General features: G+C 49.8%; 1 protein-coding gene across 1 annotated transcript; it reads right to left on the bottom strand.

The window, feature by feature from the left end:
• Nucleotides 1-31,496: 31,496 nt before the first annotated feature.
• Nucleotides 31,497-66,529, bottom strand: LOC142302768 (uncharacterized). The gene is made up of 6 exons (XM_075343882.1): nucleotides 66,264-66,529; nucleotides 51,071-51,247; nucleotides 50,865-50,988; nucleotides 50,716-50,783; nucleotides 50,413-50,515; nucleotides 31,497-33,960 (listed from the first exon to the last, which is right to left on the bottom strand). The coding sequence occupies exons 3-6, from the start codon at nucleotides 50,947-50,949 to the stop codon at nucleotides 32,855-32,857; spliced, it is 1,362 nt and encodes a 453-aa protein (XP_075199997.1). The 5' UTR covers nucleotides 50,950-50,988; nucleotides 51,071-51,247; nucleotides 66,264-66,529; the 3' UTR covers nucleotides 31,497-32,854.
• Nucleotides 66,530-71,466: the final 4,937 nt, after the last annotated feature.

Raw genomic sequence — 71,466 nt, 5'->3', positions numbered from 1 at the left:
AAAGGCCCACATTTTGATCATAGCATGTCCGACCTTCACTCCCTGGAACTCTGGCAAATTTTGTAATGCTCGTAGAAGTGGATCTAATGCCAGGTTAAATAATAACGGTGAAAGTGGGCATCCCTGACGCGTTCCCCTCTGTATATTAAAAGATTGAGATGGCGCATTGTTTATGGACAGATAAGATCTTGGGTCCTTGTAAATCATTTGGATTGCCTCGCCAAACCAGGGACCAAATTTTCGTCTATCAAGAAGGCCATACAGATAGCCCCAGGAGACCCTATCGAAGGCCTCGTCCACATCTAATCCTACAATGATGTTCTTGGTGTGTCGGTGCCGTCTGCTGTATGAGATAGCTCCTATTGCCGTCCTAATATTATAGGTAATTGACTTTCCATGAATGAACCCATTTTGGCAAGGCAATATCAAATCCGGGATAATTTGTTGTAATCTATTAGCTAATATTTTAGTGAAGATTTTAAAGTCTGAGTTGAGTAAAGAAATTGGCCTATACCCTTCAACTTGTAACGGATCTTTACCCGGCTTGGGCAGGACAATAATACACGCTTCATTGAAACCGTCTGGAAGCTTCTTAGCTCTCACTATTTCATTGAACATTGCACATAGATGCGGTCCTACAGAGGGTTCTAACAATATATAATACTCGTTGCTAAACCCGTCAGGTCCCGGTGCTTTAGCGACCTTGAGGGTGTTAATAGTTTGCATTACCTCCACCGTAACAAGGGGTGCATCCAGTATGGCTTTCTGTTCCTCAGACAGGGGTGGAGTTACCTCAGGCCGAAGAAAACCAGCCCCATCAGTAGTATTTCCAGTCTCAGATGAGTAAAGTGACCCAAAAAAGGCCCTAAACTCCTCTGTTATCTCATCGTCTCTGGATGTGATTGTCCCATCCCTTTTTTTAATATTTTGGATTCAAGTGGCCTGTTTGAATGGTTTTGTCATGGAAGCCAAAAGTCTTCCCGGTTTGTTGCCCCATTTAAAGCATTTGTGTTTCAAGTAATCAATATTGTTCAGTGCTGCTTCGTGAGCCAACCTGTCTGCAGCCTCTTTGGCTTTTAGGAATTTTTGTTATGCCGCGGGTGTATTAGAAAGTTTAAACGCCTTGTATGTCTGGGTTAAATGTTTCTGGGCTTCCAGAGTACGCTTCATTAGCTTTTTCTTTCTGTAGATAACATATGCAAGTATTTGCCCCCTTACCAGTGCTTTAGAGGCCGCCCAGAATAGATGAACGTCCTCGCTATGTTTCTGGTTGTCTATTTTGTATGTGTCCCAAAAGGTCTGTAAAGACTTCTTAAAGTCCTCTGACTGATAAAGATACGATGGGAATCTCCATTTCCGCTCTCTAATTACTGCCCCTCCCAAACTGGATTTGAATATGACTGGTGCATGGTCTGATAGATAAATGTCTAGGATGTTTGAGGACATAAGTGAGGATGTGAAGCCCTACAGGTGTTGTGTCGGTGCATTACCCTCAGGGACTTCACGTGGTGGGACGGTCTGGTCACAGGCAGGGAATCTTCTTTAGGATTGTCGTGACGCCACTCTCGGTATTGCGGTCAGTGGGGACCGCCACTGCAGATTAAGGGGTGCCTGGGGCTGATGGTGGGTGCAGTCAGATGTAGTGACCTCCCGAGAGTGAGGCAAGCCCCAGGGCCCTGTGTAAGTGTGTGGAACCACAAGGCGCAGAATGACTCAGGCACAGTCCAAACAGTCTTTCAGGGATTTTACTCACTGATGGTGGCAGGGTGAGTAACCCGGGCGTAGCTGGGATGAACCAGGCTGGAACCAGGCGTCCTTCAGGCTGACTTGTGAGGGTGGCTACTGACTCGCCTTCTCTAGCCCTTCTGTTGTTTGTGATGACCCCAACTTGCAGTCCCTACGGGGGTCACCCTGGGAAGTTGCTGCTCCCCTCGTTTCAGCCCGTTTGCTTGTAGCCTGGACCAGGTCATTCCAGCTGCTTGCCTCCTGTGAACTATGGGCCCTCACTTTGCTACGTGGCTGCGGACTCTGTGGTGTTGTCTTGAGGGTCTGAATTGCCCCCTCAGGCAGGTTTGGCAGAAGAAAGGTGAATCTATCTCTGCACTGGGACCTGTTACCCGTGCGGGCCTGGTACCTCCCTGGCAGTCCCCTTACTCTGCCACCCCTTTGCTCTCTTTAGCCTTGGGTGGATTTCGGGCGGCACTACCAGGTGACCGATCTCCCCCGTCAGTAGTCACTGCGCGTACGCTGTCAGCTTGTGACAGACTCCAGGGTCTGCTGCCTGCGACTGCTGTCCCTGAGCTGCACTCACTAAACTGGCTCACTCGTGGGTTCTGCATGTCTGCTCTGTCTGAGCTCCACTTCCATACTCCTCACTCCTCAACACTCTACTCCAGACTGCTTGTTCCTCCTTCTCTTTCTCTTTCCCCACTGTGCCTGCCTACGCCACCTAGCAACCAGGCTCTCTATCACACCCCTTGAGTGGACATGGAGGGCACGCCCCCTCCTGGAAGCTCTCAGGAGTAGAGATGAGCGAACCGGTCGCGGTTCGGCTCGAGGTCGGTTCGCCGAACGGAGCTCCCGTTCGAGTTCGGTTCGTCGAACGTTCGACGAACCGAACTCGAACCAATAGGCTATAATGGGAGGCATTCACAAACACATAAAAATGCATGATAAATGTACACAAACAGTTAATAAACATTGCCATAACACTTACCGGTCCCTGCGATCCCTCCTGCACTCTGTCTCCTGCCGCTATTCCATCCGATGATCGCTGAATCCTCCCGGTGACCGGCACTGCCAGCAGAGATGCAGGACCTATCGTGACGTCAAAATAGCCATGTGACCAGTCACGTGGCTATTATCTCATTGGCTACAGACTGGTCACATGACTATGACGTGTCATGTAGGACCTGCGAGTGCATCTCTCCGGTACACGGTGCACATTTGTGTATCGCCGTGTACCGGCGACATGCTCTAGCACACGGTCGACTCCCCATTCCGTTAGGGACCGGCTGACACAGCCGGTCATTAACGGAGATCACCGTTGCCATAGCAACGCAGTTAGCGGTGACGTCACCGCTAACCGAGGCTCTGAGAGCACCGTTGCTATGGTAACGCGTCTGTCAGCGTTACCGCTGTTACCGCTGACAGCCAGCAGCACTGATCTCTCACGGAGTGAAGGCTGCACGCTGCTTCCCGATTGTAATGAGGATTGTAGTGAAGATGCGGTGCCCCAGCTCATCAAGTGATGAGCTGGGGCACCTCATCCTCACTACAATCCTCACTACTACTACACTAGTGAGGATTGTAGTGAGGATCAGGTGCCCCAGCTCATCAAGTGATGGGCTGGGGAACCTCATCCTCACTACAATCCTCACTACAATCCTGAAGTGCAGTTTCTTCAAATTCATTTAAAGGCACTTGGAACGCTGAAATAGCTGCTTATAATTTAAGCCTCTATTAAAAACCTTTTTGCTTATGGATTGAAAAAAACTCTCCAGGTATCTGAAAAATCATATTGCAGTGATAGTTTCAATTGGCATTAAATATCATATGCCTTGAAGCATCACTTAATATACTATACTAGATTTAATAATTGCTCTACTACCGGCCGGGGTACTGCAACCAGACACCTGGTATCTGTTTGCTGCACTATCAATTACTTATTCTTTATTTTTACTTTTATTTCTACCATATGTGGTTTATTCTTCTTTCTTTTTCCTTGTTCTATTGTGTGAATTGTTTTGAATAAATTTGTGTCTAAAACAAGGATAGCAATAAAAAGTATAAAATATTAATAAAAAAAACTCTTATCAGCGCTGGTTTATTGGGGATTTATTGGGCTGACAGGGGGTAATAAAGATGGAGTCTCTAATGTGTCTGTGTATTTATTTCTATTAAAGTATTTTTTCTCTGTGTGGTGTCTTTTTTTTAACCCTTTATTGGAGATTCTTAATGGCCGGGTCAAACGTGCCTGACATTAAGAATCTCTGGCTTAATACTGGCTAGTAAAACAAAGCCAGTATTAACTCATGATTACCCAACAAGCCACCCGGCTCCAGGGCTGTTGGAAGAGTTGGATACAGCACCAGATGATGGCGCTTCTATGAGAGCGCCATTTTCTGGGGCGGCTGCGGACTGAAATTCGCAGCAGAGGCGCCCAGAAACCTCGGGCTAACCTGTGCCGCGGATTCCAATCCCCAGCTGCCTAGCTGTACCTGGCTGGACACAAAAATGGGGCGAAGCCCACGTCATTTGTTTTTTAATTATTTCATGAAATAAGTGAAATAATTAAAAAAAACGGGCTTCCCTATATTTTTGGTTCCCAGCCGGGTACAAATAGGCAACTGGGGGTTGGAGGCAGCCCGTGGCTGCCTGCTGTACCTGGCTAGCATACAAAAATATGGTGAAGCCCACGTCATTTTTTTGGTGGGCAAAAAACTTCTGCATACAGTCCTGGATGGAGTATGCTGAGCCTTGTAGTTCTGCAGCTGCTGTCTGCTCTTCTCCATACAGACAGACAGCAGCTGCAGAACTACAAGGCTCAGCATACTCCATCCAGGACTGTATGCAGAAGTTTTTTGCCCCCTGAAAAAATTATGTGGGCTTCGCCATATTTTTGTATGCTAGCCAGGTACAGCAGGCAGGTACGGCTGCCCCCAACCCCCAGTTGCCTATTTGTACCCGGCTGGGAACCAAAAATAAAGGGAAGCCCTTTTTTTATTATTTCATGAATTTCATGAAATAATTAGAAAGCAAATGACGTAGGCTTCGCCCCATTTTTGTGTCCAGCCAGGTACAACTAGGCAGCTGGGGATTGGAATCCTCAGCACAGGTTGGCCTGAGCTTTCTGGGCCCCACTGCTGCGAATTGCAGTCTGCAGCCGCCTCAGAAAATGGCACTTTCATAGAAGCGCCATCTTCTGGCGCTGTATCCAACTCTTCCAGCACCTGCCTGCTATACCTGGCTAGCATACAAAAATATGGCGAAGCTCACGTCCTTTTTTTGTAGTTTTTTGGCAAAAAAAATAAAAAATGCTTCCCTGGATTTTCCATTGCCAGTGAAGGTAACACCAAGCAGTGGGGGTTAGCAGCCAGTAGCTGCTTGGATTACCCTTAGCTAGCAATACAAAAAATGCAGCGGGAGCCCATATATATTTTTTTTAATTATTTATTTAAATAACTAAAAACAAATTTTGATTGCTGGACATCACAGTGCTGTAAAAAGAAATCTTTAAAAAAATGACGTAGCGCTCCGCGGTATTTTTGATTCTCAGCGCAGATAAAGCAGACAGCTATGGGTTGCCACCCCCATCTGCCTGCCGTTACCTTGGTTGGCAATCAAAATACAGGGAAGCCCATTAATTTTTTCTATTTAAAAAATAGTTAAAAAAAAAAATGACGTTGGGTCCCCCCATTTTTGATAGCCAGCTAGGGTAAAGCAGACGGCTGTAGCCTGAAAACCACAGCTGGCAGCTTTACCGTGGTTGGGGATCCAATGTGGAGGTCCCCTCAGGCTCTTTTTTATAATTATTTTATAAATATTAATAATTACACAATAAAAGTAGGGTCCCCCCCAAATTGGATCACCAGCCAAGGTAAAGCGGACAGCTGTGGTCTGGTATTCTCAGGGTGGGAAGGTCCATAGTTATTGGGCCTTCACAGCCTAAAAATAGCAGGCCGCAGGCACCCCAGACGTTGCGCATCCACTAGATGCGCCAATCCTGGCGCTTCACCCCAGCTCATCCCGTGCCCTGGTGCAGTGGCAAACGGGGTAATAAATCGGGTTGATACTAGCTGTAAAGTCACCTGAGATCAAGCCCAGCAGTTTGTGATGTCATGGCGTCTATTAGATACCCAACATCATAAACTGTCAGTACTAACAAAAAAAAAAAAATCGACAAAAGAAATTTATTTGAAAAAACAGTCCCCAAAACATTTCCTCTTTCACCAATTTATTGTAAGAAAAAAAATAAAGGGGTCCCACGACGACTCTGGACCGTCTAGAATATGGGGGGGAGACACTCAGGGAACATATCCCCCATTTTCTAGGAATGCGGACCCTTCATGTGAGGAGTGTGGGTGCAATGAATCTGCACTCACTCTCCCGGGTCCACAGCAGCAGAGTCCATGTCGTAATGGTTGCTACCAAAGCTGCAATGCCCTGTTCATGAGGTAAGGGCATGCCTAATCAGGAGAACTACTGTAGAGGAAGCTCTGCTCACTGGTATATAGGTGCTCAGAGGTAATAATAGATAAAATGAGTGAGTAACCTCGGCACTCTAAATCTCCCAGACTAAGTCAGTAAGTCACAACGGATAGTAATGCAAAATCACTCTTTATTGGTCCGTATTAAGAAAAATTTTTTTTTCATAAGCATATATGTTTTTGTCCAAAACAAGTTACAAATGACGTTTCGGCCTGAGCCTTCGTCAGATTGGACTTATCTGCATGTAATCATGAAAAATGACAATAATCAGTATCACATAAGAGTGAGAGAACAATAACATAAACTCGAACAATGTAGAGGTACAATTGGGATGCAGCAAAAAAATTGCAACACAGCAAGAAATGAAACACATGATACAAATGTCATAATACAGTACAAGGACAATATAGTAATGACAAATATGGGGTCAGAGTAGGCTTAGACAGCTCTGGTACGAAAGAGATGTCAATCATAAAGTAACATGTGCAGTAGGTGTAGAGCTACACTATGCATGGCAGAGCTAATGGGTAGACCGACCATAGAAAAAGAACGGAGAAAAAGTGGAGAAAAAGTGGAGAAAAAAATGGAGGAAAAGTGGAGAAAAAGTGGAGAAAAAGTGGAGAAAAAAAGGGAGAAAAGGTGGAGAAAAAGTGGAGAAGAAGTGGAGAAGAAGTGGAGAAAATGTGGAGAAAATGTGGAGAAAAAGTGCAGAAAAAAATGGAGAAAAAATGGAGAAAAAGTGGAGAAAAAGTGGAGAAAAAGTGGAGAAGAAGTGAAGAAGTGGAGAAGAAGTGGAGAAGAAGTGGAGAAGAAGTGTTTGTTCATGCCAGATGGGAGATAAATAATTTTTTACCGGCGCTGTCATTTACTGTAACGTGATCATCGGTGTACGGTGTATACCTGTGATCACGTGAGCGGGGACCGGAAAAACCGTCCTGAATCATGATCTCCAGGGTCTCAGCTAGCCCTGAAACCCCGGAGATTTTCTGACGCTGGGGGGCGCTATTCTCTTATTTCTGCCTGCTGTTTATAAACGGCAGATCAGAATAAGGCTACATTAACACGACCGATCCATTTTTGCGGTCTGCAAAAAACAGTCCGTTTTTTTCACGGGTACATCCGTGTGGCATCCGTTTCCGTTCCGTAGACGGTCCATATGTCATCTGTTTGTCATCCGTGTGCCTTCCGTTTTTTTTGTGTACTGCAAAAAAACTGAAGGAGGGTAAATGCATAAATTTACCCAGGATCCATAGCTTCATCCTACTTGAGGCGGTCAAATGTTCCCTCCAGTGCCATTTTCTACTGCTTTTCACAGCGTAGAGCGCTCTGGTGATTTTCCTGTGTTTGTACACTGCATATCAGTCTTTTCTGTCATTATAATGGCAGAAAGACACATAATGTCCCACTCTCCTGCATTTTGTAATTTTGCACCCTTTGGTGCCTTTCATGTGGCACTAAGGGGTGCTTAGCTTTGTATTTAGCCAAAAAAATGAAAAAAAAAAAAAATGACGTAGGGTTCCCCCTAGTTTTGTAGCCAGCTAGGGTAAAGCAGACGGCTGCAGCCTGCAGACCACAGCTGGCAACCTCACCTTGGCTGGTAATCCAAAACTGAGGGCACCCCACGCTGTTATTTTAAATTAAATAAATAATTAAAAAAAAAAAACACGTAGGGGTCCCCCCAAAATTGGATCACCAGCCAAGGTAAAGCAGACAGCTGGGGTCTGGTATTCTCAGACTAGGGAGGTCCATGGTTATTGGACTCTCCCCAGCCTTAAAATAGCAGGCCGCAGCCGCCCCAGAAGTGGCGCATCCATTAGATGCGCCAATCCTGGTGCTTTGCCCCAGCTCATCCCGCGCCCTGGTGCGGTGGCAAACGGGGTAATATATGGGGTTAATACCAGATGTGTAATGTCACCTGGCATCAAGCCCTGGGGTTGGTGAGGTCAGGCGTCTATCAGATACCCGACATCACCAACCCAGTCAGTAATAAAAAAAAAATAGACGACAAACACATTTTTATTTGAAAAAACACTCCTCAAAACATTCCCTCTTTAACCAATTTATTAGAAAGAAAAACAAATCCAGGTCTGGTGTAATCCAAGGGGTTGCCATGACGATCCACACTGTCCCAGTCAATGAAGAGCAGAATGTTCCCCATTGGCTGGGAGAGCAATGCAGTGACCTGAGCTAACATCAATGGGTCAGCCCAGGTCACTGCAGGGCATGACAAGTGCTGCTGTCAGCGAGGTACATTACCTGCGCTGATCTCCTGCACACTGACAGCACCTGTCACTGAGTTCAATGACCGCCGCCTTCACAGCCAAGTATCGCGAGAGGCCCGTGACGTCACCGCTAGTCAGTCTCGGGTCGGAAGCGAGAGAAGGTGATGTGACAAGCGGCGGCCATGGAGGACAGTGACAGCGCTGAGGTCAGGATAGCGGGCCTTCATCACCGCAGGTAAGACGAGCGGGACCATGTGTGCAGAGTGTGTGTGCAGAGTGTGTGTGTGTGTGTGTGTACATGCCGCGGGCAGGAGGGGGCGGAGAGAGCTGAGCGGGGAAGTGTGGGCTTCCTGCGCGTAACTAGGATAAACATCAGGTTACTAACCAAAGCGCTTTGGTTGGATACCCGATGTTTATCTTGGTTACCAGCTTGTGGCAGGCTGCCAGCGATGGCTCCTGCACACTGTAGCTGTAAAAAGCCCTGCTTTTTGCTGCTAGAACCGTTCTCGAGCGTATCTAGAACTATCGAGCTTTAGCAAAAAGCTCGAGTTCTAGAACAGCCCCCAAAATCACTCGAGCCTGGAACTGGAGAACCTCGAACCGCGAACCGCGCTCAACTCTACTCAGGAGTCCTCTCAAAGGTAAATGTGTGAGACCTGATCACTATGCACCTGTGTAGTCACACCTCGGTCAGCCTTCTGGATTACCTGTATTGCACTGCCCCCAGCATGGGTACAGTACTCAGTGGTGCCTGACCAGGTCAGGGGCGCCACATTCCCCCTTAGTTATCACCAGCACGTCCTTGGGCTGCAAGACAACATATTAAAATGCATAAAACTGTAAAACATTTAAAACATTTTAAAACCACCAGGTATCACCACCCTCCACCCACAAGTCCGTTAACCCACCCAAAACCCCAAAACCCTCTCAGGAGGCAGGTCACCGGTCCCTTTGGCAACCAGGTCTGGGCCATCCGCTTCCCCAGACCTTTCCTCCAATCTTCCTCTCCCGTTGGCCGCACCTTCAGCCACTTCTGGCAGGATGTAGAGGCGGCTTTCGTGGTCTGGTGGTTTCAGGGTATACCTGGCCTGGTGGAGCCGCACCTTCAGCCTCTTCTGGCAGGATGTAGAGGCGGCCTCCACAGTTGGTGCTGACCAGGTACCCTCTTGTGGTGGAGAGCCAGGCCCCATAAACAGGCGTCCTCTGGTGGTGGTACCTCTGGGGTAACTATATACACTGCGAGAGTTTGTGGCTATAGCCTTAAGGTTCATAGGCAAAGTGCAAAGGGTTTCTCACATTAGTTCATGTGGGTACGTGCTTAAACTTGTGAACGTTGCAAAACTTGTCAAAAACAGTAACTTGCTGTACTTTCTTTACTTTTCTCTACTCCTCTGTTTCACCAGGGCTTGGGCCTGTAGAGCTGCGGCACCTGTTGCTTTCTCCATCTCTGTCATCATCCGCAGTGGTTTCATCAATGGGTTCTTTGCTTTGTCTTCATTTTCTGTATCTGTTTCTTTTTATCTTCCTTTATCTGGTAGTGTTGAGATAGCAGGGTTACTGTAGGGATTTCTGGGGCATGGTGTGGCATCTACTGCGTACCATCCGCGTTCTCCTTGGTGTTTGGTGAATTCTACCAGGTCTCCCATGTACAGGTTTCTTCTTGGATGTCCTCTAGGCAAGTGTGCTCTAATGTCTCTCCTGCTTACAAAGATGCCTTCTTTCAGGCCAGGTGCAACTATGAAGCCATATCCAGATTTTAAACTAAATTCCTCTACAACTCCATGACAAAGGGGGCCTCTGACTTGAGATTTAGCTCTCCTTAATGACTGCTTCTCCTCCAAGTCTCTGGCTGTTACTTCGTCCTTCCTATCTGGAGACTGCTGTGTAGGGGAAAACTTCGTTCTGCTGCGGCGCCGTGTCTTGCGGGTTGGGTTCTGCTGGGCTGCCACCTCACTGCTTGCAGGCTCCTAGGTGATGTACTTACTGGGCATGAAGACAGTCAGCTCTTCTTCAGTAGAGGGTGTCGGGCTCACCTCCCAGCGAGAATACGGCAGCATCTCTGGCTCTGGGACTGGTGCTGCATCCCCTGCTGATGGCTCTGGGGTCAGCTTCTCAGCGTCCTGGCCTCCCCTCCCCCTTAGTTCTTCTGAGCACTCCTCTAGTAGCAGCGCTGGGGATGGATTTTCATCAGCAGGCCAGGGCGGTGGGCTCTTTGCCGCGGAGGTTACGGGAGTCTTCCTGTGGGCATGTGGAGGGAGCAGATACCGGTCCACAATCTCCTTTGGGAAATGAGCCTCTACATCAGCCTTCAGCTTCCAGTATTCGGGGTCCTTGCCCAGCGTGAGCGGGAGGTCCAATTCCTTGGGCTGGGGAGCGGTGTCTGCTCTGGCCTTACAGGCCAGGGTAGATGACCTTGCTGTCTTGTCTTGGCGAGCCGCGCCTGGCATGGCGATGGCCTGGTCTTGACGCGCCGCGCCTGGCATGGCGGCAGCCTGGATTGGAGTCGCTGCTGTGACTGACTCTTGGTGAGCCCGGCAGGGCATCGCTGTGGCGGCCGGGGCTTGGCGGGCCGCACCTAGCGTGGCTGCGGCCTGATTCAGTGTCGCCGGGCATCCCTCCAGGAACCGTGGGAATGGCAGCGGGGGTCGGGGCACTAGAGCGGGCAGTGGCAACACGGGACTCACCCATCGGTAGCATCATCGAGGTCTGAGTCGTTGCCGCCCGGTGTGGCACTTGTCGCGCGGAACACCTCTCGTAGGCCCGAACCGCTGTAGCCATCTCCAGAAGCTCCGTGCGTCTCTCTCTGATCTGCCGTACGATCCTGGACTCCAGTCGGTCGCAGAACTGGGCAAGCTCCCGGTCCCACCAGGCAGCGGAGCCTGGCTCTGGGTCTCTGCATTCAGATGCCATCTCCTCTGCTTCTTCCTTCAACTCTCTTTTCAGCAACCGGCCTGTCGCTTCCTGTAGTTTTTCTTTTAATAGCAGGCTTTTTCTTGCAGCGCTTCTTCCCGCCGTCTCAGGACATATCCGCCTCTCATCCTCTCTTGCAAGGTCAGCACACTCCAGGGCTTCTCTGGGTAGCCACACCTCTTCGTGGGCGGTAACTTATTCCAGCGCGGGCTTCTGTTGTTTTTCAGCGCGCTTTTCATGGTGGTAATATGGCAGCGCTTCCAATTTTTCAAGCGGACCGCCCAGGCACATGGTCACCTGTCTTAACAGGTCTAGTCCTTATCCTGTTCGTGATGCCAGATGTGAAGCCCCACAGGTGTTGTGTCGGTGCATTACCTTCAGGGACTCCACGTGGTGGGACGGTCTGGTCACAGGCAGGGAATCTTCTTTAGGATTGTCGTGACGCCACTCTCGGTATTGCGGTCAGTGGGGACCGCCACTGCAGATTAAGGGGTGCCTGGGGCTGATGGTGGGTGCAGTCAGATGTAGTGGCCTCCCGAGAGTGAGGCAAGCCCCAGGGCCCTGTGTAAGTGTGTGGAACCACAAGGCGCAGAATCCAAACAGTCTTTCAGGGATTTTACTCACTGATGGTGGCAGGGTGAGTAACCCGGGCGTAGCTGGGATGAACCAGGCTGGAACCAGGCGTCCTTCAGGCTGACTTGTGAGGGTGGCTACTGACTCACTTTCTCTAGCCCTTCTGTTGTTTGTGATGACCCCGACTTGCAGTCCCTACGGGGGTCACCCAGGGAAGTTGCTGCTCCCCTCGTTTCGGCCCGTTTGCTTGTAGCCTGGACCAGGTCACTCCGGCTGCTTGCCCCCTGTGAACTATGGGCCCTCACTTTGCTACGTGGCTGCGGACTCTGTGGTGTTGTCTTGAGGGTCTAAATTGCCCCCTCAGGCAGGTTTGGCAGAAGAAAGGTGAATCTATCTCTGCACTGGGACCTGTTACCCGTGCGGGCCTGGTACCTCCCTGGCAGTCCCCTTACTCTGCACCCCTTTGCTCTCTTTAGCCTTGGGTGGATTTCGGGCGGCAATACCAGGTGACCGATCTCCCCCCGTCAGTAGTCACTGCGCGTACGCTGTCAGCTTGTGACAGACTCCAGGTTCTGTTGCCTACAACTGCTCTCCCTGAGCTGCACTCACTAAACTGGCTCACTCGTGGGTTCTGCACGTCTTCTCTGTCTGAGCTCCACTTCCATACTCCTCAACACTCTGCTCCAGACTGCTTGTTCCTCCTTCTCTTCCTCTTTTCCCACTGTGACTGCCTACGCCACCTAGCAACCAGGCTCTCTACCACACCTCTTGAGTGGACATGGAGGGCACGCCCCCTCCTGGAAGCTCTCAGGAGTCCTCTCAAAGGTAAATGTGTGAGACCTGATCACTATGCGCCTGTGTAGTCACACCTCGGTCAGCCTTCTGGATTACCTGTATTGCACTGCCCCCAGCATGGGTGCAGTACTCAGTGGTGCCTGACCAGGTCAGGGGCACCACATGCACATGCTGCTTTTTTTGACGCTGCATTTTTGTGCGGTTTTGGCTGCTAAAAATGCACAAAAACGCATCCGCGGCAAAAAAAAACGGTGTTGGAAGTGAAGGAGAAAGGAGGTCAGGAGCAGGGCTCCTAGGAAGCTATCTAGGTGGCAGACGGTGGTCTGGACCTAGAGGAGCTGGACCCCTGGTCACAGGGGATCATGGCAAGCGGGACGGATCTCTCGAGGAAGACAGTCAGCAGCGTTGCACCATCACCGGGCTGGGACCAGGGCACGACGGGGTACGTTGACCCTAGGTCAGGGAGTAGCTTCAGGCAACCTGACAATTTACCCGACGAGAACGGAGCCTTCAAAATCTGCTCTCCACCCGCTCCAGAATCGGGGAACAAGCGCAACAAGGGAGATAGGACTTTCCACTCAAACGGTCCAGAAAATCCCAAGTGTGAACCCTGAGAGCAAGCTCCCACACTTAGCCATAGTGGGGAGTGGGACCCAGCAAGTTCCATACTACCGGGACCAACAGAGAAATAAACTTAGTGCCAGTAGGCAGGTCACGGATCACCAGTCAGCACCATTGGGGACGGGACCCGAACTTGCTCCCCTCAGCGGCAGCTGTATACAGAAATTTGGTTTATCCAGTTGTTGGTGTCAGCTTAATGGACTGAGTGAGTACGCAAGTGACCCCCTTTGCATCCAACGGCACTCCCCTCTCCCCATAACAGAGTCCCGGGGTATTCCCCCTACCCGTGGAGGTAAACAACACCTGGCTGCCCCATTCCATCACCCCTGGGTACGCCTAACTGCAGCGGTGGTACTCCAAATTACCAAATACCACAGGTGGCGTCATGAACTCTAATACAATCCCCTGTAAATACCCCCCTTCATTTGAGTGGCCGCACGACCCCCAGGTCTGGAGACCTCTCGAGCCACCGCGGATCCGGATCTGAGCAGCTCGGCTGCTGGAACGGGGGCGGCACATGTGTGCATGACACATCGTACGTCATCCGCAGTAGCCGGCATTGAGGCCCTGCGCAGGGGCACTACAAAACTTTGATCTGCCATGCTCAGGGCAGATCAAAGTGCGCTTGCGAAGGAATGCCGGCTAGTGTGGATGACATAGGACGCGCCATGCACCCAGGCTTCAGAAAAAGGAGGACAAAGATGGCCGAAAGAGGAGGCGCCGGTACCGGAGAACGGAGACACCCATCCGACCAGTCTGCACCGTACTGCCCCTTAGGTGAGTATTATAAATGGATTTTTATGTTCTACACAGTGGCCTGGGCTCTTATATACAGCATGTTAGAATGCAGTATATAAGCGCTCACTAGTGGGGCTGCAGCTTATAATCATGAAATCTGGTGACAGGTTCCCTTTTAATATTTGCAGAAAAATCTACTTTTATTTAATATGCAAATGAGGGCACTTTGGGGCACCGTTGGTGTGTTCTTTGCTTTGGTGCACCAATGGTGTGGTCTGTGTGTCGGTGCACCGTTAGTGTGGTATTTTCTTTGGTGCACCGTTGGTGTGGTCTTTGCTTTGTTGCACCGTTGGTCTGGTCTGTGCTTTGGTGCACTATTGGTGTGGTCTTTGCTTTGGTGCATCGTTGGTGTGGTCTGTGCTTTGGTACACCATTGGCGTGGTCTTTGCTTTGGTGCACCGTTGGTGTGGTCTTTGCTTTGGTGCACCGTTGGTGTTATTAGAGCCGCCGCTCTATACCTTCACAGGTAGATGATGGAGATCGGCCGATTCTGAGAGTAACGGTTTAAAACACCAAGACAAGACACGTCCGTAGTGTATCAAATACTCACATACTCTGGTTTAATAGTGGATATAGGAAGGTTCTTATACCTTTCAAATTGATTACACAATATGAGACATGTGATATGGTTACACAACTTTAGATAGATACCAAATATAGTCATTTTTAGGCTCCAAGGAAGATATTACCACATATGGAAGCATAATGTCTCGAAGCCAACAGAGATATAGTTTATCATAACAAAAAGCGTTCAAGGGATGTGATCAATCAAACCTTGTAATACAAACTGCGTATTCAAAGAGGAGTACATAAACAAAAGAATAACAATTCTAAGAGACTTAGTGATAATCATAGCAAATAGCAGATGTGGAATAGAACATCAATTACTCATTTCCTGGTTGCACAACCGGTCAAAAACCCATATGTGCACGAATATAATGAACTTCGAACTAACTAATAAGGAGACAAAATGGCTTCTCTAACAGTGTGGTCTTTGTGTCGGTCCACCATTGGTGTGGTCTTTGCTTTGGTGCATCATTGGTGTGGTCTTTGTGTCGGTGCACGGTTGGTGTGGTCTGTGCTTTGGTGCATCGCTGGTGTGGTCTTTGTGTCGGTGCACGGTAGGTGTGGTCTTTGCTTTGGTGCACCATTGGTGTGGTCTTTGTGTCGGTGCACGGTAGGTGAGGTCATTGCTTTGGTGCACCTCATATTTGTATTTTAAAGTATTTTGTTTTTATTGACAGCGCTCCAATAGTAAAAGTGAGTGCTGTCTAATATCAGGTTGTATGTCTGATTTTTACCGCTCTTGCTGAAGGTTGCTTTACACGTTTCAATTTGATATGTGATCTCGTATGCGATCGCACACGCCCCCATCGTTTGTGCGGCTCGTGCAATTTGTTGTCCGTGTCGCACAAACGAGTAATCCCCGTCACACGTACTTACCTTCCATACAACCTCGCTGTGGGCGGCGAACATCCACTTCCTGGAGTGGGAGGGACGTTCGGCGTCACAGCGACATCACACGGCAGCCGGCCAATAGAAGCGGAGGGGCGGAGATGATCGGGACGTAAACATCCCGCCCACCACCTTCCTTCCGCATAGCCTGCGGGAGCCGCGGGACGCAGGTAAACTGAGTTCATCATCCTTGGTGTGTCACACACAGCGATGTGTGCTGCCTCGGGAGCATTGAACAATCGGACGTTCAATTTTTAGAAATTGAACGACGTGTATGCGACCAACGTTTTAACGTACAATCTTGGTCGCACGTAGGTTTCACATGCTACAACAACACTAACGATGCCGGATGTGCGTCACTTACGACGTGACCCCGCCGACACATCGTTAGATATATTGTAGCATGTAAAGCCCGGTTGAGTGAGTGCTGTCAATCAAGACAAGGGCCTGGCTTTCATATGCAAATATAAGAGTGCACAAAGGCATAGGTCACGCCAAGGGTGCACCGAAAACCCCTCATTTGCATTTTAAAAAATAGATTTTGAAGCAAATATTAAAGGGGTTGTCCAGTCGAGAATGACAAGTCTGCAGTCACTTCGTGTGTCCCTCTGTGTGACTGCACATTTGTGAATCCTCCCAGTGCACTCACTGTGTGCGAGGATTCTCCGGTGTCTGCACAGGGAACGGCGGTCAAGTATGCGATATGCAGAGTCCAAGCTAGAACCAGTCTAGGGGGCGCCACCTCGCTCAATATAAGTGCATTAAGTGAGGCCGTACCCACTAGACAAGTTCTGACTGCGAGTCTGCATATCGCATACTTGACCATTGTGAGTGCACTGGGAGGATTCACAAGTCTGCAGTCATAGAGTCACACAGACTGACTGCAGACTTGTCATTCTAGACTGGACAACCCTTTTAAGCTAAACTGTGTGTGATTTTTGTAGGGGAATCGTCACTTATATATATGTTTATTTATGTAAATGATAAAATCATTTCACCCGACAAACAAACATTTTGCTTATGCATCGGGTGATCTGACAGCCGGTTTAGATAGATCAATCGGTTTCCGATTATTGGAAGCGTTGTAAATGAACCTTAAAGAGTAACTAAACTGTCGCGAGAAATTTTTGTTTTATGCCCAATAATTCTGAGCAGATTGGTGGGGAATCTGGTCCTGAGACCCCCAACCACAGCTGAAAAGCTCGGGGGACAGAAGAAGAAGCGTTGAGATGTGAAACACGTGTCGGGATGCTGGTCCCCATGTGCACCCCTGGTCCTATGATTACTAAATATGGGTGAGTTTTTACACTGTAATTGACTGTTTTGGCATGGCTATTTAACCCCTTAACGACCCATGACGTACTAGATACGTCATGGATCGTGTTCCGGTAAGCCCCGCCCCCTGCCGCCGGCAGGCGGCGGCGAGACGCGCACATATCAGCTGTTATCAACAGCTGATATGTGTGCCTGCTAGCCGCGGGTGGAATCGCTTCCACCCGCGGCCATTAACCCCTTACATTTCGCTGCCAAGGTCTTGGCAGCGATATGTATATGGCCGCCGTCATGACAGTGACTTACCCCGCCCCCGCCGGAAGTCACGTGACATGATCACGTGACTTTCGGCGGTTGCCATGGTAGCACAGGGTCATGTGATGACGCCTGTGGCTAACATGAGTCACTTCCTCTCAATGCCGGAATACAGCCGGCATTGAAAGTGAAGCAGCAAATCTGCAGTTCTCAGCTCTGTAGCTGAGATCTGCAGATTGTGCAAAGCGATCGGATTGCTGATCGCAATAGCCCCCTAGGGGGACTAGTAAAATAAAAAAAAAAAGTAAAAAAAAAAGTTTTAAAAAATTAAAAAAAAATAAAAAAACCTAAAAGTTCAAATCACCCCCCTTTCACCCCATTGAAAATTAAAGGGTTAAAAAAATAAAAAATACACACATATTTGGTATCGCTGCGTTCAGAAATGCCCGATCTATCAAAATATAAAATCAATGAATCTGATCAGTACACGGCGTAGCGGCAAAAAAATTCCAAAACGCCAAAATTACGTTTTTTGGTCGCCGCAAATTTTGCGCAAAATGCAATAACAGGCGATCAAAACGTAGCATCTGCACAAAAATGGTACCGTTAAGAACGTCAGGTCAAGACGCAAAAAAGAAGCCATCACTGAGCCTCAGATCCTGAAAAATGAGAACGCTACGGGTTTTGGAAAATGGCGCAAAACGTGCGCCACGTTTTTCGGACAAGCTTGTGAATTTTTTTTAACCCCTTAGATACAAGTAAACCTATACATGTTTGGTGTCTATAAACTCGCACCGACCTGAGGCATCATACCCACACATCAGTTTTACCATAGAGTGAACACGGTGAATAAAATATCCCAAAAACTATTGTACAATCCCACTTTTTTTGCAATTTTTCCGCACTTGGAATTTTTTTGCCGTTTTCCAGTACACTATATGGTAAAACTTATGGTTTCATTTAAAAGTACAACTCGTCCCGCAAAAAACAAGCCCTCATATGGCAAGATTGATGGAAAAATAAAAAAGTTACGCCTCTCGGAAGAAGGGGAGCAAAAAACAAAAACGCAAAAACGGAAAGTGCCCGGGGGCTGAAGGGGTTAACTAGGGCAAATTTCTGCACCTGCCTTTTTCCTCTGCCTTGTATACAGCATGACTTACCCATCCTATCATTTAAACATCTATCCAGGGGCACGTGGGGTCTTTTCTATTTCTCCTCTGCACTCTATATACCCGTTGATCCTTGTTTGTCTGATTTACACTATCTTGAAGCATTGTTATAATAAATATTTATATTGCATGAATTTTGGCTTCATGAGATGGCTATTTCACTAGCTTGCAAAATTTAAAGACTTCTTTTTTTGTTCTGTGTTTTGATGTTCCGTGAAGTTGTTGCTTGACACATGATATTCTGAGATTCAGGTCAGGTCCCTGTTTTCTTGTTCTTTATAATTTATTACATCTGTGAATCTATTGAGTTTTCAGGTGGAGGACAGGTTAGGAAACACTGGCATCTTCTTTTAAATTGAAATTGTATGAAGTGCTGGTCAGCAACTTCCTGGTGGCAGCAGCCTGAAAATTGTTCAGTTACTGGTTTTAACCACTTAAGGCTACTTTACACACTGCGATATCGGTCCCGATATCGCTAGCGTGGGTACCCGCCCCTATCTGTTGTGCGACATGGGCAAATCGTTGCCCGTGGCGCACAACATCGCGCAGACGCGTCACACGTACTTACCTGCCCGGCGACGTCGCTGTGACCGGCGAACCGCTTCCTTTCTAAAGGGGCGGTTCGTTCGGCGTCCCAGCAACGTCACTGAGCAGCCGCCCAATAGAAGCGGAGGGGCGGAGATGAGCGGGACGTAACATCCCGCCCACCGCCTTCCTTCCTCATAGCGTCCGGGAGGCAGGTAAGGAGAGGTTCCTCGTTCCTGCGGCATCACACATAGCGATGTGAGCTGCCGCAGGAGCACCGAACTACATCGTTACTGCTGCAGTAACGATAATCGAGAATGGACCCTCACGTCACCGATGAGTGATTTTGCACGTTTTTGCAACGATGCAAAATCGCTCATCGGTGTAACACGCAGCAACATCGCTAATGCGGTCGGATGTGCGTCACAAATTCCGTGACCCCAACGACTATGCATTAGCGATGTCGCAGCGTGTAAAGCCCCCTTTAGTATCTTTGAAAACCTGAAGCTGTTAAAATAAGCTAAATAAAACTGAAGGTATGTGCGGCAAGTGCTGATTTCATTCTTCTAGCGTTTAGCACTTTTTCAAGTGTGTTACAGAGTAGATCCGCCTTAAATAGATGTCGTGCGCCCAAAATCATAGCGTGAGTTGTCAGTAAGGGGCGCGACCACTTAAAGTGCCAAGGGCAGCACGAAGGCCAAATACAGCCCAGTCTGTAATGTGTACAGGCTCAGAGTGACCCACTAACCCTGACAAATAGTAGAATAATAGCTCCAACCTAAAAAAGCGTGAAAAGCTCGACCAGTGATATAATAACAAAACACCAGAAATCATCACACGGGCTGACAAGAAAGAGGTTCTAGAAAGATAGAGGATCTATGACCTTCCATGTAATGCCGGGGAGGCCGCGGAGTCACTAACAGCCGGAGGTCAGGAGGAAGGGAGACAACTAGTGGGGGCCACTATAGAAGGATTCACAGGGGTAAAACAGCAAATACAATGATTTATACATCTCATGCTCATCACCAGCTTTATTACATGAGAACACCTTGTGTGAAATGTCCGTGACCAACAGAAGAACAATAGTCAAAATATTCTTTAAAAGGGTTGGCCGTTACTTTATACTGTTCATGAGCAGTAACTGCCATACATAAGCTCTTCTGTAAATACTTTCCCAAATCCGTAAATGATCTGCTCTTCTGATCACATGATCTCTGCCTGAGAATCTCCTGACTGCCTGTGATGGTATATTATATACTGTGTGTATATATTTTATATATATATATATATATGTACACACACACACTCACACACACACACACACACACACACACACACACACTACAGTTCAAACGTTTGGGGTCACTTAGATATTTCCTTATTTTTGGAAGAATACCCTTTTTGTCAATGAAGCCAACATTAAATTAAACAGAAATCCACTCTATACATTGTTAATGGGGTAAATGACTATTCTAGCTACAAACGTCTGTTTTTGAATGCAATATCTACATAGGTGTATAGAGGCCCATTTCTAACAACCACCATTCCAGTGTTCTAATTATATGTTGTGTTTGCTGTGTTAGAAGGCTAATGGATGTTTAGAAATCCCTTGAAAACCCTTATGCAAGTATGTTAGCACAGCTGAAAACAGTTATGCTGATTAGTGAAGCTATAAAACTGACCTACCTTGAGCTAGCTGAGAATCTGGAGCATTACATTTGTTGGTTCCATTAACCCCTTCACGACCGGCCAATTTTGCGCTGGTTTTTATTTTCCGCCATTCTTCTTCTGAGACACGTAACTTTTTTTTTTTTTAGTCAATATGGTCATGTGAGGGCTTGTTTTTTGCGAAACGAGCTGTACTTTTAAAAGAAACCCTGAGTTTTACCATATAGTGCACTGGAAAACAGCAAACAAATTCCAAATGCGGAAAAATTGCAAAAAAAGTGCGATGGCACGATTGTTTTTGAGATAATTAATTGACTGTGTTCACTATATAGTAAAACTGATGTGTCATTGTGATGCCTCAGGTCAGTGCAAATTCGTAGACACCAAACATGTATAGGTTTACTTTTATTTAAGGGGTTAGAAAAAATCAGAAGTTTGTCCGAAAAAAGTGGCGCACGTTTTACACCATATTCCGTGACCCGTAGCGTTCTCAATTTTCGGGATCTATGGCTAAGTGACAGCTTATTTTTTCTGTCTCGAGCTGACATTTTTAACGGTACCACTTTTGCACAGATGTTACATTTTGATTGCCTGTTATTGCATTTAGCGCAAAATTTGTGGTGACCAAAAAACATAATTTTGGTGTTTGGAATTTTTTTTACGCTACGCCATTTCCGATCAGATTAATTAACTTTATATTTTGATAGATCGGGCATTTCTGTACGCGGCAATACCAAATGTGTGTAACTTTTTTTAACCCTTTAATTTTCAGTGTGGGTGAAAGGGGGGTGATTTGAACTTTTAGGTTTTTGTAGTTTTTTTTAAAACTTTTTTCGACTTTTTGTTGTATTTTACTAGGTCCCCTAGGGGGCTCTATGGATCAGCAATGTGATCGCTCTTCCATATCTGATGATCACAGCTACACAGTTGTGAACACCAGATACGCTCATTTCCTGTCTCACCCGGTTCTCAGCCGGGTGAAACAATAAGTGACTCATGTGAGCTACAGGAGTCATCACATGACCCTATGCTACCATGACAACCACCGGAAGTCACGTGATCCCGTCACGTGACTTACGGTTTTGGCCTGTAAGTAAACGTTTACCGCGATCAACATTATAATGGCGCTGTCACATATTGACAGCGCCATTTAAGGGGTTAAACGGCACGGGCAGATAGCGATTCCACTCCTACCTAGCAGGCACACATGTCAGCTGTATAAATCAGCTGAAATGTGCAGCGATCTCCCGCTACTGCCGGCGGGAGACCCTATGACCTCTAGGACGTAATTGTTTACGGCCCGCGGTCGTTATGGGGTTAAACTCTCAAAATGGCCAGAAAAAAAGAATTTTCAGAAACTCGACAGTCTATTCTTGTTCTTAGAAATGAAGATGATTTCATGCGAGAAATTGCCAAGAAACTGAAGATTTCCTACAACGGTGTGTACTACTCCCTTCAGAGGAGAGCACAAACAGGTTCTAACCAGAGTAGAAAGAAAAGTGGGAGGCCGTGCTGCACAACTTCGCAACAAGACAAGTACATTAGAGTCTCTAGTTTCAGAAATCGACGCCTCACAGGTCCTCAACTGGCAGCTTCATTAAATAGTACCTGCAAAACGCCATTGTCAACGTCTACAGTGAAGAGGCGACTCCAAGATGCTGGCCTTCAGGGCAGAGTGGCAAAGATAAAACCATATCTAAGACTGGCTAAGGAAAGGAAAAGATTAATATGGGCAAAAGAACACAAACATTGGACAGAGGAAGATTGGAAAAAAGTGTTATGGACAAACGAATTGAGGTTTGAGGTGTTTGGATCACACAGAAGAACATTTATGAGATGCAGAACTGAAAAGATGTTGGAAGAGGTCCTGACACCATCTGTCAAGCATGGTGGAGGTAATGTGATGGTCTGGGGTTGCTTTGCTGCTGGTAAAGTGGGAGATTTGTACAAGGGAAAAGGGATTTTGAATAAGGAAGGCTATCACTCTATTTTGCAATGCCATGCCATACCCTGTGGACAGCGCTTGATTAGAGCTAATTTCATCCTACAACAGGACAATGACCCAAATCACACCTCCAAATTATGCATGAACAATTTAGGGAAGAAGCAGGCAGCTGGTATTCTATCTGTAACATAAGGTGTTTGGAGGCGGTCACCTGACGGCATCAGCTGATCATTTAAGGCCAGCAGTGCAGGTTGGCTTTTTACCACCCAGCCAGTTTAAACATCAGCTGATGCTGTCAGGTGACCGCATCAGCTGATTACCGGCAGATCCTGGAGTGATTGGACGGGAGTCTGTAGACAGGTGAGTATAGTTTTTTTTTCTAATGATGCATCAGCTGATTGTATAAACGGCTTTTAAACAACCAGGTGATGTCATGTGATTCAGGTCCTTGAACCTCACACTCATCTGATCGCTTTGCCTTACTCCTGGCAAACAGATCAGATGATATTGGATCCGGATTGGACATCGTGGGACCCTCGACCCAGGACTACGGCGGAGGGGGGAGGGGAGATTCTTTAGTTCAATAAAGATGGCGTCACTAATTGTGCTGTGTTTTATTTCTAAAAAAAATATTTTTCGGTGTGGTGTTTTTTTTATCTTTACTAGAAATTCATGGTGGCCATGTCTACTATTGGCGTGACACCATGAATTCCGGGCTTAGGGCCAGCTGATAATACACAGCTGTCCGGAACCCCATTATTACCCAGCGAGCCACCCGGCACCAGGGTCGCTGGAAAAGTTGGATACAGCGCCAGAAGATGGCGCTTCTATGAACGCACCATTTTCTGGGGTGGCTGCGGACTGCAATTCGCAGTGGGGGGCCCAGAAAGCTTGGGCCACCCTGTACTGAGGATTCCAGTCTCCAGCTGCCTAGTCTTACATGACTGTACACAAAAATTGGGCAAAGCCCACGTAGTTTTTTTTTTTAATTATTTAATGAAATTTATGAAATAATTAAAAAATGGGCTTCCCTATATTTTTAATGCCCAGCTGTGTACAAATAGGTAGCTGGGGGGTTGGGAGCAGCCCATACCTGCTTGCTGTACCTGGCTGGCATACAAAAATATGGTGAAGCTCATTTCGATTTTTTTTATTTTTTTTTTTAAATAATTAAAAAAAAAAAAAAACACATAACCCTAACCCAAAGGTTAGGGGTAAAAATAAATGTGTGTGCTACCGCTGCATTTTCTATTGCTAAGGGTAACCCAAGCAGCTACTGGCTGCTAACCCCCACTGCTTGGTGTTACCTTCACTGGCAATGTTTCCATCCAGGGAAGCCCTTAAGTTTTTTTCCAAAAAAGTAAAAAAAAAAAAAAAAAAAAAAAAGACATGGGCTTCGCCATATTTTTGTATGCTAGCCAGGTACAGCAGACAGCTACGGGCTATCCCCAACCCCCAGATGCACCTGAGCTGAAACTAGGAGTCTTTATGCTATCCCTAATCTCAGGGATACGCCTGATGGTAGACAGGCATGAGTCTCCTTCCTGTCTCTGCTCCTGACCATTTCTGATCCGATTCCCCCTCCCCCCAGCACATGAGAGTGATGAAACCTACAGATAAAGTCAGACGAGACAAAACTACAACTTTGTATCTAAGCACGCACACACAAAGGTAAAGACAATAAGAGATGTAAACTCGGGACTACAGAACAGGAGAAGGACTTGGGGAGTCTCATTATAAATAAGCTGAGCAGCAGCACTCAATGTCAAGCAGCAACTGCAAAAGCAAACAAGATTTTAGGGTGTATAAAAAGAGAGATTAGATCCTGAAAGTCCAGAACACCACACCTCACCGACCAACATAGGATAAACTATAGCTGGCATGGGCAGTAGAATTCCACCAGCATAAATAAGAGGGAAGCAGATGTGGTAGACCTCTCTGCAATGTGATAAGAGGAGCAAGGAAACCAGCAGATAAACTCTTGCTACCCTGCCTATGAATTAGTACACAGCAGGTCACTGCGCAGATCTGCTTATGTTGATCCGAGGCACCAGAGAAACCATTGAGCGGAGTGTCAGAATCTACAATCTGAACATAGTCCAATGCCGCCATGATAGTCAGCGAAGTTTGTACAAAACTCCATGTCAAACATATATAGCGCAATTTATTCTGCAGCTCTACATACATTATCATCACTGTTCCCATGGAGGCTCACAATCTACATTCCCTGGAAAATTCCCTGTGGAAAAGGAAAAAAAGACAATGCAATACTATCGGAGCATAGCCGTTAGTATATTTGTAGCAGTGAGTGAAGAATTTTGCACGCATCTGGAAGTAATTATATACATGCAATCTAAAAGCCATTCCAGGAAACTGGCTGATCGGAGCGCTGCTTCTCCAATGTGCTGTAAGAAAATCCTCCAGTGGGGATCCACACAGAGGAAATGCTCCAGAAAAATAGATCAGTAATAACGTTCTTTGTCTCCAATGGCAATGTAGTAGTGGAATTAGGAGGATCAATGTCCCAGATTTCAATAAAAAATATTTATTAAAATTAATAAAATACAATGCATTTTGGCTGTGAACCAGCCTTCTTCAGGCATATAACTCAATTTATTTTACTTATATAGCGCCATTAACTCTGCAGGTTTACAGACATTATCACCATTGTCCCCAAAGTAATACCGAAACAAGGAAAGGACCCCCTAGAGTCAGGCTCCTATAGACTTATTTCACTAATTGACCAACACCAAAAGATTATCTAAAATAATGGCTGAACATTTGGCAGGGGTGCTTCCTCAGTTGGTGAAACCGGCTCAGGTGGGGTTTGCTAAAGGGAGGGCTGCAGTTAAGAACATAAGGAAGGTTTTGACAGTGTTGGACGAGGTAGGATGACCGCAACACTCAGGTGACAGACCAGCTCTCCTAACTCTAGATGCAGAGAAAGCATTTGATAATGTCAGTTGCGAATGGTTGGGGGCGACACTGGACACTTTCAATTTAAAAGGCAAATTTAGAATATACTTGGACGGAGTATACAACAGCCCTACAGCCAGAATACATACTCCTGGATTCCTCTCTGCTCCTTTTCACCTACACAAAGGGACCAGACAGGGCTGCCCAATGTCACCATTGCTATTTAACCTGGCCATGGAACCCTTTGCTAGATATGTGGAGGAGACTGATCTATTTGACGGAATTAAAGTAGGCAAGGATATAGTCAAAATTGCTCTTTTTGCAGATGACATCATATTGTTCCTGTCACGACCACTAGCACAGTTAGGAGATTTTTTTTATTTTATTCAGAAATTTGGAGAATACTCGGGCTACAAGATCAATATTAACAAAAGCAAACTTTTACAATTAGGAGAAAAAACACCCCTGGAGCACTGGAGGAAGCTGGGTTTGCACCTCCGTATCTCAAAGTCACATATAACGTATTTGGGGTAAAGATAGGAGGCGACCAGGTCAACTATGCTCATTAAACTATACCCCCCCGATAGGTTAAATATTGGAGGAATTGCAAAGCTGGCATCACTTACCAATATCCCTTCTGGGTAGATGTCATCTGATCACAATGATTAGCTTTGCCAGACTCCTATATCTCTTGCAAACCCTGCCCCGGATTTTAAAACACTCGGACATAAACAAACTAAAGATGGCCTTTACACACTTTATTGGGATAGGAAAAGACCCAGAATTGCTGGAGAAATATTGATGCTATTAAGTAATGAAGGAGGGGTTAATTTCCCAAATATATGGGCTTACAATATCGCCTATTTGTTCAGGCATGTGGTGGATTGGATACATGCCACTAGTTGCTACCCAAACATCTAGAACGACAGTTAGCCGCCCCTTGGGACCTAACCGCTCTTATCCACACTAGACAAGCCAAACTGCCACAGTCGGTAAAATCCTCCTTTCTACTAAGGGACACTAAAATGTGCTGGAAAATAGTAAGGCCTTGTTCACACACTGCGATTTTACCCCTGTTATTTCTGCGGTTTTGCTACAGAAATTTCTGTAGAAAATGGTTGTAACCTTTCTGCAGATATTCCCCAGCAAAACCTATGGGAAAAAAAAATTGCTGTGTGCACATTGCGTTTTTTTCTCAAGAAAATTCTTTCTGCAGAATTTCTTGAGAAAAAGAATGTGCATGTCACTTCTTTTCCGCAGGTACTTGCGGTTTTTGCCATAAATAATGGTCAAAAACCTCATGGAACAACCCGTGGAAAAACCGTATGCGGTTTTCGGGTATGGTTTGCTGCGGTTTTTTTTACCGCAGGTGCGGTAATCTTTCAGAGGGTCCAGTATTTTCTTAAGAAAATTCCTTTTTCTAGTGCACACATAGCCTAAGGAAAGCTGTCCAACTCGCCTTCTTGATCTCTAAACATATGCCAATATTTGGCCACCCCGAATTCCCCCAGGGAGCAGAGATCAGGACGCTAATTGGACAGACAAGTGACCATTTACGGAAGGCAGGGAGTATTATGAGCTTAGAAGATAAAAAATGGATGTCTCCACAAGAAATCATGGTCAAATTCCAGATACATAGTAAGCATTTAGGGTGCGACCGCACTTTGCGTTCACATGCTTGCAGTTCTAAACACACGTTTTGTGCTTAATTGATTTGACCAAAGTTGCCTTTTTCAGAAATTTAGCGCTGAAAACGCATGCCTATTTACCGCGTTTTGATGCATTTTCAGCGCTTTTTACCTGCTTTTCCACCTGCGTTTTGACAGATGCGTTTTGTAAATCTAGACACTGCTAAATAAAGGTTAAACATTCAAATTTATTGAAAAAAAGAGAAAAAAAAGTAATACACAAGTTCAGAAATTAAAAAGAAAATAGAAATATATAATGGAATTATAGCGGTATAATATTTCTTAGAAAAAAAAGCACTGAATTTAACATTTTCTTTAATTTAATTGTCAGATTATGTGTGTGAGTAAAGGGACATATGAATTCATTAATTTAATGTGCAAAAATCATGCGTTTTGTCAGTTCAAAACGCATGTTTTCTGCACTGAAAAAGCAGGTAAAACGCAGGAATTTGTAGGAATCTTGGTTTTTGCCATTTCTCATTGACTCCAATGTTAGCAAAACGCACCCAAAATGGCAAAAACAATTGACATGCTGCTTCTTTGAACGCATGGTTTTTGCCACTAAATATGCAAATTAAACGCAGCGTTTAGAAACGCAAAGTGCGGTCTAGAAATCCCCATTTTCCATAGACTTTGGTGTGAAATCAAAACGCATGCCTTTTGGCATGAAAAAGGTGCTTCTCAAAACGCACCTAAAAAGCAGCAAAAACGCAGGTGGAAACACAAAGTGCGGTCGCACCCTTAATGCAGGTCCTGCAGCTCTGGTGTTTCTGTCAATCCAGACTCAGACAGTTAGAAAAGGAAGCTAGCTCTCATGCCCTAGACCAGGGGTGGGGAACCTTTTTACTGCCGGGGGCCATTTGGAATTTCCTAATAACCTTTGGGGGCCGCACAACATTATCAACCTGAAAAATAACCCTGCTATATTTGATCAAACGATTAATTAACTCACCCCTATTGTGGTGGCCGGAGCTGCTTCTCTTTGGTGCGATTGTGATGTTCGGTGATATTGATCATCTTGTTTCTCACAGCTGCTTTTCCAGGTTTGTCTCTGTCTGGAGATGCTGGGGGCATACACATCACAGGAGGGGCCGGGGCGCATAAATTACAGGAGACACTGGGAGTACACATCACAGGAGGGGCTGGGGCATATACATCACAGGAGGGGCTGGGGCATATACATCACAGGAGGGGCTGGGGCATATACATCAGTAGGCGGCATGGACAGCCCTGGCGGTGGCACAGACATGACTGGGGACACGCACAGCACTGGGTGGCAGCACGCACTGCACTGGGTGGCAGCACGGACTGCACTGGGTGGCAGCACGGACTGCACTGGGTGGCAGCACGGACTGCACTGGGTGGCAGCACTAGGGAGACAGACAGGTCTGGGGGAACATAGACATCAACAGGAGAGCACGGACTGGGGAGCATAGAAAGCAGTGGGAGGGTACAGACAGCAGTAGCGAGTTAAGAGCACTGAGGGGTGGCACACAGCACTGGGGAGCATGGACAGCATAAGGGGGGCACAGACAGCACTCACCGTGGCATGGACAGCACTGGTGGCAGCATGGACAGCATTAGGTGGTGCGGACAGCACTGGTGGGGGGGCATAGACATCACCCAGGGGGTACAGACAGCACTAGGGGGGGCACGGACAGCAGTGAGGGGTTACACCGCGCTGAGGGGGTACACAGCACTGTGGTGTACACAGCATTAGGGGGTACACACAGCACTAGGGGGTACACACAGCACCTGGGGGTACACACTGTACTAGGAGGTACACAGCATGAGGGGGTACACACAGCACGAGGGGGTACACACAGCACTAGGGGGGTACACAGCACGAGGGGGTACACAGCACGAGGGGGTACACACAGCATTAAGGGTTACACAGCACGAGGGAGTACACACAGCATTAGGGGGTACACACAGCATTAGAGGGTACACACAGCATTAGGGGTACACACAGCATTAGGGGGTACTCACTGTACTAGGGGGTACACACTGCACTAGGGGGTACACACTGCACTAGGGGGTACACACAGCATTGGGGGGTACACACAGCACGAGGGGGTACACACAGCACTAGGGGGTACACACAGCACTAGGGGTACACACAGCATGAGGGGGTACACACAGCACGAGGGGGTACACACAGCACGAGGGGGTACACACAGCACGAGGGGGTACACACAGCACGAGGGGGTACACACAGCACGAGGGGGTATACACAGCACGAGGGGGTACACACAGCACGAGGGGGTACACACAGCATTAAGGGGTACACACAGCACGAGGGAGTACACACAGCATTAGGGGGTACACACAGCATTAGGGGGTACACACAGCATTAGGGGGTACACAGCATTAGGGGGTACTCACTGTACTAGGGGGTACACACTGCACTAGGGGGTACACACTGCACTAGGGGGTACACACTGCACTAGGGGGGTACATACAGCATGAGGGGGTACACACAGCACTAGGGGTACATACAGCACTGGGGGGTACACACTGTACTAGGAGGTACACAGCATAAGGGGGTACACACAGCATGAGGGGGTACACACAGCACGAGGGGGTATACACAGCACGAGGGGGTACATACAGCACGAGGGGGTACACACAGCATTAAGGGGTACACACAGCACGAGGGGGTACACACAGCACGAGGGGGTACACACAGCACGAGGGGGTACACACAGCACGAGGGGGTACACACAGCATTAAGGGGTACACAGCATGAGGGGGTACACACAGCATGAGGGGGTACACACAGCATGAGGGGGTACACACAGCATGAGGGGGTACACACAGCATGAGGGGGTACACACAGCATTAGGGGGTACACACAGCATTAGGGGGTACACAGCATGAGGGGGTACACACAGCACGAGGGGGTATACACAGCACGAGGGGGTACACACAGCACGAGGGGGTACACACAGCATTAAGGGGTACACACAGCACGAGGGAGTACACACAGCATTAGGGGGTACACACAGCATTAGGGGGTACACACAGCATTAGGGGGTACACACAGCATTAGGGGGTACACAGCATTAGGGGGTACTCACTGTACTAGGGGGTACACACTGCACTAGGGGGTACACACTGCACTAGGGGGTACACACAGCATTGGGGGGTACATACAGCATGAGGGGGTACACACAGCACTAGGGGTACACACAGCACGAGGGGGTACACACAGCACGAGGGGGTACACACAGCACGAGGGGGTACACACAGCATTAAGGGGTACACAGCATGAGGGGGTACACACAGCATGAGGGGGTACACACAGCATGAGGGGGTACACACAGCATGAGGGGGTACACAGCATGAGGGGGTACACACAGCACGAGGGGGTATACACAGCACGAGGGGGTACACACAGCACGAGGGGGTACACACAGCATTAAGGGGTACACACAGCACGAGGGAGTACACACAGCATTAGGGGGTACACACAGCATTAGGGGGTACACACAGCATTAGGGGGTACACACAGCATTAGGGGGTACACAGCATTAGGGGGTACTCACTGTACTAGGGGGTACACACTGCACTAGGGGGTACACACTGCACTAGGGGGTACACACAGCACGAGGGGGTACACACAGCATTAAGGGGTACACACAGCACGAGGGAGTACACACAGCATTAGGGGGTACACACAGCATTAGGGGGTACACACAGCATTAGGGGGTACACACAGCATTAGGGGGTACACAGCATTAGGGGGTACTCACTGTACTAGGGGGTACACACTGCACTAGGGGGTACACACTGCACTAGGGGGTACACACTGCACTAGGGGGTACACACAGCATTGGGGGGTACATACAGCATGAGGGGGTACACACAGCACTAGGGGTACATACAGCACTGGGGGGTACACACTGTACTAGGAGGTACACAGCATGAGGGGGTACACACAGCACGAGGGGGTACACACAGCACGAGGGGGTATACACAGCACGAGGGGGTACACACAGCATTAAGGGGTACACACAGCATTAAGGGGTACACACAGCATTAGGGGGTACTCACTGTACTAGGGGGTACTCACTGTACTAGGGGGTACACACTGCACTAGGGGGTACACACTGCACTAGGGGGTACACACTGCACTAGGGGGTACATACAGCACGAGGGGGTACATACAACATTGGGGGGTACATACAGCACGAGGGGGTACACACAGCATTGGGGGGTACACACAGTACGAGGGGGTACACAGCACTGAGAGGGGGGGCAGCGATGGGTTGAGTACTCGCAGTGAGGGGGAGGGAGAGTCACACACACACAGCAGGTCCAGGAGGCTGGTAAACCTGCTGCAGCTCTTCTGTGTGACTTTATCGCAGCGTGCTGCTTACCCGCCCACCAGAGCACACAGGCCGGGGATAAGCCTAGAATGTATGGGCTGCAGTCAGGTCCTGGAAGTCAGGATCTGGAGAGAGCCCGTACATTCTAGCATCTACCCACAGGGCATCAGGCAGTGGGATTTAAAGGGCCGGCAGCCGGGAAAAGCGCGGCTGCCACCAAAGCACAATGGTCCCCGGGAATGTGCCCGGGGGCCGCATAAAATGTCGTCACGGGCCGTTCCCCACCCCTGCCCTAGACGAAATTATTGGCCCACGTACCCAGATGATGAGCATTTCCTCACTGTACGGTAATATAAGACACACATTTTTGAAAGAAAGACAGAGTAAACTGTTCAGGGAGAGGTGGACAAGAGACGAGGAGATAGCTGAGACAATACTACAAGGCTGGTGAGAAAATCCATCTTGTGTGAGAGATAGAAGGAGACTTATTTTAAACTCATGCACACAACGCTGTATGGATTTAACATCCAACCTTCCCTTAGTTGCCCTAACAGAATTACAGCGTGTCCTAAATGTAGGGTGCCCTTTACAACCTTTGGCATGGGGTGTGGAAATGCACAGAAGTAGTAACATACTGGATGCAAGTAAAAGACCAGATCCAAGCATGTTGGGGAACAAAACTTCCACAAACGCCACAGGCTTTACTTTTTCATCAGCTTCGTTCCCCTGAATATGAATCTCAACTTGGGCTAGACAAAGTGAAGACCCCCTAGAAATAATGACACGTTTTTAGTTGTGGCTTTACAAAATCTTTTTAGAAAGTGGCTTAAACCAAATATTCAATCAATGGTATCGATAATATCTCAAATGAAACAATTATTAGGACTCAAATTGATAGGAGCTGAAAGGAACAAAGAAAAATCAGAAGGAAAAGTTTTTCCACTTTGGAAACAGTTTATAGGGTTCCAAAATAGTCCTCAGGAAATTCTGAAAATAGTCAGTCCTTTTCGCCATATGGAATGGTACGGTCTGGGAGACCTGGAGGGGACATTAGGGACATCAACAGTTAATGTGCATTATATGGAATCTATGATATCATCAAATGATACCATCACAGAGGCATAATTGTGGAGGGGTTCACATTTTCACTCAAGGTTGAGCAAATCAATCACATGTACAGTTTAATTCTTTAAACAAGTTATTGCTTCCCTTTCTGTTATGTTTAAAAGCTGTTTTTTTAAAATAAAAAAAAAAGTCTGCTTCCTTATGTTCGAGTTTCGTGGTGTCTAAAAAGATTTAAGTCATGATTTCCCTTTTTTTTCTGTGAGTTTTTGATGTGAAATCAGATGTTTCTTTTGCGGATAACACTTTCCACATACAGAACATAAAAATGGCTTCTCTTTGTGAATTCTTTAATGTCTGACAAGATTCATCTGTTCAGTAAGAGTTCATTTACTGCTATAACATTTCCCAGTTTCTAAAAAAAAAAAAAAAATGTCTTCTACCTTGTGTGAATTGTCATGTGTCTAACAAAAGCGGATTTGTGAACAAAGCATTTCTCACACTCTGGACAAGAATATGGCTTCTCCCCTGTGTGAGTTTTTATATGCTCATCAAGCTGTGATTTTCTAATAAAACATTTCTCACACTCTGGACAAGAATATGGCTTCTCCCCCGTGTGAGTTTTTATATGCATATCAAGCTGTGATTTCTGAATAAAACATTTCCCACATTCTGAACAAGAAAATAGTTTCTCTCCCATGTGAGTTTTTATATGCAGATCAAGCTGTGATTTTCTAATAAAACATTTCCCACATTCTGAACAAGAAAATGGCTTCTCCCCCGTGTGAGTTTTTATATGCATATCAAGCTGTGATTTTCCAATAAAACATTTCCCACATTCTGAACAAGAAAATGGCTTTTCCCCCGTGTGAGTTTTTATATGCCTATCAAGCTGTGATTTTCGAATAAAACATTTCCCACATTCTGAACAAGAAAATGGTTTCTGCCCCGTATGAGTTTTTATATGCTGATCAAGCTGTGATTTTCTAATAAAACATTTCCCACATTCTGAACAAGAAAATGGTTTCTGCCCCGTATGAGTTTTTATATGCTGATCAAGCTGTGATTTTCTAATAAAACATTTCCCACATTCTGAACATGAAAATGACTTCTCTCTTCTGTGAGTTTTTATATGGTCATAAAAATCTTCGTTCTGAATAAAATGTTTCCCACATATTGGACATGAATATGACTTCTCCCCCATGTGAGTATTTAGATGTACAACAAGATGTGATTTATAACTAAAACATTTTCCACATTCTGAGCATGAAAATAGGTTTCCTTTGTGAATTATTTCATGTGAAATTAGAGCAGACTTTTTAGTTAAACACTTTCCACATTGATTACATGAATATAACTTCTCCCCTGTGTGAGCTCTTTGTTGTTGACCATCCCTCATGTGGCTCTTATTTTGCTGAATAATCTGTGGTGAATCGGGAGATGGTTTAGACACATCAGCTGACGGATCTTGGGTGTGAAGAGCTGAGGGTTTATCTGGGATAATGACTTGCTCTTCATTTATATTCTGTATAATGCCAAAATCTTCTGTCAAAAGAATAAAACAGATTTTGTCATTTTAAAAAAATAGAATCCTAAAACTTGGTTTTCACTGATAATCTTAGGCCCCTGACTGAAGTATCATTGTGCTGCCCAGATAATGATTGTTTTATTACCAAGAAAACTCTACTACATGTCCAAAAAGAAATCACATAGCAAACTAGGTAATAATTATATCCTGAATGTCATACCTGGCACCACAAGCACAGTGTCCATGGCTGCCTTATATAACGCGACATAAGAGGAATTATACTTTATGATGCCATATAAATGAGTGTCTAAATATTCTATAAAAAGAAAAAGCACAGAGGACAGTGCTCCATGTATAAATCGGCCGAGCACAGCAATCAAAATATTGTCTACAGCGCTCACCCCACAAATTGTGCTAGCAGATACAACACTGGGAACAGCCCAAGAAAATCCTCCAGAAGCTGCTGCATCGACTGCCCAAGGCAGGGAGCTGATCATGGAAGGAAAGGGGCTGCAGAGCGGGAGGATCCGGGAGCTGCAAAAAGAGAAGACGAGCCAGTGCAAGAGAAATCAATTCTTAAAGAATACCGCTCTGCAGCCCCTTTCCTTCCATAAGGGTGGAAACACATCTATGCGAGTAAAATCGGTCCGATTGGGCTGAAAAAAACTCGGCTGATTTTAGTTCACGTTAGGTGCGAGTGCAACGCAAGTGCGATGCTATTTCTGAGATTTTACTAGCGTGTGTAATGCGTGTGTAATGCGTGTGTAATGCGTGTGTAATGCGTATTTTTTACTATGTCATCTGCCATTCAGCGCTGCTACATGGCCGCTGACAGCAGACACAGACAGCCATGTAGCAGAGCTGAATGGCAGATGACAGCAGACACAGACAGAGCCGCACTGTCATAATGAACTCGGGTGAACTTAACTCGATTTCATTGTCATGCTGCGGCTCTGTCTGTGCCTCGTCCTGATTAGCGGTCACCAGTGAAGGACTCACCGGTGACCGCTAATCCCCTGAGTGACTGAAGTTAGCAGCCCTCTCTCATACTCACCGATCCCCGGCGCTGCACGACATTCACACTGCTCCGGCGGCTTTTACTATTTTGAAAAAGCCGGCCGCTTATTAAACAATCTCGTATTCCCTGCTTTCCCCGCCCACAGGCGCCTATGATTGGTTGCAGTGAGACACGCCCCCACGCTGAGTGACAGGTGTCTCACTGCACCCAATCACAGCAGCCGGTGGGCGGGTCTATACTGTGCAGAGAAATAAATAAATAAATAATTAAAAAAAATGGCGTGCGGTCCCCCCCAATTTTAATACCAGCCACCAGATAAAGCCATACGGCTGAAGGCTGGTATTCTCAGGATGGGGAGCTCCACGTTATGGGGAGCCCCCCAGCCTAACAATATCAGCCAACAGCCGCCCAGAATTGCCGCATACATTATATGCGACAGTTCTGGGACTGTACCCGGCTCTTCCCGATTTGCCCTGGTGCGTTGGCAAATCGGGGTAATAAGGAGTTATTGGCAGCCCATAGCTGCCAATAAGTCCTAGATTAATCATGTCAGGCGTCTATGAGACACCCTCCATGATTAATCTGTAAGTTACAGTAAATAAACACACACACATGAAAAAATCCTTTATTAGAAATAAAAAACACAAACACATTCCCTCATTACCAATTTAATAAGCCCCAAAAAGCCCTCCATATCCGGCGTACTCCACGGACCTCCAGCGTCGCTTCCAGCATGAAGGTGACAGGAGCTGCAGAAGACACCGCCGCTCCGGTCACCTCCAAGCAGCAACTGAGGTGAGTAGCGCGATCTGCTGAGGTGTCACTGAGGTTACCCACTGTCACCGCTGGATTTCTAATAAAGGATTTTTTCATGTGTGTGTGTTTATTTACTGTAACTTACAGATTAATCATGGAGGGTGTCTCATAGACGCCTGACATGATTAATCTAGGACTTATTGGCAGCTATGGGCTGCCAATAACTCCTTATTACCCCGATTTGCCAACGCACCAGGGCAAATCGGGAAGAGCCGGGTACAGTCCCAGAACTGTCGCATATAATGTATGCGGCAATTCTGGGCGGCTGTTGGCTGATATTGTTAGGCTGGGGGGCTCCCCATAACGTGGAGCTCCCCATCCTGAGAATACCAGCCTTCAGCCGTATGGCTTTATCTGGCTGGTATTAAAATTGGGGGGGACCGCACGCCATTTTTTTTAATTATTTATTTATTTCACTGCACAGTATAGACCCGCCCACCGGCTGCTGTGATTGGGTGCAGTGAGACACCTGTCACTCAGCGTGGGGGCGTGTCTCACTGCAACCAATCATAGGCGCCTGTGGGCGGGGAAAGCAGGGAATACGAGATTGTTTAATAAGCGGCCGGCTTTTTCAAAATAGTAAAAGCCGCCGGAGCAGTGAGAAAGCCGTGCAGCGCCGCGCCGGAGATCGGGGAACGGTGAGTATGAGAGAGGGGGGGGAAACTGACCGACAGACTGTGAGAGAGGGACAGAGATAGTGACGGACCGACAGAGAGAGAATAGAGACCGAGAGGGAGAGACCGACTGACAGAGAATAGTGATTGACAGACATTGGGAGACATCGCTCGTTTCCAGTGTTTTAGGAAACATGCAAGAAATGTATTTAGAAAATCGGATGTCACTAAGATGGTGAGTGCCGTCCCGTGACATCCGATTTTTTACACGCTCCCATAGACTTGCATTGGAGAAACTCGCAGTAGAAATTCGCAAAAAAGCAGCATGCTGCGATTTTTTTCTCGGTCCGATTTGGACTGAGAAAAAAAATCGCAGATGAGAGCTGAATCATTCACTAACATGTGTCCCATTCCAATGCGAGTTTTTCTCGCATTGCTCTACTGCGAGAAACTCGCAAGTGAGAAGCAGCCCTAAATCCTCTATAAGACGGAAGAGTCAGCATTAGACATGAGCAACCAAGGAGATACAGTGGAACCTTGGATTAAAGGGGGCTTTACACGCTACGATATCGTTAATGAATTATCGTCGGGGTCACGTTGTTTGTGACGCACATCCGGCGTCATTAACGATATTGCAGCGTGTAATACTTACCTGCGACCTTTACCGACCTCAAAAGTGGAGAAAATCGTTCAACATGGAGAGGTCGTCCTAAAACCAAAAATCATTAATTGTTTATTATCGATGTTGTTCGTCGCTCCTGCGGCAGCACACATCGCTATGTGTGACACCGCAGGAGCAACGAACATCTCCTTACCTGCCTCCACCGGCAATGCGGAAGGAAGGAGGTGGGCGGGATGTTACATCCCGCTCATCTCCGCCCCTCCGCTTTGATTGGCCGGCCGCTTAGTGACGGCGCGGTGACGTCGCTGTGATGCCGAACGCACCTCCCCCTTGAGGGAGGGATTGTTCGGCAGTCACAGCGACGTCGCAGACCAGGTAAGTGCGTGTGACGCTGCCGTAGCGATAATGTTCGCTGCGTCAGCGATCACACGATATCGCATGTGCGTTGGGGCGGGTGCTTTCACGCTCGATATCGCTAGTTATATCGCAGCGTGTAAAGCCCCCTTAAGTCTATGTGTGCAAGTTGTGTTTTTTCATGCGCTTAAGGCCGCTTTACACGCTGGGATATCGGTACCGATATCGCTAGCGTGGGTACCCGCCCCCATCTGTTGTGCGACACGGGCAAATCGCTGCCCGTGCCGCATAACATTGCCCGAACCCGTCACACTATACTTACCTGCCCGGCGACGTCGCTGTGACCGGCAATTCGCCTCCTTTCTAAGGGGGCGGTTCGTTTAGCGTCACAGCAGCGTCACTGAACCGCCGCCCAATAGAAGTGGAGGGGCGGAGATGAGCGGGACGCAACATCCCGTCCACCTCCTTCCTTCGCATTGCGGCCGGGAGACAGGTAAGGAGAGCTTCCTCGTTCCTGCGGCGTCACACGGAGCGATGTGTGCTGCCGCAGGAACGAGGAACAACTTCGTTACTGCTGCAGTAACGATAATTGAGAATGGACCCCCATGTCACCGATGAGCGATCTTGCACGTTTTTGCGACGATGCAAAATCGCTCATAAATGTCACACGCAACGGCATCGCTAATGCGGCCGGATGTGCGTCACAAATTCCGTGACCCCAACGACTTTGCATTAGTGATATCGTAGCGTGTAAAGCCCCCTTTACGCAGCGTTTTAAACTGCAGCGTACATGCATTCTGTGTCCCAGCAAAGTCTATGAGAATTTAGAAAATTCCATGCGCACGTTGTGTTTTAAAGTGCAGCGTTTTGCATGCCAAATTTTTTACAAAATCGATGCATTCTAAAAAGCAACATGTCACTTCTTTTGTGCGTTTTGGATGCTTTTCCCACTCTGTCTATGGGAGTACAAGCATCCAGAATGCATCCATTCTGCATTCAAAATACATCCAAAATGCAGCGTTTTGGCTGCGTTTTAAAATGCACATGCAGTGAAAAACCGCTGCAGAATGTGTGTCACGGAAGAACGCAACATGCACACATACCCTAATAGTAACTTGGTTTGACAGAGTTTTGCAATACAAGCAAAGCTTTTTAAAAATGCATAACTTGATTTAAGAACAATGATTTGCAATAAGAGCAAATACTCACTGCACACACTTCCGGTTCCATCCTTTCACTGCGCTCTGACCCGCTCTGCAGTTAACTTTCTGTATATAAGCACTATATACAGTATATCATTGTACAGAACATACTATATAGCATGTCTATTAATTTGCATTTGTGGATAGAGAACTGTACTTTCTTTCTGCTTATCAGTACAGCACATAGCTTGTAATGTAATTACTTGCTTGGGCACTATTCCTACCCCCACTAGGCTTACTTCTGTCCTTATTTTGGGAAGAATAGATTCGGGGTGTATTTTTTGTGTGTATTGTACTAGAATAAAGATTATCATGTTTATACATAATGTTTTCTCTCTATAGAGCACCTCAAGTTCATTAATAATTCTATTTCACCCCTTAAGGACGAAGCCAGTTTTGTACTTAATGCCCAGGCCATTTTTTGCAATTTTGACCAGTGTCACTTTATAAGGTTATAACTCTGGAACGCTTCAATGGATCCCGGTGATTCTGAGAATGTTTTTTCGTGACATATTGGGCTTCATGTTAGAGGTAAATTTAGGATGATTTTTTTTATTTTATTTGTGAAAAAATCTGAAATTCGACAAAAAAATTAAAAATTTTGCAATTTTCAAACATTTAATTTTTATGCCCATAAACCAGAGAGTTATGTCACACAAAATACTTACTAAATAACATTTCCCACATGTTTACTTTAGATCAGCGCAATTTTTGAAACAAAATTTTTTGGGGTTAGGAAGTTAGAAGGGTTCAAAGTTCATCAGCAATTTCCCATTTTTTCAACAAAATTTACAAAACCATTTTTTTAGGGACCACATCCCATTTGAAGTGACTTTGAGAGGCCTGGGTGACAGAAAATACCCAAAAGTGACACCATTCTACAACCTGCACCCCTCAAGGTACTCAAAACCACATTCAAGAAGTTTATTAACCCTTCAGGTGCTTCACAGGAACTAAATTAATGTGGAATGAAAAAAAATAAAAATTAACATGTTACCTAAAAATGTTGCTTTAGCACTAATTTTCTTACTTTTTCAAGAGGTAACACCAAAAATTGGACCTCACACTTTGTTACCCACTTTCTTATGAACGCACCAACACCCCACATGTGGTCAGAAACCTTTGTTTGGGTAAATGGGAGAGCTTGGAATGAAAGGAGCAATATTTGAATTTTGGAAAGCAAAGTTGGCTGAAACAGATTGCGGGCACCATGTTGCATTTACAGATCCCCTAAGGTACCTAAACAACAGGAACCCCCCTCAAGTGACCCCATTTTGGAAACTAGACCCCTTAAGGCTTCTATCGAGGGGTATACTGAGCATTTTGGACCCACAGGTACTTCACAGATTTTGATAACGTTACGTTGTCATATTGAAAATTGTCATTTTTTTCTCAAAAATGTTGCTTTAGCATCAATTCTTTCACTTTTTCAAGAGGTAATTCCAAAAATTTGACCCAAATGTTTGTTACCCACTTTTTTATGAGCGCGGTGATACCTCACTTGTGGTCTGAAACCTTTGTATGGACAAATAGGAGGGCTTGGAACGAAAGGAGCAATATTTGAATTTTGGAAAGGAAATTTGGCTGAAAAAGATTGCGGGCACCATGTCGCATTTGGAGGTCCCCTAAGGTACGTAAACAGCAAAAAAACACCACAAGTGACCCCATATTGGAAACTAGGCCCCTCAAGGAATTTATCTAGATGTTTGGTGAGTACCCTGAAACCCCAGGTGCTTCACAGAAGTTTATAACGTTGAGCCATGAAAATAAAAAAATAAAATTTTACCACAAAATTGTTACTTCAACCAGGTAGCTTTTTTTTCACAAGGGTAACAGGAAAAAAATCACCATGAAATTTATTGTGCAATTTCTCCTGAGTTTGGTGATATCTTATATGTGGTGGAAATCAAATGGTTGGGCACACGGCAGGTCTTGGAAGGGAAGGAGTGCAATTTGACTTCAAAATTGGCTGGAATCAATAGCGGACACCATGTTGCATTAGGAGAGCCCTTGAGGTGCCTAAGCAGTGGAGGTCCCCCACAAGTGACCCCATTCTGGAAAATAGACCCCTCAAGGAATTTATCTAGATGTTTGGTGAGTACCCTGAACCCCCAGGTGCTTCACAGAAGTTTATAATGTTAAGCTGTGAAAATAAAAAAAAATACATTTTTACCACAAAATTGTTACTTCAACCACATAGCTTTTTTTTAACAAGAGTAAAAGGAAAAAAAGGAGCATAAAATTTATTGTGCAATTTCTCCTGAGTGTGCTGATACCTTATGTGTGGTGGAAATCAACTGTTTGGGTGCACAGCAGGGCTCGGAAGGGAAAAAGTGCCATTTGACTGAACATTTGGCTGGAATAATTAGTGGACGCTATGTCGCATTTGGAAAGCCCCTAAAGTGCCTAAACAGTGGAGGTCCCCCACAAGTGACCCCATTCTGGAAACAAGACACCTCAAGGCTTTTATCTAGGTGTATATTGAGCATTTTGAATCCACGAATACTTCACAGAATTTGATAAGCTTAGGTTGCCATATTGAAAATTTTCATTTTTTTCACAAAAATGTTTCTTTAGCATCACATTCCTCACTTTTTCAAGAGGCAACAACAAAACGTGGACCCCACAGGTTGTTATCCAATTTCTTGTGAGCGCAGGGATACCCCATATGTGGCCAAAAACCTCTGTTTGGATTAATGGGAGGGCTTGGAATGGAAGGAGCACCATTTGAATTTTGGAAAAGTTGAAATAAATTGCGGGCACCATGTCACATTTGCAGGGCCTCTTGGGTACCTATACATTAGAAACCCCCCACAAGTGACTCCATTTTGGAAACTGGACCCCTCAAGGATTTTATTCAGGAGTATAGTAAGCATTTTGAATCCACAGGTACTTCACAAAAATGTTGCTGTGCAACAAATTTCTCACTGTTAGGCTATGTAGCCATGATCCAGCGACACGGCGTCTAGTACACAGTGTCAGCAGAGATGTGAGTGTTGTCCACGGTAGAACGCAGCTGCCCATGCCCAGGATTTGGGTTCAGGCTGCTGTGGAGTTTAGCTCTATTCTACCTGCAGAGAGCACTCTTGTCTCCGCAGCATAAATTGACATGCTGAGGCTCGGGAAGCTGCGCCACAGGTCGGTTTATGCTGCGGAGAAAAAAAACACAGTGGGCATGGGATTTCTAAAAATCCTTCCACTGTGCTTCTACTGCACAACACAGCATTATGGATGCAGGGAAAACACTCTGCGCCCAAAACACTGCAAACCCTGATTGTGGGCACATAGCCTAAAATGCTACAGTGGATGAATGGATAGATGTCAAACATATATAACGTCCCACCCCCTGCATATTCTAAGCTGGCGCCCTTTAGTGCCTATCATGTGGCACTAAAGGGTGCCTAGCCTTGTATTTAGCCCAAAAAGAAAAAAAAATAATTAAAATAAATGATGTGGGGTCCCCCCTATTTTTGATAGCCAGCTAGGGTAAAGCAGACAGCTGTAGCCTGCAAACCACAGCTGACAGCTTCACCTTGGCTGGTGATCAATTTGGAGGGCTCCCCAAGCTGTTGTTTTTTTTTTTTTTATTTATAAATAAATAATTAAAAAAAATACCAAAAACATACGGTCCCCCCAAATTAGATCACCAGCCAAGGTGAAGCTGACAGCTGGGGTCTGGTATTCTCAGGGTGGGAAGAGCCATGGTTATTGGACTCTTCCCAGCCTAAAAATAGCAGGCCACAACCGCCCCAGAAGTGGCGCATCCATTAGATGCGCCAATCCTGGCGCTTCGCTCCAACTCATCCCGTTGCCCTGATGCGGTGGCAAACGGGGTAATAAATGGGGTTGATACCAGATGTGTAATGTCACCTGGCATCAAGCCCAGCAATTAGTTATGTCACGGCGTCTATTTGATACCAGACATAACTAATTGACAGTAATAAAAAAAAAAATTGACAACAGAAAAAAAATTTATCTGAAAAAGCACTCCCCAAAAACATTCCCTCTTCGGCCAATTTATTGAAAAGAAAAAAAAAATCGGGTCCCTGCTGTAATCCATTGTGAAAGTCCCGCGGCAATTCTGGACCTTCTAGAATATGGGGGGCACGTTCAGGGAACATATCCCCCATTTTCTAGGAGTGCAGACCCTCCATTTAAGGAGAGTGGGTGTAAAGAATTTGCACCCACCCTCCCCGGGTCACAGCAGCAGAGTGCGAGCAGCAGCCAGCGTCTCGGAGACAGACACAGGAAGCTGACAGCCGCGCTCTGCACGTGTGACCGGCGTGCACTGTGAAGGAGGAGGGGGCCGTGGGAAATCAGAGCTGAGACAGGTACGGGGGACACCGGGGAACACCGGGGTGGGAATAGGGGGTGACCTGGCAGGGCCTGGGGAGCAGGTTTCTGTCGTATGTGTCATAGCACATGCGACAGAAACCATAGGAAAGGGGGAAATGCGGCCGGCGCGCTGCTGTGCGCGCCGGTATGTGCGGCGCCATGTTGGATTTTCAGGAGGAAGTGGGGGGGTGGGGGGACACTTTGGCGACACCGGGGGACCGGAGAGGACCGGGGGATGAGATTTATCTCCCATCTGACATGTTTGTTTATGCCAGATAGGAGATGAAGGGAATTTTGTTACTTACCGTAAATTCCTTTTCTTCTAGCTCCTATTGGGAGACCCAGACGATTGGGTGTATAGCTACTGCCTCCGGAGGCCACACAAAGCATTACACTAAAAAGTGTAAGGCCCCTCCCCTTCTGGCTATACACCCCCAGTGGGATCACTGGCTCACCAGTTTTAGTGCAAAAGCAAGAAGGAGGAAAGCCAATAACTTGGTTAAACAAATTCACTCCGAGTAACATCGGAGAACTGAAAAACCGTTCAACATGAACAACATGTGTACCCGAAAAAACCCAAAAAACCCGAAGGACAACAGGGCGGGTGCTGGGTCTCCCAATAGGAGCTAGAAGAAAAGGAATTTACGGTAAGTAACAAAATTCCCTTCTTCTTCGGCGCTCCATTGGGAGACCCAGACGATTGGGACGTCCAAAAGCTGTCCCTGGGTGGGTAAAGAAATACCTCATGTTAGAGCTGCGAAGACGGCCCTCCCCTACGGGGAGGCAACTGCCGCCTGCAGGACTCTTCCACCTAGGCTGGCGTCCGCCGAAGCATAGGTATGCACCTGATAATGTTTGGTGAAAGTGTGCAGACTCGACCAGGTAGCTGCCTGGCACACCTGTTGAGCCGTAGCCTGGTGTCGTAATGCCCAGGACGCACCCACGGCTCTGGTAGAATGGGCCTTCAGCCCTGATGGAACCGGAAGCCCAGCAGAACGGTAGGCTTCAAGAATTGGTTCTTTGATCCATCGAGCCAGGGTGGCTTTGGAAGCCTGCGACCCTTTGCGCTTACCAGCGACAAGGACAAAGAGTGCATCGGAGCGGCGCAGGGGCGCCGTGCGGGAAATGTAGATTCTGAGTGCTCTCACCAGATCTAACAAATGTAAATCCTTCTCATACCGATGAACTGCATGAGGACAAAAAGAAGGCAAAGAGATATCCTGATTAAGATGAAAAGAGGATACCACCTTCGGGAGAAACTCCTGAATGGGGCGCAGCACTACCTTGTCCTGGTGGAAGACCAGGAAAGGAGCCTTGGATGACAGCGCTGCTAGCTCAGACACTCTCCGAAGAGATGTGATCGCTACCAGAAAAGCCACTTTCTGTGATAGTCTAGAAAGTGAAACCTCCCTCAGAGGCTCGAAGGGCGGCTTCTGGAGGGCAACTAGTACCCTGTTCAGATCCCATGGATCTAACGGCCGATTGTACGGGGGTACAATATGACAACCCCCCTGCAGGAACGTGCGCACCTTAGGAAGTCGTGCTAGACGCTTTTGAAAAAAGACGGATAGCGCCGAGACTTGCCCTTTAAGGGAGCCGAGCGACAAACCTTTTTCTAACCCAGATTGCAGGAAAGAAAGAAGGTAGGCAGTGCAAAAGGCCAGGGAGACACTCCCTGAGCAGAGCACCAGGATAAGAATATCCTCCACGTTCTGTGGTAGATCTTAGCGGACGTGGGCTTCCTAGCCTGTCTCATGGTGGCAACGACCCCTTGGGATAATCCTGAAGACCCTAGGATCCAGGACTCAATGGCCACACAGTCAGGTTCAGGGCCGCAGAATTCCGATGGAAAAACGGCCCTTGGGACAGTAAGTCTGGTAGGTCTGGTAGTGCCGACGGTTGGCCGACCGTGAGATGCCACAGATCCGGATACCACGCCCTCCTTGGCCAGTCTGGGGCGACGAGTATGACGCGGCTGCAGTCGGATCTGATCTTGCGTAGCACTCTGGGCAAGAGTGCCAGAGGTGGAAACACATAAGGGAGCCGGAACTGCGACCAATCTTGCACTAAGGCGTCTGCCGCCAGAGCTCTGTGATCGCGAGACCGTGCTATGAAGGTTGGGACCTTGTTGTTGTGCCTGGACGCCATTAGGTCGACGTCCGGCCTTCCCCAGCGGCTACAGATTTCCTGAAACACGTCCGGGTGAAGGGACCATTCCCCTGCGTCCATGCCCTGGCGGCTGAGGAAGTCTGCTTCCCAGTTTTCTACGCCGGGGATGTGAACTGCGTATACGGTGGAGGCCGTGGCTTCCACCCACATCAGAATCCGCCGGACTTCCTGGAAGGCTTGCCGACTGCGTGTCCCTCCTTGGTGATTGATGTATGCCACCGCTGTGGAGTTGTCCGACTGAATTCGGATCTGCTTTCCTTCCAGCCACTGCTGGAAGGCTAGTAGGGCAAGATACACTGCTCTGATTTCCAGAACATGGATCTGAAGGGTGGACTCCTGCTGAGTCCACGTACCCTGAGCCCTGTGGTGGAGTAAAACTGCTCCCCACCCTGACAGACACGCGTCTGTCGTGACTACCGCCCAAGACGGTGGTAGGAAGGATCTTCCCTGTGATAATGAGGTGGGAAGAAGCCACCATTGCAGAGAGTCCTTCTGTGAAAGGGATACTTTCCTGTTCAGGGATGTTGACTTCCCATCCCATTGGCGGAGAATGTCCCAATAAAGAGGACGCAGATGAAACTGCGCAAACGGAACCGCCTCCATTGCCGCCACCATCTTCCCGAGGAAGTGCATGAGGCGTCTTAAGGAGTGCGACTGACCCTGACGGAGAGTCTGCACCCCTCTGTAGTGACCGCTGCTTGTCCAGCGGAAGCTTCACTAGCGCTGAGAGGGTATGAAACTCCATGCCCAGATACGTTAGTGATTGGGTCGGTGACAGGTTTGACTTTGAGAAGTCGATGATCCACCCGAACGTCTGGAGAGTCTCCAGCGCAACATGCAGGCTGAATTGGCATGCCTCTTGAGAGGGTGCCTTGACAAGTAGATCGTCCAAGTAAGAGATCACAGAGTGTCCCTGTGAGTGCAAGACTGCTACCACTGCCGCCATGACCTTTGTGAACACCCGTGGGGCTGTCGCCAGACCGAATGGCAGACCTACGAACTGAAGATGGTCGTCTCCCATCACGAAACGTAGAAAACATTGGTGCTCTGTAGCAATCGGCACATGGAGATAAGCATCTTTGATGTCTATTGATGCTAGGAAATATCCTTGAGACATTGAGGCAATGACGGAGCGGAGGGTTTCATCCGGAACCGCCTGGCCTCCACGTGCTTGTTGAGCAGTTTTAGGTCCAGAACGGAACGGAAAGAGCCATCCTTTTTTGGCACCACAACCAGATTGGAGGAAAACCGTGTCTTGTTCCTGAAGAGGAACAGGGATTACCACTCCTTCTGCCTGCAGAAGAGCATCGGCTCGGTGGGGAGGTGGGGACGTTCTGAAGAATCGCGTCGGAGGACGAGAACAGAACTCTGTCCTGTGCCCGTGGGCACAATGTCCCTCACCCACCGGTCTGTGACCTGTGGCAGCTAAATGTCGCCAAAGGCGAGCGAGTCTGCCATCAACCGCGGATGCGGAGAGATGAGAGAGCTGAGAGTCATGAGGAGACCGTCTTGGTAGCGGTTCCTCCGGCTGCCTTCCTTGGGCGTGATTGAGCCCCCGGAAGCTGAGCCCCTCTGAGGCTTTTCAGCTCCTTTGGACGAGGACAATTGGGACCTGCCCGAGCTTGGGAAGGACCGAAACCTCGACTGTCCTTCCAGGACAGCATTAATAGGGTAAGTCGCAATGCAGACATTGCGAGGTTACGGACGCCCCTGCGGCACAAATGTACATATGCTCAAGACCAGCTGTGCAAGAACAGCTGAAAAGCTTAGGGTGCCCATACGGCTGTAAATGCCGGAGCAACCGACACGCCGATAGCCTCATAGACAGATTTCAACCAGAGTCCATCTGTCTGGCATCTTTAAGTGAAGTCCCATCTCCACTGCAACTATGGCTCTAGCCGCAAGCCTGGAGATTGGAGAATCCACCTTTGGACCCTGGGTCCCGCGCTTGACCACGTCAGGGGGAAAAGGATAACGTGTATCCTTAATACGTTTGGAGAAAACGCTTATCTGGTAAGCGTGGTGTTCCTGGACTGCTTCTCTGAAGTCAGCGTGGCCAGAAAAATACTCAATATACGTTTGAGCTACTGAAATGGGACTTCTCCTGCTGTGAATCTGACTCCTCCGCTGGGGGAGCTGAGGGAGAAATATCCAACATGCGATTGATGGACGCTATAGGATCATTCCTTATGGCGTCACCATCCGGTGTATCCGGATTGAGAGCGTTGTCAGGATCAAAGTCCTGATGAGCTACGTCTGCCTCATCATACAGAGAGCCTCCTGGGACCCCCCCCCGGAGCACCGATTTTATTCCCAATGAGGGTGGCCAGGGAGCAATGATCCAGATTGCCCATGGCCTGTCCGGACTGCAAGTCTCTATCCCATTGCAACTCCATCCCTGTCCTTGGACAGGGTTGTCCTTTGGCCACGTCTAGTAGAGACCCCGGCTGACCAAGTGCTCTAGGGGAGCATTGCACACAATGGGGTTCAGTGCCGTGGAACAGTATCACATGCAGTAAAAACAGCATCGAAAGCCTGTGTTGCTTATATGCTGCTGCCGACTAGCCATCTAGGATATAGAGCCAAGAATGGCGACCGTACAATGTAATGTATAGCATACAAGCATAAAGTACAAATGAACACTGCAGCACATGCAATACAAGCAGCATAGAAAGCCTGTGCCTTGGCACCCCTGCTTTTCTGCTGCTGTAGACTAGCCATCTAGGGGAATATAGCCCAGAATATCGACCATACAGTGCAGTGTATAGCATACAAGCATAAGTACAAATGAACACTGCAACCCCTGCAATACAAGCAGCATAGAAAAAACCTGTGCCTCAGCACCCTTGCTTTTCTGCTGCTGTAGTCTAGTCATTCTAGGCGAAAATAGCCCAGACTAGCGACCGTACAGTGCAGTGTATAGCATACAAGCATAAATACACATGAACACTGCAGCACATGCAATACAAGCAGCATAGAAAGCCTGTGCCTTAGCACCCCTGCTTTCCTGCTGCTGATGTGTCGCCATCTAAGAGGGCATATAGCCAAAAATAGCGACCTATGCAGTGTAAGCATAAAAATACAAATGGACAACTGCGGTATTTAGTGGGGTCAGCACTTCAGGTGCCGCTTACCGCCCGCCTATAAGCGGGTGTGTGGTCGCCCTAGTCCTGTGCCTGGTTGCCCAGAGTCCGATCTCTCAGCTCGGACTGCAGGAATGGCTGCCGGCGTCCTTCTCCAGCTCGTGTGAGTAGGGGCGGGCCGTGGGCGTGCCCCCAAGTCAGAGCGGGAAACCGGCGTCCCACAGTGTCCAGTGAGAGGGCTGGAGCATGTAAATAAGGCTCCAGCCCTCGGCGCTGCTGATTGTACAGCGTCTCTCCCCTACCCTGATTGACAGGGTGGGGGCGGGAACGAAGCGGAGCTAGGCCGCAAAAGCCGGGGACTGGATTTATAAGCGCCGCCGCCGTAAAAGCGCGGTCGGCGCCAAGTCCCCGGCGCACTACAAGTCCCAGCCGCGCCGCCGCTCCCGGAGCGTCCGGCGCGGTAGTTCCCTATACATAAAGTCACTCAGCTAGGCTGCAGTGACTGTAACCCTTTACTGTCCCCGGCGCACTAGCACACCCAGCAAGTCTGGAGTGTGCTGTGCCTGTGTGTACGGGGACACAGAGTACCTGAATGGTGCAGGGCCATGTCCCTGAACGGTACCCAGCTCCGTATCCAGCAGGTTCAATGGGTCTGTGGATGGAGCCCGGCCTCAGGGCTTTGGGGCCGGTAAGATCCCACTTCCTCAGAGCCCCTCAGGGGGATGTGGAAGGAAAACAGCATGTGGGCTCCAGCCGCCGTACCAGCAATAGGTACCTCAACCTTACAAACCACCAGCGGGGTGAGAAGGGAGCATGCTGGGGGCCCTATATGGGCCCTCTTTTCTTCCATCCGATATAGTCAGCAGCTACTGCTGACTAAACAGTGGAGCTATGCGTGGATGTCTGACCTCCTTCGCACAAAGCAGAAAACTGGTGAGCCAGTGATCCCACTGGGGGTGTATAGCCAGAAGGGGAGGGGCCTTACACTTTTTAGTGTAATGCTTTGTGTGGCCTCCGGAGGCAGTAGCTATACACCCAATCGTCTGGGTCTCCCAATGGAGCGCCGAAGAAAAATGATTTTTTACCGGCACGGTCATTTACTGGAACCTGATCATCGGTATACGGTGTATACCGGTCATCAGGTGAGCAGGGACCGGAAAAAACGGCCAGAATCATGATCTCCAGGGTCTCAGCTACCCCCAGTTTTCTGACTCTAGGGGGCGCTAGACCCTTTTTTCCAACCTCCGTTAAAAAGCGGCGGATCGGAAGAAGTACCCTAATTTGTCGCCGTTAAAAGGCGTATCGGCGGTCGTTAAGGGGTTAAGCTAAAAAGCAGTATAATTTGTTTTATAATGTACAGTATTTTGTATTACTGTAATAAGTTAATATAAAAACTAATTAAATTTGGGTTGTGGAATGAATGGTCTGCGTTTCAATTATTTTCTAAGGGAAAATTCGCATTGATATAAGAGTAACTTTGTTTAAAAAAACAGCCCCGAAATTAATTATGCTCATAATCCAAAGTTCCACTATATTTGTTACATTTCAGCATCTTGTGATTAAAAAGAAAATAAATCTGAACATTTTCTCTCCTAGAAGAAAATCAGAATCTAGAAATATTTTATCCTTTTCCTATTATTAAACTCGTCTCCTGCACATTCACTGATGAAATGACGTCAGTAGAAGAATCGCTCAAGAATCCCCCCCCCAATATCAGGATTAAATTGCTGGACCCCGGACATCCTATCAGCACACAATGGGTTATATATAAGAGGTGACGCTCGTCTTTCATGTAACCATATTTATGTGATAATAATGCTCGGCCATCTCTGTCTCTTCCTCCTCCCTGGTGAGCAGCATTACCGACCCTCAGAGCAGTAATCTCCATCCGCTCCTGTTATTTGGGTTTATGTCTCCATGTTCTGTATCTGTCACACACTGACATGAGTGTAATAGGAGATAATGGATTCTTAGTCCCTAAACTGGAGAAACCCCTCATCAGCCCTGACAGCGGATAATAGGAGAGAGCTGGAGCTCGTCCTCGCTCACATCGGCAGAATTCATGTCCAGCTGTATTTCTCCTCTATAACCTAACTGCACATCCCGTGTTATCACCTGCACCGGGATCACAGATTCACTCACATTTCGTGTGTATTTTACATGAAGGGTTAATATACCGCTGTAGAAACTGACACAGCAAAGAGCGGAAAATAGTAATGAGCGCCTTGTGTGCGTTATTGGGTGGTCTGTACTCACCGGGGCGGTGATCTGTAGGAATCTCCTCGTTACTCCGCTGATCGCCCCTCACATTTCTCTCTGGAGAATTAATATTGTTCAGATCTTTATCCGGATCCAAAACCTGCAAAACAAAATATTGTAAAAGTCCCCGGGAATAATGGAGATAAGATCCGGACATGTGAGGTCTGTGGTCAGCTGTGATCCTGCCGTCTCCACCGCTCTCATTACACAAGTATAAACATCTAATACTGGAGGAGAAAACAAGACTGAACACAAGGAGGTCACAGCCGTCTACACCTCATAGGGGAGATCTCCATCTACCTGAGGATCCTGTGGAGGAGGAGGAGGAGCGGGACATCTCTCTGGGGTCGTCCTCGTACTGGAGAGACCTGCAGGAGACATAGACAGGACGGACATCATTATTACATACAGATAATTATAGGCCGGGTGTATTCAGTCCTGTCTATTACCTGGTGATGTGCGGGGCTGGGGCTCCTCCATCATCACCTCCTTGTACCGGTCCTTGTGTCCTTCTAGATACTCCCACTCCTCCATGGAGAAATAGACGGTGACGTCCTGACACCTTATAGGAACCTGACAACACAATGATACCGTCATCACCCAGAATCCTCCAGTGCCGTCCTGTATAATGTCCCAGCATTCCCAACGGTGTCACCTCTCCAGTCAGCAGCTCAATGATCTTGTTGATGAGTTCTAGGATCTTCTGGTCATTGATGTCCTCATGTATCCGGGGGTGAGGTGGAGGCCCCGGGATTGGGCTCAGGGTTCCTCCCCGTCCTTCAGACACAGGGGCCTGACAGCGATCACTAGAGGTCTTCACTACTGTGTAATCCTGAGTGTGGAGACATTAATAATATCACTACAGACATTTCCAGAGTCCATCACCTCCCCGGTCATATCCTCTGTTATTCCCATAGATAATGATGTAATGTGATGACATCAGAGCCTCTCACCTCCCCGGTCATATCCTCTGTGATTCCCATAGATAGTGATGTAATGTGATGAGATCAGAACCTCTCACCTCCCCGGTCATATCCTCTGTTATTCCCATAGATAATGATGTAATGTGATGACATCAGAACCTCTCACCTCCCCGGTCATATCCTCTGTTATCCCCATAGATAATGATGTAATGTGGTGACGTCACAGCCTCTCACCTCCCCGGTCATATCCTCTGTTATTCCCATAGATAATGATGTAATGTAATGACATCACAGCCTCTCACCTCCCCGGTCATATCCTCTGTTATTCCCATAGATAATGATGTATTGTGATGACATCAGAACCTCTCACCTCCCCGGTCATATCCTGTTATTCCCATAGATAATGATGTAATGTGATGACATCACAGCCTCTCACCTCCCCGGTCATATCCTCTGTTATTCCCATAGATAATGATGTAATGTGATGACATCACAGCCTCTCACCTCCCCGGTCATATCCTCTGTTATTCCCATAGATAATGATGTATTGTGATGATATCAGAACCTGTCACCTCCGCGGTCATATCCTCTGTTATTCCCATAGATAATGATGTAATGTGATGACATCAGAGCCTCTCACCTCCCCGGTCATATCCTCTGTTATTCCCATAGATAATGATGTAATGTGATGACATCAGCGCCTCTCACCTCCCCGGTCATATCCTCTGTTATTCCCATAGATAATGATGTAATGTGATGACATCAGCGCCTCTCACCTCCCCGGTCATATCCTGTTATTCCCATAGATAATGATGTAATGTGATGACATCACAGCCTCTCACCTCCCCGGTCATATCCTCTGTTATTCCCATAGATAATGATGTATTGTGATGATATCAGAACCTGTCACCTCCGCGGTCATATCCTCTGTTATTCCCATAGATAATGATGTAATGTGATGACATCAGAACCTCTCAAATTTCCAGTAAGATGAAAGATTATTTCCAGACTCAAGTTTAATATCTTTAGTTATTAGAAAATATTTAGAAAAGAAAACAACAGAATATCCTTTATTGTGAAGAGGATGAGATAATTTCCTCCATGTGTAGTGCGAGGGTCCGTCACTCTCCCTCTCCCCCACGTGTAGTGTGGGGTCTGTCGCGCTCTCTCTCTCCTCCATGTGTAGTGCGGGGTCTGTTGCGCTCTCTCTCTCCTCCATCAGTAGTGCGGGGTCTGTCGCTCTCTCTCCTCCACGTGTAGTGCGGGGTCTGTCGCTCTCTCTCCTCCAAGTGTAGTGCGCGGTCTGTCGTCTCTCCCTCCCACATGTAGTGCGGGGTCTGTCGTCTCTTCCCCCCACGTGTAATGCAGTGTATGTTGCTCTCTCTCCCCCACGTGTAATGCAAGGTCTGTCGCTCTCTCCCCCCATGTGTAGTGCGGAGTCTGTCGCTCTCTCTCCCCCACGTGTAGTGCTGGGTCTGTCAATCCCTCTCCCCCACGTGTAGTGCAATGTCTGTCGCTCTCCCCCCCACGTGTACTGCGGAATCTGTCGCTCTATTCCCCACAATGTGTAGTGCAGGGTTTGTCGCTCTCTTACTCCCTCATGTGTAGTGCGGGGTCTGTCGCTCTCTCCCTCGTGTGTATTGCGGGGTCTGTCGCTCTCTCTCTTTCGTGTGTAGTGCGGGGTCTGTCGCTCTCTCTCCCTCGTGTGTAGTGCGGGGTCTGTCGCTCTCTCTCCCTCGTGTGTAGTGCGGGGTCTGTCGCTCTCTCTCCCTCGTGTGTAGTGCGGGGTCTGTCGCTCTCTCTCCCTCGTGTGTAGTGCGGGGTCTGTCGCTCTCTCTCTCTCCCTCGTGTGTAGTGCGGGGTCTGTCGCTCTCTCTCTCCCTCGTGTGTAGTGCGGGGTCTGTCGCTCTCTCTCTCCCTCGTGTGTAGTGCGGGGTCTGTAGCTCTCTCTCTCCCTCGTGTGTAGTGCGGGGTCTGTCGTTCTCTCTCCCTCGTGTGTAGTGCGGGGTCTGTCGTTCTCTCTCCCTCGTGTGTAGTGCGGGGTCTGTCGTTCTCTCTCCCTCGTGTGTAGTGCGGGGTCTGTCGCTCTCTCTCCCTCGTGTGTAATGCGGGGTCTGTCGCTCTCTCTCCCTCGTGTGTAATGCGGGGTCTGTCGCTCTCTCTCCCTCGTGTGTAGTGCGGGGTCTGTCGCTCTCTCTCCCTCGTATGTAGAGCGGGGTCTGTAATTCTCTCTCCCTCGTGTGTAGTGCGGGGTCTGTCGTTCTCTCTCCCTCGTGTGTAGTGCGGGGTCTGTCGCTCTCTCTCCCTCGTGTGTAGTGTGGGGTCAGTCCTCCCTCATGAGTAGTGTGGGGTCTGTCCTCCCTCATGTGTAGTGAGGGGTCTGTCCTCCCTCATGTGTAGTGCGGGGTCTGTCCTCCCTCATGTGTAGTGCGGGGTCTGTCCTCCCTCATGTGTAGTGCGGGGTCTGTCCTCCCTCATGTGTAGTGCGGGGTCTGTCCTCCCTCATGTGTAGTGCGGGGTCTGTCCTCCCTCATGTGTAGTGCGGGGTCTGTCCTCCCTCATGTGTAGTGCGGGGTCTGTCCTCCCTCATGTGTAGTGCGGGGTCTGTCCTCCCTCATGTGTAGTGCGGGGTCTGTCCTCCCTCATGTGTAGTGCGGGGTCTGTCCTCCCTCATGTGTAGTGCGGGGTCTGTCCTCCCTCATGTGTAGTGCGGGGTCTGTCCTCCCTCATGTGTAGTGCGGGGTCTGTCCTCCCTCATGTGTAGTGCGGGGTCTGTCCTCCCTCATGTGTAGTGCGGGGTCTGTCCTCCCTCATGTGTAGTGCGGGGTCTGTCCTCCCTCATGTGTAGTGCGGGGTCTGTCCTCCCTCATGTGTAGTGCGGGGTCTGTCCTCCCTCATGTGTAGTGCGGGGTCTGTCCTCCCTCATGTGTAGTGCGGGGTCTGTCGCTCTCTCTCCCTCATGTGTAGTGCGGGGTCTGTCGCTCTCTCTCCCTCATGTGTAGCGCGGGGTCTGTCCTCCCTCATGTGTAGTGCGGGGTCTGTTGCACTCTCCCCCTGGTGTGTAGTGCGGGGTCTGTTGCGCTCTCTCTCTCGTGTGTAGTGCGGGGTCTGTCGCTCTCTCTCCCTCGTGTGTAGTGCGGGGTCTGTTGCTCTCTCTCCCTCATGTGTAGTGCGGGGTCTGTCCTCCCTCATGTGTAGTGCGGGGTCTGTTGCTCTCTCTCCCTCATGTGTAGTGCGGGGTCTGTCCTCCCTCATGTGTAGTGCGGGGTCTGTCCTCCCTCATGTGTAGTGCGGGGTCTGTCCTCCCTCATGTGTAGTGCGGGGTCTGTCCTCCCTCATGTGTAGTGCGGGGTCTGTCCTCCCTCATGTGTAGTGCGGGGTCTGTCCTCCCTCATGTGTAGTGCGGGGTCTGTCCTCCCTCATGTGTAGTGCGGGGTCTGTCCTCCCTCATGTGTAGTGCGGGGTCTGTCCTCCCTCATGTGTAGTGCGGGGTCTGTCCTCCCTCATGTGTAGTGCGGGGTCTGTCCTCCCTCATGTGTAGTGCGGGGTCTGTCCTCCCTCATGTGTAGCGCGGGGTCTGTCCTCCCTCATGTGTAGCGTGGGGTCTGTCCTCCCTCATGTGTAGCGCGGGGTCTGTCACTCTCTCTCCCCCAAGTGTAGTGTGAGGATGTCGCTCTCTCCCTCATGTGTAGTGCGGGGTCTGTCGCTCTCTCTCCTTCATGTGTAGTGCGTGGAATGTCGCTCTCTCTCCATGTGTAGTGCGTGGTCTGTCGCTCTCTCTCCCTCGTGTGTAGTGCGGGGTCTGTCGCTCTCTCTCCCTCGTGTGTAGTGCGGGGTCTGTGGCTCTCTCTCCCTCGTGTGTATTGCGGGGTCTGTCGCTCTCTCTCCTTCATGTGTAGTGCGTGGTCTGTCGCTCTCTCTCCCTCATGTGTAGTGCGGGCTCTGTCGCTTTCTCTCCCTCATGTGTAGTGCGGGCTCTGTCACTCTCTCTCCCTCATGTGTAGTGCGGGCTCTGTCGCTCTGTCTCCCTCATGTGTAGTGCGGGCTCTGTCGCTATCTCTCCCCCATGTGTAGTGCGGGATCTGTCGCTCTCTCTCCCTCATGTGTAGTGCGGGATCTGTCGCTCTCTTTCCCTCATGTGTAGTGCGGGATCTGTCGCTCTCTCTCCCTCATGTGTAGTGCGGGATCTGTCGCTCTCTCCTTCGTGTGTAGTGCGGGGTCTGTCGCTCTCTCTCCCTCGTGTGTAGTGCGGGGTCTGTCGCTCTCTCTCCCTCGTGTGTAGTGCAGGGTCTGTCGCTCTCTCTCCCTCGTATGTAGTGCGGGGTCTGTCGCACTCTCCCCCTCGTGTGTAGTGCGGGGTCTGTCGCTCTCTCTCCCTCTTGTGTAGTGCGGGGTCTGTCGCTCTCTCTCCCTCATGTGTAGTGCGGGATCTGTCGCTCTCTCTCCATCATGCGTAGTGCGGGGTCTGTCGCTCTCTCTCCCTCATGTGTAGTGCGGGGTCTGTCCTCCCTCATGTGTACTGCAGGGTCTGTCGCTCTCTCTCCCTCGTATGTAGAGCGGGGTCTGTAATTCTCTCTCCCTCGTGTGTAGTGCGGGGTCTGTCGCTCTCTCTCCCTCGTGTGTAGTGTGGGGTCAGTCCTCCCTCATGAGTAGTGTGGGGTCAGTCCTCCCTCATGTGTAGTGAGGGGTCTGTCCTCCCTCATGTGTAGTGAGGGGTCTGTCCTCCCTCATGTGTAGTGAGGGGTCTGTCCTCCCTCATGTGTAGTGAGGGGTCTGTCCTCCCTCATGTGTAGTGAGGGGTCTGTCCTCCCTCATGTGTAGTGAGGGGTCTGTCCTCCCTCATGTGTAGTGCGGGGTCTGTCCTCCCTCATGTGTAGTGCGGGGTCTGTCCTCCCTCATGTGTAGTGCGGGGTCTGTCCTCCCTCATGTGTAGTGCGGGGTCTGTCCTCCCTCATGTGTAGTGCGGGGTCTGTCCTCCCTCATGTGTAGTGCGGGGTCTGTCCTCCCTCATGTGTAGTGCGGGGTCTGTCCTCCCTCATGTGTAGTGCGGGGTCTGTCCTCCCTCATGTGTAGTGCGGGGTCTGTCCTCCCTCATGTGTAGTGCGGGGTCTGTCCTCCCTCATGTGTAGTGCGGGGTCTGTCCTCCCTCATGTGTAGTGCGGGGTCTGTCCTCCCTCATGTGTAGTGCGGGGTCTGTCCTCCCTCATGTGTAGTGCGGGGTCTGTCCTCCCTCATGTGTAGTGCGGGGTCTGTCCTCCCTCATGTGTAGTGCGGGGTCTGTCCTCCCTCATGTGTAGTGCGGGGTCTGTCCTCCCTCATGTGTAGTGCGGGGTCTGTCCTCCCTCATGTGTAGTGCGGGGTCTGTCCTCCCTCATGTGTAGTGCGGGGTCTGTCGCTCTCTCTCCCTCATGTGTAGTGCGGGGTCTGTCGCTCTCTCTCCCTCATGTGTAGCGCGAGGTCTGTCCTCCCTCATGTGTAGTGCGGGGTCTGTCGCACTCTCCCCCTGGTGTGTAGTGCGGGGTCTGTTGCGCTCTCTCTCTCGTGTGTAGTGCGGGGTCTGTCGCTCTCTCTCCCTCGTGTGTAGTGCGGAGTCTGTTGCTCTCTCTCCCTCATGTGTAGTGCGGGGTCTGTCCTCCCTCATGTGTAGTGCGGGGTCTGTTGCTCTCTCTCCCTCATGTGTAGTGCGGGGTCTGTCCTCCCTCATGTGTAGTGCGGGGTCTGTCCTCCCTCATGTGTAGTGCGGGGTCTGTCCTCCCTCATGTGTAGTGCGGGGTCTGTCCTCCCTCATGTGTAGTGCGGGGTCTGTCCTCCCTCATGTGTAGTGCGGGGTCTGTCCTCCCTCATGTGTAGTGCGGGGTCTGTCCTCCCTCATGTGTAGTGCGGGGTCTGTCCTCCCTCATGTGTAGTGCGGGGTCTGTCCTCCCTCATGTGTAGTGCGGGGTCTGTCCTCCCTCATGTGTAGTGCGGGGTCTGTCCTCCCTCATGTGTAGTGCGGGGTCTGTCCTCCCTCATGTGTAGTGCGGGGTCTGTCCTCCCTCATGTGTAGTGCGGGGTCTGTCCTCCCTCATGTGTAGTGCGGGGTCTGTCCTCCCTCATGTGTAGTGCGGGGTCTGTCCTCCCTCCTGTGTAGTGCGGGGTCTGTCCTCCCTCCTGTGTAGTGCGGGGTCTGTCCTCCCTCATGTGTAGTGCGGGGTCTGTCCTCCCTCATGTGTAGTGCGGGGTCTGTCCTCCCTCATGTGTAGTGCGGGGTCTGTCCTCCCTCATGTGTAGTGCGGGGTCTGTCCTCCCTCATGTGTAGTGCGGGGTCTGTCCTCCCTCATGTGTAGCGCGGGGTCTGTCCTCCCTCATGTGTAGCGTGGGGTCTGTCCTCCCTCATGTGTAGTGCGGGGTCTGTCACTCTCTCTCCCCCAAGTGTAGTGTGAGGATGTCGCTCTCTCCCTCATGTGTAGTGCGGGGTCTGTCGCTCTCTCTCCTTCATGTGTAGTGCGTGGAATGTCGCTCTCTCTCCATGAGTAGTGCGTGGTCTGTCGCTCTCTCTCCCTCGTGTGTAGTGCGGGGTCTGTCGCTCTCTCTCCCTCGTGTGTAGTGCGGGGTCTGTGGCTCTCTCTCCCTCGTGTGTATTGCGGGGTCTGTCGCTCTCTCTCCTTCATGTGTAGTGCGTGGTCTGTCGCTCTCTCTCCCTCATGTGTAGTGCGGGCTCTGTCGCTCTCTCTCCCTCATGTGTAGTGCGGGCTCTGTCTCCCTCATGTGTAGTGCGGGCTCTGTCTCCCTCATGTGTAGTGCGGGCTCTGTCGCTCTGTCTCCCTCATGTATAGTGCGGGCTCTGTCGCTATCTCTCCCCTATGTGTAGTGCGGGATCTGTCGCTCTCTCTCCCACATGTGTAGTGCGGGATCTGTCGCTCTCTCTCCCTCATGTGTAGTGCGGGATCTGTCGCTCTCTTTCCCTCATGTGTAGTGCGGGGTCTGTCGCTCTCTCTCCCTCATGTGTAGTGCGGGATCTGTCGCTCTCTCCTTCGTGTGTAGTGCGGGGTCTGTCGCTCTCTCTCCCTCGTGTGTAGTGCGGGGTCTGTCGCTCTCTCTCCCTCGTGTGTAGTGCAGGGTCTGTCGCTCTCTCTCCCTCGTATGTAGTGCGGGGTCTGTCGCACTCTCCCCGTCGTGTGTAGTGCGGGGTATGTCGCTCTCTCTCCCTCGTGTGTAGTGCGGGGTCTGTCGCACTCTCCCCCTCGTGTCTAGTGTGGGATCTGTCGCTCTCTTTCCCTCATGTGTAGTGCGGGGTCTGTCGCTCTCTCCTTCGTGTGTAGTGCGGGGTCTGTCGCTCTCTCTCCCGCTTGTGTAGTGCGGGGTCTGTCGCTCTCTCTCCCTCTTGTGTAGTGCGGGGTCTGTCGCTCTCTCTCCCTCTTGTGTAGTGCGGGGTCTGTCGCTCTCTCTCCCTCATGTGTAGTGCGGGATCTGTCGCTCTCTCTCCCTCATGCGTAGTGCGGGGTCTGTCGCTCTCTCTCCCTCATGTGTAGTGCGGGGTCTGTCCTCCCTCATGTGTACTGCAGGGTCTGTCGCTCTCTCTCCCCCATGTGTAGTGCGGGGTCTGTCGCTCTCTCTCCCCCATGTGTAGTGCGGGGCCTGTCTCTCTCCTTCATGTGTAGTGCATGGTCTGTCGCTCTCTCTCCCTCATGGGTAGTGCGGGGTCTGTCGCTCTCTCTCTCATGTGTAGTGCGGGGTCTGTCGCTCTCTCTCACCCATGTGTAATGCGGGGTCTGTCCTCCCTTATGTGTAGTGCGGGGTCTGTCCTCCCTCATGTGTAGTGCGGGGTCTGTCCTCCCTCATGTGTAGTGCGGGGTCTGTCCTCCCTCATGTGTAGTGCGGGGTCTGTCCTCCCTCATGTGTAGTGCGGGGTCTGTCCTCCCTCATGTGTAGTGCGCGGTCTGTCGCCCCTCATGTGTAGTGCGGGATCTGTCACTCTCTCTCCCTCATGTGTAGTGCGGGGTCTGTCGCTCTCCCTCCTTCATGTGTAGTGCGTAGTCTGTCGGTCTCTCTCCCTAATGTGTAGTGCGGGGTCTGTCGCTCTCTCTCCCTCGTGTGTAGTGCGGGGTCTGTCGCTCTCTCTCCCTCATGTGTAGTGCGGGGTGTGTCGCTCTCTCTCCCTCGTGTGTAGTGCGGGGTCTGTCGCTCTCTCTCCCTAATGTGTAGTGCGGGGTCTGTCGCTCTCTCTCCTTAATGTGTAGTGCGGGGTCTGTCGCTCTCTCTCCCTCGTGTGTAGTGCGGGGTCTGTCGCTCTCTCTCCCTCATGTGTAGTGGGGGGTCTGTCGCTCTCTCTCATGTGTAGTGCGGGGTCTGTCGCTCTCTCTCCCTCATGTGTACTGCGGGGTCTGTTGCTCTCTCTCCCTCATGTGTAGTGCGGGGTCTGTCCTCCCTCATGTGTAGCGCGGGGTCTGTCGTCCCTCATGTGTAGCGTGGGGTCTGTCCTCCCTCATGTGTAGCGCGGGGTCTGTCCTCCCTCATGTGAAGCGCGGGGTCTGTCCTCCCTCATGTGAAGCGCGGGGTCTGTCCTCCCTCATGTGAAGCGCGGGGTCTGTCCTCCCTCATGTGAAGCGCGGGGTCTGTCCTCCCTCATGTGAAGCGCGGGGTCTGTCCTCCCTCATGTGAAGCGCGGGGTCTGTCCTCCCTCATGTGAAGCGCGGGGTCTGTCCTCCCTCATGTGAAGCGCGGGGTCTGTCCTCCCTCATGTGAAGCGCGGGGTCTGTCCTCCCTCATGTGAAGCGCGGGGTCTGTCCTCCCTCATGTGAAGCGCGGGGTCTGTCCTCCCTCATGTGAAGCGCGGGGTCTGTCCTCCCTCATGTGAAGCGCCGGGTCTGTCCTCCCTCATGTGTAGTGCGGGGTCTGTCGCTATCTCTCCCTCATGTGTACTGCGGGGTCTGTCGCTCTCTCTCCCTCATGTGTAGTGCGGAGTCTGTTGCTCTCTCCCTCATGTGTAGTGCGGGGTCTGTCGCTATCTCTCCCTCATGTGTAGTGCGGGGTCTGTCGCTCTCTCTCCTTTATGTGTAGTGCGTGGTCTGTCGCTCTCTCTCCCTCATGTGTAGTGCGGGGTCTGTCGCTCTCTCTCCCTCGTGTGTAGTGCGGGGTCTGTCGCCCTCTCTCCCTCATGTGTAGTGCGGGGTGTGTCGCTCTCTCTCCCTCGTGTGTAGTGCGGGGTCTGTCGCTCTCTCTCCTCCATGTGTAGTGTGGGGTCTGTCGCTCTCTCTCCCTCATGGGTAGTGCGGGGTCTGTCGCTCTCTCTCACCCATGTGTAGTGCAGGGTCTGTTTTCCCTCATGTGTAGTGTGGGGTCTGTCGTCCTTCATGTGTAGCGCGGTGTCTGTCCTCCCTCATGTGAAGCGCGGGGTCTGTCCTCCCTCATGTGAAGCGCGGGGTCTGTCCTCCCTCATGTGAAGCGCAGGGTCTGTCCTCCCTCATGTGTAGTGCGGGGTCTGTCGCTCTCTCTCCCTCATGTGTAGTGCGGGGTCTGTCGCTCTCTCCCTCATGTGTAGTGCGGGGTCTGTCGCTCTCTTCTCCATGTGTAATGCGAGGTCTGTCGCTCTCTCTCTCCCTCGTGTGTAGTGCGGGGTCTGTCGCTCTCTTTCCCTCATGTGTAGTGCGGGGTCTGTCGCTCTCTCCCTCATATGTAGTGCGGGGTCTGTCGCTCTCTCTCCCCCATGTGTAGTGCGGGGTCTGTTGCTCTCTCTCTCCCTCATGTGTAGTGCGGGGTCTGTCGCTCTCTCTCCCTCATGTGTAGTGCGGGGTCTGTCGCTCTCTCTCCCTCATGTGTAGTGTGGGGTCTGTCACTCTGTCCCCCATGTGTAGTGCGTTGTCTTTCACTCTCTCCCTCATGTGTAGTGCGGGGTCTGTCGCTCTCTCTCTCCTCCATGTGTAGTGCGGGGTCTGTCGCTCTCTCTCCCTCATGTGTAGTGCGGGGTCTGTCGCTCTCTCCCTCATGTGTAGTGCGGGGTCTGTCGCTCTCTCTCCTCCATGTGTAGTGCGGGGTCTGTCGCTCTCTCTCCTCCATGTGTAGTGCGGGGTCTGTCGCTCTCTCTCTCCCTCATGTGTAGTGCGGGGTCTGTCGCTCTCTCTCCCTCATGTGTAGTGTGGGGTCTCTCTCCCTCATGTGTAGTGCGGGGTCTGTCGCTCTCTCCCTCATGTGTAGTGCGGGGTCTGTCGCTCTCTCCCTCATGTGTAGTGCGGGGTCTGTCGCTCTCTCTCTCCCTCATGTGTAGTGCGGGGTCTGTCGCTCTCTCCCTCATGTGTAGTGCGGGGTCTGTCCTCCCTCATATGAAGCGCGGGGTCTGTCCTCCCTCATGTGTAGCGCGGGGTCTGTCCTCCCTCATGTGTAGCGCGGGGTCTGTCCTCCCTCATGTGTAGCGCGGGGTCTGTCCTCCCTCATGTGTAGCGCGGGGTCTGTCCTCCCTCATGTGTAGCGCGGGGTCTGTCCTCCCTCATGTGTAGCGCGGGGTCTGTCCTCCCTCATGTGAAGCGCAGGGTCTGTCCTCCCTCATGTGTAGTGCGGGGTCTGTCGCTCTCTCTCCCTCATGTGTAGTGCGGGGTCTGTCCTCCCTCATATGAAGCGCGGGGTCTGTCCTCCCTCATGTGTAGCGTGGGGGTCTGTCCTCCCTCATGTGTAGCGCGGGGTCTGTCCTCCCTCATGTGTAGCGCAGGGTCTGTCCTCCCTCATGTGTAGCGCAGGGTCTGTCCTCCCTCATGTGTAGCGCGGGGTCTGTCCTCCCTCATGTGAAGCGCAGGGTCTGTCCTCCCTCATGTGTAGTGCGGGGTCTGTCGCTCTCTCTCCCTCATGTGTAGTGCGGGGTCTGTCGCTCTCTCTCCCTCATGTGTAGTGCGGGGTCTGTCGCTCTCTCTCCCTCATGTGTAGTGCGGGGTCTGTCGCGCTCTCTCCTTCATGTGTAGTGCGTGGTCTGTCTCTCTCTCCCTCATGTGTAGTGTGGGGTCTGTCGCTCTCTCTGTCATGTGCAGTGCGGGGTCTGTCGCTCTCTCTCACCCATGTGTAGTGCAAGGTCTGTCTCTCTCCCTCGTGTGTAGTGCGGGGTCTGTCGCTCTCTCTCCCTCGTGTGTAGTGCAGGGTCTGTCGCTCCCTCTCCCTCGTGTGTAGTGCGGGGTCTGTCGCTCTCTCTCCCTCGTGTGTAGTGCGGGGTCTGTCGCTCTCTCTCCCTCGTGTGTAGTGCGGGGTCTGTCGCGCTCTCTCCCTTATGTGTAGTGCGGGATCTGTCGCTCTCTCTCCCTCGTGTTTAGTGCGGGGTCTGTCGCTCTCTCTCCCTCATGTGTAGTGAGGGGTCTGTCGCTCTCTCTCCCCCATGTGTAGTGCGGGGGTCTGTCGCTCTCTCTCCCCCATGTGTAGTGCGGGGGTCTGTCGCTCTCTCTCCCTCATGTGTAGTGCGGGGTCTGTCGCTCTCTCTCCCTCATGTGTAGTGCGGGGTCTGTCGCTCTCTCTCCCTCATGTGTAGTGCGGGGTCTGTCGCTCTCTCTCCCTCATGTGTAGTGCGGAGTCTGTTGCTCTCTCCCTCATGTGTAGTGCGGGGTCTGTCACTCTCTCTCCCCCATGTGTAGTGCGGGGTCTGTCGCTCTCTCCCTCATGTGTAGTGCGGGGTCTGTTGCTCTCTCTCCCCCATGTGTAGTGCGGGGTCTGTTGCTCTCTCTCCCCCATGTGTAGTGCGGGGTCTGTCGCTCTCTCTCCCCCATGTGTAGTGCGGGGGTCTGTCGCTCTCTCTCCCTCATGTGTAGTGCGGGGTCTGTCGCTCTCTCTCCCTCATGTGTAGTGCGGGGTCTGTCGCTCTCTCTCCCTCATGTGTAGTGCGGGGTCTGTCGCTCTCTCTCCCTCATGTGTAGTGCGGTGTCTGTCGCTCTCTCTCCCTCATGTGTAGTGCGGTGTCTGTCGCTCTCTCTCCCTCATGTGTAGTGCGGTGTCTGTCGCTCTCTCTCCCTCATGTGTAGTGCGGTGTCTGTCGCTCTCTCTCCCTCATGTGTAGTGCGGTGTCTGTCGCTCTCTCTCCCTCATGTGTAGTGCGGTGTCTGTCGCTCTCTCTCCCTCATGTGTAGTGCGGGGTCTGTCGCTCTCTCTCCCTCATGTGTAGTGCGGAGTCTGTTGCTCTCTCCCTCATGTGTAGTGCGGGGTCTGTCGCTCTCTCTCCCTCATGTGTAGTGCGGGGTCTGTCGCTCACTCTCCCTCATGTGTAGTGCGGGGTCTGTCGCTCTCTCTCCCTCATGTGTAGTGCGGGGTCTGTCGCTCTCTCTCCCTCATGTGTAGTGCGGTGTCTGTCGCTCTCTCTCCCTCATGTGTAGTGCGGTGTCTGTCGCTCTCTCTCCCTCATGTGTAGTGCGGAGTCTGTTGCTCTCTCTCCCTCATGTGTAGTGTGGGGTCTGTCGCTCTCTCCCTCATGTGTAGTGCGGGGTCTGTCGCTCTCTCTCCCTCATGTGTAGTGCGGGGTCTGTCGCTCTCTCTCCCTCATGTGTAGTGCGGTGTCTGTCGCTCTCTCTCCCTCATGTGTAGTGCGGAGTCTGTTGCTCTCTCCCTCATGTGTAGTGTGGGGTCTGTCGCTCTCTCTCCCTCATGTGTAGTGTGGGGTCTGTCGCTCTCTCTCCCTCATGTGTAGTGCGGGGTCTGTCGCTCTCTCTCCCTCATGTGTAGTGCGGTGTCTGTCGCTCTCTCTCCCTCATGTGTAGTGCGGTGTCTGTCGCTCTCTCTCCCTCATGTGTAGTGCGGAGTCTGTCGCTCTCTCTCTCCCCCATGTGTAGTGCGGGGTCTGTCGCTCTCTCTCTCCCCCATGTGTAGTGCGGGGTCTGTCGCTCTCTCTCCCTCATGTGTAGTGCGGGGTCTGTCTCTCTCTCCCTCATGTGTAGTGCGGGGTCTGTCTCTCTCTCCCTCATGTGTAGTGCGGGGTCTGTCGCTCTCTCTCCCTCATGTGTAGTGCGGGGTCTGTCTCTCTCTCCCTCATGTGTAGTGCGGGGTCTGTCGCTCTCTCTCCCTCATGTGTAGTGCGGGGTCTGTCACTCTCTCTCCCTCATGTGTAGTGTGGGGTCTGTCTCTCTCTCCCTCATGTGTAGTGCGGGGTCTGTCGCTCTCTCTCCCTCATGTGTAGTGCGGGGTCTGTCTCTCTCTCCCTCATGTGTAGTGCGGGGTCTGTCGCTCTCTCTCTCCCTCATGTGTAGTGCGGGGTCTGTCGCTCTCTCCCTCATGTGTAGTGCGGGGTCTGTCGCTCTCTCTCCCTCATGTGTAGTGTGGGGTCTGTCGGTCTCTCTCCCTCATGTGTAGTGCGGGGTCTGTCGCTCTCTCTCCCTCATGTGTAGTGCGGGGTCTGTCGCTCTCTCTCTCCCTCATGTGTAGTGTGGGGTCTGTCGCTCTCTCTCCCTCATGTGTAGTGCGGGGTCTGTCGCTCTCTCCCTCATGTGTAGTGCGGGGTCTGTCGCTCTCTCCCTCATGTGTAGTGCGGGGTCTGTCGCTCTCTCCCTCATGTGTAGTGTGGGGTCTGTCGCTCTCTCTCCCTCATGTGTAGTGCGGGGTCTGTCGCTCTCTCCCTCATGTGTAGTGCGGGGTCTGTCGCTCTCTCCCTCATGTGTAGTGCGGGGTCTCTCTCCCTCATGTGTAGTGCGGGGTCTCTCTCCCTCATGTGTAGTGTGGGGTCTGTCGCTCTCTCTCCCTCATGTGTAGTGCGGGGTCTGTCGCTCTCTCCCTCATGTGTAGTGCGGGGTCTGTCGCTCTCTCCCTCATGTGTAGTGCGGGGTCTCTCTCCCTCATGTGTAGTGCGGGGTCTCTCTCCCTCATGTGTAGTGCGGGGTCTCTCTCCCTCATGTGTAGTGCGGGGTCTCTCTCCCTCATGTGTAGTGCGGGGTCTCTCTCCCTCATGTGTAGTGCGGGGTCTGTCGCTCTCTCTCCCTCATGTGTAGTGCGGGGTCTCTCTCCCTCATGTGTAGTGCGGGGTCTCTCTCCCTCATGTGTAGTGCGGGGTCTCTCTCCCTCATGTGTAGTGCGGGGTCTCTCTCCCCCATGTGTAGTGCGGGGTCTGTCTCTCTCTCTCCCTCATGTGTAGTGCGGGGTCTGTCTCTCTCTCTCCCCCATGTGTAGTGCGGGGTCTGTCGCTCTCTCTCCCTCATGTGTAGTGCGGGGTCTGTCGCTCTCTCCCTCATGTGTAGTGCGGGGTCTCTCTCTCCCTCATGTGTAGTGCGGGGTCTCTCTCCCTCATGTGTAGTGCGGGGTCTCTCCCTCATGTGTAGTGCGGGGTCTCTCTCCCTCATGTGTAGTGCGGGGTCTCTCCCTCATGTGTAGTGCGGGGTCTCTCTCCCTCATGTGTAGTGCGGGGTCTCTCTCCCTCATGTGTAGTGCGGGGTCTCTCTCCCTCATGTGTAGTGCGGGGTCTCTCTCCCTCATGTGTAGTGCGGGGTCTCTCTCCCTCATGTGTAGTGCGGGGTCTGTCGCTCTCTCTCTCCCTCATGTGTAGTGCGGGGTCTGTCGCTCTCTCTCCCTCATGTGTAGTGCGGGGTCTGTCGCTCTCTCTCTCCCTCATGTGTAGTGCGGGGTCTGTCTCTCTCTCTCCCTCATGTGTAGTGCGGGGTCTGTCGCTCTCTCTCCCTCATGTGTAGTGCGGGGTCTCTCCCCCATGTGTAGTGCGGGGTCTCTCTCCCTCATGTGTAGTGCGGGGTCTCTCTCCCTCATGTGTAGTGCGGGGTCTCTCTCCCTCATGTGTAGTGCGGGGTCTCTCTCCCTCATGTGTAGTGCGGGGTCTCTCTCCCTCATGTGTAGTGCGGGGTCTCTCTCCCTCATGTGTAGTGCGGGGTCTCTCTCCCTCATGTGTAGTGCGGGGTCTGTCTCCCTCATGTGTAGTGCGGGGTCTCTCTCCCTCATGTGTAGTGCGGGGTCTCTCTCCCTCATGTGTAGTGCGGGGTTTCCTCTCACCTCCTCAGAGCCGGTGTTGCTTCTGCTCTCAAGGTTGTGTGTAGATTGGAATTGATTGCTTGAGGTAATGACGTCACCGGAAAGGGCGTGGCTTCCTCAGTGCAGATTTATTGGCAGGAAGCAGCAGTTGCTCCCGGGCACATGCCCCGCCCCCGATACCCCTCTGACGTCACTGTGTCTCCAGCAGCTGAACTGTGCAGAGCGGAGGCTGCGGTGACCTCCTGCAACAATCAGCTACAATCCAGATGCAGCCTGTGCTCACAGGACCTGTGTGATGTCACCATCATGTGATCAGTCACATGGTCAGGGGCTGCTCCAGGGGCTCTGCTCAGGGTTGCGTCTAGATCAGAGTTGATTTTTTGTGGTCCTCAAAAAATCAACTCTGATCTAGCTGCTTCAGTAGTGAGCCGGCTATATCGGAGTTGATTTTTTGAGGCCTCATTTTTTCCACTCTGATTTAGCCGGCTCACTGCTGAAGTGTCTAGATCAGAGTGGGTTTTTTGTGGTCCTCATTTTTTCCACTCTGATCTAGCCGGTTCACTGCTGAAGTGACTAGATCAGAGTTGATTTCTTGAGGCCTCGCTGCAGTCACATGTTTTTGGTCACCTCATTTTATCCACTCCGTTCTCGCTGCTTCACCAGTGAGGAGGCTAGATCAGAGTTGATTTTTTGATGATCTCTGTGATCTTTTCTCCATACAGCACAGTTCAGTTTCTACAGCGGGGGCTGGAATCAGATTTATAATTGGAATGATTTCATGTTTTTATTTATTAGATGCTCACACTGTTATATTTATTATTTTTTTCCAAAGGGCAAATTTTTATTTTCATTATTATTATAACTTACATTTTATTATTATTTTTTACAATATAAATAATTCCACACAGCGCTGATTGTTCAGTTTTGCTGGAATTTTAATTTTACCGTATTTCCACAAGTCGTGGCCGCATGACTGACATTAAAAGAGTGGGCGGAGCCTCACAAGGAAAAACGGAACCGCGCAGCTGACAGTCTTCATAACTTACCATATTGGATCAGAGTGGATTTTTTGAGGATCTCTCTGTAGCCTTCATTATGTACATTTGGTACTGAGGTGACTGAAATTCAGTTTTTTGAAGAGTGGGAGGAGCCTCACGGCGAAAAACGTAACAGAGCGCAACCAAGAAAGTGCTTATAATTTCACACATTGTGTCGTAGTGGATTTTTTGAGGACCTCATTTTAGCCACTCCGTTCTAGCTGCTTCAGTAGTGAGCCGTCTATATCAGAGTGGATTTTTTGAGGACCTAATTTTAGCCACTACATTATGTACATTTGGTACTGAGGTGACTGCAATGGATTTTTTCGAAGAGTGGGAGGAGCCTCAAAGCAAAAAGCGTAACAGAGCGCAGCTGAAAGTCCTCATAATATCCACATTGTGTCGTAGTGGATTTTTTGAGGACCTCAAAAAAGCCACTCCGTTCTAGCTGCTTCAGTAGTGAGCCGTCTATATCAGAGTGGATTTTTTGAGGACCTCATTTTAGCCACTACATTAGGTACATTTGGTACTGAGGTGACTGCAATGGATTTTTTCGAAGAGTGGGAGGAGCCTCAAAGCAAAAACCGTAACAGAGCGCAGCTGAAAGTCCTCATAATATCCACATTGTGTCGTAGTGGATTTTTTGAGGACCTCATTTTAGCCACTCCGTTCTAGCTGCTTCAGTAGTGAGCCGTCTATATCAGAGTGGATTTTTTGAGGACCTCATTTTAGCCACTCCGTTCTAGCTGCTTCAGTAGTGAGCCGTCTAGATCAGAGTGAATATTTTGAGCACCTCATTTTTGCCACTCCATTCTAGATGATTCACTAGTGAGCTGTCTAGATTGGGCCCGTGAGTCACTGTGGCCCCGTGGACCTCCTGCCGACGATCGTACTTTCATTTATATCGGCATCACCATCACAGATCCCAATACAATTGAAAGGAACAATGCGAGGAGGAGCAGAACACTCTATTTCTAATCATTCTACTACTATGTGTCTGTGAGACACTGATGTTTCAGCATGGAGGACTGCGGTTACTAGAGATGAGCGAGCCTCTGAAGGCTCCGTTCGAGGTGCCGTTCGACGAACCGTTTGACGAACCTCTCGAACCCCATTGAAAACAATGGGAGGCAAACACCTAAAAACACATAGAAAACACGTTCAAAGGTGTCCAAAAGGTGACAAACAACTCACAACATACCACAAACACATGGGAAAGTGACAAGGACATATACTCATGCGAAAACAAAACAGCTGGACGAGGAAAAAGAGGAGGAGACACAGATATAGGCATGGCACGCCCTTCTAAAATCATGTAAAACACAGCAAGGGGACTCTAAGCAGAGTCTCCCTTTTTTCCAAAAATTGGGCCACACACACCCCTTCAGTGGCATCACTTGTGCCCCAGTTGCAAACTTGACCTGTTGATTTGCAGCAAGCACATTCAAAAATACGCCAGCCTTAACTGTCTTCAGGATGACACCGGGGTAGGTAGCAAAGTCCTTGCTGAACTATGACTTGTTCATCTTGGATCATTTTTAAAAACACAGCAAGGGGACTCCAAGCGGAGTCTCCCTTTTTTCCAAAAATTGGGCCCCACACACACCACTTCAGTGGCATCACTTGTGCCCTAGTTGTAAACTTCACATGTTGACTTGCATCAAGCACAATCCAAATCCACAAGCCTTTACTCTCCCCAGGATGACACCGGGGTAGCAAAGTCCTTGCTGATCCATGACTTGTTCATCTTGATGAACGTTAGTCTGTCCACATTGTCACTGGACAGACGCGTGCGCTTATCTGTCAGCACACACCCAGCAGCACTGAAGACACATTCAGAGACATCGCTGGCCGCGGGACATGACAAGATCTCCAAGGCGTAAGTGGAGAGCTCTGGCCATTTTTCAAGATTTGAAGCCCAAAATGAGCAAGGCTCCATTTGCAAAGTCATGGCATCGATGTTCATTTGGAGATACTCCTGTATCATCCTCTCCAGCCGTTGACTATGTGTCAGACTTCTTGTCTCTGGTGGCCTTGCAAAGGAGGGTCTAAAAAATTATGGAACGATTCAATAAAACTGCTGTTACCACCAGATACGGTGCTGCTGGTACGGTTTGACTGTTGATGACGAGACAGTCCCCTGTTTGTCAAGTTACAACTGGGAGATTCACTCCCTGCACCTGCACGGTTGTTTGGTGGAAAAGCCGAGCTAAGATCGAGTAACAGCTTCTGCTGATACTCCTGCATACGTGCGTCCCTTTCTATGGCTGGAATTATTTTGCAAAACTTGGACTTGTACCGGGGATCTAATAGTGTGGCAAGCCAGTAGTCATCATTACTTCTAATTCGGACAATCCGAGGGTCATGTTGAAGGTAGTGCAGCAAGAAGGCACTCATGTGTCTTGCGCATCCCTGCGGACCAAGTCCTTGCTGTGTTGGTGGCGGCGAGGTGATAACCATGCTGCCTTCCTCTGACATATCCTCCCAACCTCGAACAACCGAAATTTGACCAAGGTCTCCCTCATCAGCTGAGTCTTCCATGCCCATCGACAGTTCGTCCTCCATTTCTTCATGGGCTCCTGCCCCTTCCTAAACAGTTTGGCTGCTACCATGCGCCCTTGTTAATCCCTCTCCCCCACTGTCCCATGCCTGCCGCCTTGGTGATGATGAACGTCTGGTCCTTGTAGATCTTGTTAACCCTTCCGTTGTCATGCTAATAATGGCATTGTCAGCGCTAAACATATTCGTCGCCATGTCGAAGCTGTGCAGAAGGGTGCATAGGTCCTTGATCTGAGACCACTCCATCAGCGTGATCTGCCCCACCTCTGCATCTCGTTGGCCCAGGCTATACGTCATAACGTATTGCACCAGGGCTCGGCGGTGCTGCCACAGTATCTGTAACATGTGGAGAGTCGAATTCCAGCGTGTCGTCACATCGCATTTCAGGCGATGAACCAGCAGGCCGAAAGACCTCTGCAGCGATGCAAGTCGGTCAGCTGCGGCGGTTGAACGGCGGAAGTGAGCAGAGAGTGACCGTGCCCTGTGCAGAAGCCCATCTAGGTCGGGATAGTGGGTGAAAAATTGCTGGACAACAAGGTTCAAAATGTGAGCCATACAAGGCACGTGTGTCACCTTGCCCCGGCGAGGGGCCGCACCCAGGTTTGCAGCATTGTCGCACACGGCCTTACCTGGCTGCAGGTTGAGTGGAGACAACCATTTACGAAACTCTGAGTGCAGAGCTGACAACAACTCCTCAGCTGTGTGACTCTTATTTCCCAGACATTTCAACGTAAAGACCGCCTGATGCCGTTGAGCTCTACTGCCAGCATAGTAAGGAGGTGTGTGGGATTCCTTGTGCACAGTTACAACGCGGGTGGCCTGACCACACAGGCTTGGGCGGAGGTGGAGGACCCAGATGAGGTTGAGGAGGCAGAAGCAGTGGAGGAACTTCGACATACAGAGGATTGACGCACAAGTCGTGGGGACGGCAAGACTTGTTCAGCAGACCCCTCACCATCTCTCACCATAGTTACCCAGTGCCCAGTCAGCGACATGTAACGCCCATGTCCATGCTTACTGGTCCAAGTATCGGTGGGGAAATGCATCCTGTCACACACAGAGTTTCTCAAGGAAGCGGCGATGTTGTGTGCGACATGCTGGTGTAGCGCAGGCATACCTTTCTTGGAGAAGTAGTGGCGACTGGGCATCTGGCACTGGGGCACTGCGACTGATATAAGGTCTTGAAAATCCTCTGTGTCCACCAGGTGGAAAGGCAGCATTTCGGTAGCCAAGAGCTTACAGAGGGTGAAAGTCAACCTCTTAGCTTTGTCATGGCTCGGAGGAAATGGCCTTTTATTTGTCCACATCTGAGGGACCGAGATCTGGCTGCTGTGTGGAGACGGTGGTGAGTAGGGTGTCCCTGGAAAACTGCAGATCTGTGAGGAAAGTGCAGGCGGAGACATGATGTTGCCTTCATCCAAAGTTGATGCTCTCGATGTCTGAGAGAGCTCTACACCAGCACTTGTTTCCCCTTCCAAACCAACTGACAACCTGCCAAGCAAACTGGCTGTTGCGGTTAAAGAGGTGGAAGGTCTGCGTGGAAAAACATGTGTGACAGCTGTCCCCACAGTCATAGAAGATGAAGGGCGCGCGGAGGAATTTGAAGGGGCAGGCGGTGGTTGGCCCGC

Source organism: Anomaloglossus baeobatrachus, chromosome 1 (genome assembly GCF_048569485.1).
Source record: "Anomaloglossus baeobatrachus isolate aAnoBae1 chromosome 1, aAnoBae1.hap1, whole genome shotgun sequence".
Classification (NCBI taxonomy): Eukaryota; Metazoa; Chordata; class Amphibia; order Anura; family Aromobatidae; genus Anomaloglossus; species Anomaloglossus baeobatrachus.
The sequence above is the reverse complement of the archived record's forward strand: the minus strand, read 5'-3'. Positions and strand labels throughout refer to the sequence as shown.

Coding starts and splice junctions, on each gene's coding strand:
- LOC142302768 (XM_075343882.1), bottom strand. CDS start 50,949: ATGGAGGAGTGGGAGTATCTAGAAGGACACAAGGACCGGTACAAGGAG. Junction 50,516..50,715: donor CTCCTCCACAGGATCCTCAG/GTAGATGGAGAT, acceptor TTTGTTTTGCAG/GTTTTGGATCCGGATAAAGA. Junction 33,961..50,412: donor TCCTACAGATCACCGCCCCG/GTGAGTACAGAC, acceptor TTCTTTTGACAG/AAGATTTTGGCATTATACAG.